Below are 71,137 nucleotides of genomic sequence, written 5' to 3'. Positions count from 1 at the left end.
ATTTTCTACCATTGACTTCTCCTAGTCACCATGAGGGGACTGTAACTTCAGTAGCATTGTTTATAGACAATAAGGTAATTTACTTTTTTTTTTTTTTTGTACCTGTAAGTTTATTATGTGAATTCTGCACTTCTGCAAAACTGGGCCTTCACAGCTAGAAAACAAGAGGCGTCTCCACCGCAGTCAAGTTCCTCCAGGCCTGGCGTGTGAGGCGTGGTAGGTGGAGGCTTGGATAGAGCTTGCTGGGCACAGGGGTCCCTTGAGCTGCGTCCTGGCCCTCCCTCCCCTGGGGCTTAGGCCCTGCCCTGCAGTTGCTGCTCCTCCATGGCCAGGAGGGTGAGTGATCCCATCCGCTGCTGGACTAATGGTGATGTTAGAATCAGCACAAACAGCAATTAGGCTAATGGTTCTGCTTAGACAGAACTGGACTTTACTGCCACAGGTCAGGAGAGTCTATGCCAGGAGCCCTCTCCAGAGGGCTGGCACTGCTGCCCTGGCTGTCACCCTGGGGGTGGCTCGTGCTAGGGGACAAGGTAGATGATGAGGTGGGGGTGGGCAGAGGAGGAGAGGTGTTTGGAGGAGAAGCCCCACCCCACCAAGACCTGGAAGGAAGATAGGGACTGCTGCACCCCTTACCACCCACTTATCCCCACAAGCTCGCTCCAACACCTCGTGCACCCGCTAATCACCAGCACCTTCAGTTTCCCAAGGGAAGGGAACGCAGCCTGAGCCAAGGGGCCTCCTTGTGCACCACCCCCAACTCCTGGTGGTGGTGTCTGAGGCCAGGTTCAGAGACCCCTGGCTGTGGCAAAGGGGGGCACAAGTGTAAGCAAGAGATTCAGCCAGAGGGATCTGGGGGTCCAGTTGCTAGGGCAGCAGGGAAGTAGAGGAGCTGGGGTGTGTGAGGGACCTTGGGGAACAAGTGGCCACTTTATCACAAGCCATCAGATGAAGTCCAGCAGAGGAAGGAGGACAGGTAAGGGCAGAAGCCTCAGACTCCTGCCAACCGGTCCCCACCTTATAACCAGGAGGAAGGTCAAGGATGTCACTGTCTGCACACAGGATCTGCTGTGACGCTGCTGCTGCTGCTATCAGTGGCCTTATTTTATTTAATCCTTGCCACAAGCACAAGCTGCAGACTGCTTGCCCCCATTCCACAGGCACAGGGAACGGAAGTGTTCATCCGAGGCACTCAGCTGCTGAGAGATGCTAGAATTTGATCTTGAACCAAATCTTTGGGCTTCAAATATCAAGTCTAAATCATGTTACTGGTGACTTTTTTTTACAGGACTTTACAGCTTACAAAGTACTCTTACACATGTGAGGCTGCTTGTTCTTCAGACAGCACCTAGGGGAAGGTGACGACAATGAGAAGATAACATTTTACAGATGGTAATGGAGGGACCTGTCTGAGACTTGTTCTGCTCTCCATCAGAGAACCTCCCAGCATGGGCTGGGAGCTTGTTAGAAATGCAGAGCCTTGGGCCTGGCCCCAGAGCTGCTGCACTGGGTCTGCACTTTGACAAGACTTCTGGGGTGGCCTGGGGATTTAGCTCAGCAGCATAAGCACCTGCCTTGCAAGCACACCACTGTGAGTTCGATCCCCAGTATTGATTAAAAACAAAACGAAACAATACACTCCTTGGAGATTAGGTGAATCTCAAGATTGGAGAAGTACTGACTTGGAGCATCTCCTCCAGCCCTCTCATTTTACAAGTGAGGAACCTAAAACCCAGTAGGGGCCGGCAACTTATCCAGAGTCACACACAGCAAGCTGGTGCCTGCCCAGCTCTGCTTTGAACCAGGCTGCATGAGAAACCAAGGACCACCAGAACAGTACTCTGTCCTCCTTGGTGCCACCTTCTGCCCTCCCCAGCCCTCTCTTCCCCACCAAGCTGGTCAGGCTGTGAGACTTGTTCTGATCGTATCTAAGAAGCTACAGCAGATCCTGATGAAAACCAGGCATCCTTCAGAGCTAGCAGACCTCACCATCAAGAGGGGAGACAGACCTTTAGAAACAAGTTCTGAGCCAGCAACTTGGGTAGATTACTTGACCAGAGCCTGGTTCTAGTTCTCGTCCTGTAGAGTACCTCAGTTTACCATCTATGAAAAAAATAACAGGAGGCCTCCCAAGTGTCATAAAGTATTCTGCGCTCTGGGAAAGAAAGGCCCACAGGAGGACAAAGTCTTATTGTGTTTTCTTGTTGTATTTTGCGGTGACTCTTGTCTTTGATTGCCTGGAGACATCCCATTAAGTAGGAAGGAATGAAAATGATGGGCTGCCAGGCTGAGAGGCTGGGCCCCCCCAACTTCCTGGCAGAGGCGTAACTGGCTTCATAAATTCCTCCTGGCAAAGAAATGACGTCGCCACAGCTGTTTGCCTTTCCCAGAGCCATCAGGACATCACTGGTCTTTCGGTGTAGAGTGAAACCAGTGCAGAGGTGGGGGGCAGGAGGGCAGAGCATGAGAAGTTGGCTGTCTGATGAGGGCAGAAGCCAACTGGTCTTTGCCTTGTGCCATTGCTGAGGGACTGTGTCATTCCAGTACTGCCAGCCCCCCACCTAGCCAGTCATGGGGCTCACACCTCCATGAGCCATGTGTTGAGTGGGTTTGTTTGCTGAGAGAGACTGACAGTTCATGTCACCTGACCGGGAAAGTTTCAGGGTTCTTATCTATAGTAGTATTGTATATTTGCTGCCTCAAAAGTTGCCACAAATTCAGGGTCTTAAAACAGTGGAGAGGGACTTTGTCACAGTTCTGGAAACTGTGATCAAGATGCCTGTCTGCCTGACTCTTTCTGGAGGTTCTATTCTTATTTCTTACAGTTTCTGTGGCTCCGGGCATTCCTCAGCATGGGTGAGTGAGAGATGAAGGACCATAGAGCAGTTCTCTGTGCCACCTTCCGTCCTGCTGTGCCTCTGTGCATGTGGTCTCAGACCTTCCTCTGCCTGTCCCTTGGAAAAACACCTGACATTAGACTTAAGGCGCGATCAGCTCAAGATGCTTAACTTAATTATATCTGCAAAGGCCCTTTTCCAAAGTATGGTTTGAGAAATGCAGTCACAAGTTCTGAGGCTTAGGATAGGGACTTTGGTGAGGGGTACTATTCAACCTGCTGAGGTTTCCCTTTAAGACTGCAGCCTTTGGCACCTTTTTCCCTTCCAGAAATGTATCATGGCACTTATATTGTGGTAAAGAAAAAACTTACTTGGTTCAGGGTCTTAGGGAGCACCTTTGAAACCCAGCTTTCTCACCAACTAGCAAAGGGTTTGGCAAGTCATGTACCCTCTTTGAGCCCAAGTCCCTTTGTCCTTACCATGGGGTGGTAACAGGGGCAACCTCAACTATCAAGGGGTTGAAGGGAAGATCTCAAGAGATGACAGACAGAAACCACTAGTTAGGTTGTAAAATACTAGAGAGTGTGAAACAAAATAGTGATACTGTGTGCAAGAGGATGGAAGTAGAAGGAGGCAAAATCATCCAAATCAGCAAGTAACCCAAACACTATTCCCTCTTTTTGAGAGTCTTTAAATTACTTCCTTTTACAGTAACTGAATCAAAACTCTCCCTGAACTGTAAGCTCGTCTTCCTAATTCCCGTGGTCTCCAGTATTCCCTGGATCTTAAAACTCTTCCAAATCCTGTCCCAATTGTCTCCCAACTGCCAGTCCCCAGCATGAGCCCCATGGAGCTGGTATACTTGGCCTAAGCTATGGTTCAGGAGCTCCCGAAGGGCCCAAGCTGATCCTTCCTGCCAACTCAACCGCAGTGATCTCTACTTGGCTGACCAGCTTCCAAGACAATGATTTGGGGATACAATTCTCCATGATGGAGGACCCCACAGTTGAAAGGGCTTCTAGAATGATCATCCAAGGTCAAATCTGGCAGGTACAAAGCATGTCCAGATGTCCCTCTGGAAAATCAAGGCAGGGGCCCTTCCCAGCTCTCCTGGGCCCAGCACTGGTCACCCTGCCCCTCCACACTGCTCTTTTAGCAGCTGACACTGCTCTCTCAGTAGCTGTAGGGATAGTGGAGGCCTAAGGGTAGAGATGACTAGAAAAGCAAGTGTCATGGAGCCCCCAGCTGCTTCAGAGCCAGCCCAAACAGAGCCAAAAATCAAGGCACAGTGGGTGATTACCAGTGTAATATTGTTGCCTAGAGTGTGAGACAGGTTGTAAAGGGCATCTGACCACAGGGTTGTCACAACAGAGCACATAATAAAATGTAGGTTGACTACATAGACATTTATGGAGTCATTTCAGTATCCAGAGCATGGTGTTAGATGTGCTGGTAATGCAAAGAGCTTGTAGTACACCGAAGGATAAACAATTCTTTCTAAGAGTTTGAAGAGAAAGGTGTTACTTCAACCTGAGAACATTCACGGGAGCTGTGAGGAGAGGAGTGTTCTGAGTTGGGCTCCAAAGGATAAGGCTGTGATTGGATTTTCTGGGCAGTGATCCGGTAGCAGCTGAGTGACTGGCTCTGGCTCCAGGCTCAGACCCAGTGGAGGGAGACTCCAGATGTCCTGAGAGTGGCCCAGACCTTACTGAACCCAAACCAGGGAGACACTATTGCTTGTTATTAGCAATCTTAATAGAAAAGCACCTAACTGGGACTTTCTCTAGGAAGCTCTGGCTAGGATGATGGGGCAATGCAGACAAGAGACTGTGACACTCAGCAGGTTCTTAGCCTGGCCCCAGGCCCTGGAGCATCTTGGCTCCCACCAGTACTCATCCATAGCCTGGCAGGCTGCCTGTCCAGCAGCTCGGAGAAGAAACAGTCCAGAGTGCCAGCTGCCTTGGGTGTGGCTGCCCTGTCTGCAGGGAAGGGCAGGTGATTCATCAAATCACCATCGATGCAGTACAGGGCTGAGGCTGGGGTTGGGCAGGTGACTGTGAGACAGAGAAAGCACTCAGGGGCCTGCTTAGCTCTGCCACACACCCCACACTCCAGCAGGCTCCACAGCTCCTGTGGCCTTTCCTGGGCTGTGGCTCCACCCCTCAAATACTAGCGATCCTCCCAGCCCAGAGCAGTGGAGAAGCTCCTCCAGGAACCACCTCTCTGCCTTGGCTTCCCTGTGGAGCCTCCAGCCTGTCACTCAACCTTCATCCCATTCACCTGCTGAAGTGGAAGGAGGAGACTTGTGCCTGTCTCGGGATGTTGGAACCCAGACACAGAGGCCTTCACAAGATTAGGTCACTTGGTCTTGCACTTCTCTGCACTTGTTTGTCAAAGGACTAGACAAAAAAGTCTCTGCGTCCCTCTGCTTCTAAAGTGTCCCAAGGCAATAATGACAAAGCCACCAACATCCCTCCCCTGGATATTTCAAGACTCTGATCTTGAGGAGGAAGGATTGGAGCTGGGAATGAGGCCCTGGATAACTGTGAAGAGCGTGGAAGAGTGAGCAGTTAGGAGAAAGCAGTGCTGTTCCTTATTGAGCACCTACAGTGTACCAGGCACAGTGCCAGGCATTTTATATGAAAAATCATCTTTGGCCACAAGAATCCTGAGAGATAGATGTTTCTAACAGAATGTTACAAATGAGGAAACTGAGGTACAGAGTCACACAGACAGCAGTGGCAAAGCCGGGGTGTACACCTTGGTCTATCACCTACCTCCAACGACCCTATTCTTATTTTCCCAGGGTCTTCTCAGGGCACGCCCTGACATCTGTGCAGAAGTGGTTCTTGGTCCCAGGCAAAGCTGTGGGTACTACCAGGAGTCTCAGGACCACCAGGATCCTGAGGTTGTGACTCATGCTGTGACCCTAAGTCTGCCAAGAGTCTGCCAAAGACACTGCCATCAGGGAGTAGGACAGTTCCCCCAGAATCCATATCAGAGGACAGAGCTTGGATTTGGGCTGGCAAAGGGACAGGGCACAGTGCAAGTCTGGTGCTGACAACAGCCTTTTAGCATGGGGCTGGGTCCCTGCTGCATTCATCACCTGCCTTCCCTCCTGGCTGCTGCCCCACCCACCCCACCCAGAGAGACCAGACCTGCAGCCCTGAGAGTCTGGGAGGACCCAGGAGCCGGTGCACATCCTGGCCTCACCTTAGCTGGCTAGACCAGCACACTCTCAACTCAGCCAGGCCCTCCTTTCTGGGCCTCCTGCCCAGCCCCTCTGCTGCCTGTCTCCTTCCTTTGCCAATCCGGGTCCTCGGCTCCCTTCAGGCCAGCCCACATGCTGTCTCCATTCACAGCACCACAGGCCACTCCTCTAACCCTGGCCCTTATGGATAGAGTTTCCATGGTCATGTGTTCTGATCCTCCAATTCAGGTGTTTTCCAAAGAGCTAGAGAATGGCTTCTCCTCTTCAAAGATTCCCTCCTTCTTTCCCTCATTTTCCTGTCCATAGCTGGGAGCCTCTGTGCATGCATTGTATGTTCCAGGCCCAATGGCTCTGGCAGCCTGATAGACAAGGTGGCCTACAGTTCCAGGAGTCAAGTTTGAGTCTGACCCACTCCTGGTCAGGTATCCTAAGGGCAGCCACAGTCTAGGGTTCTGAAAGGACACCTCACAGTGTTTCTATGAAACACTGTTTATTCATTTCCTTGTGAAATGATATCCTAGATTGGGTTTTCCCAGGATTTCTAGGATAGGGCGGGGGCTGAACAAATTATGGCTTTCTGCTATAAATCTTCCTTGGAGAGTGAGGCCTCTCAGAAAGATGGGGCTGGGGATTTTGCATGTGTTTCTGAGGGAGTCCTACTTGTAGGAAAAGAAGACCCTAAGGAAAACTGGCCTATAAAGGCAGAGGGTTGTCCAGGACACAACAAACCCACCAGACTCAACAGTCCTGGGAAAGGTCTACAGTTTGCCTTGCTCCAGAACAAGATGACATGTTCAGTTCAGCCAAATAAACATTTATTGAGCACCTGATGCATATCAGTAATGTGGGCCGTGAGGAAGCCGAAATAAATAGCATGCATCCCTTCCCTCAGGCTGTCACAACCACAAAACATGTGAATATGATGAAGTGGAGCAAGGTGTCTTACACAGGGAGACGCCAGGCAGAAAGGTCCCCAGAAGGGCACGAGTGTGGCTCTGGATTCCCCTGCGAAGAAGAATAACATTGAAAGTGACAAGAAAGTGAAAGGCGGGAAGGTCTCTTAATGGAGATCTTTCCCTGACTTCCTGTTTCCTTGAGAATAAAATTCAAACCTCAGACATAAATTGAGAAAGTCTGGCATGGTCTTTACTGTACAGTGTCCACAAGCAACGTGTGTGGCTACCAAGTCCTTGAACTGCAGCTGGTACACTTGAGGAATTGAACTGTTTTATTCCATACAACTGCAACTGATTTAAGCAGCCACCACAGAGACAACCCTATCATCATCACAGAAAGTACAGTGAGCCTATCTCGTGCCTGCCACTCATCTGTGAGTTTGAGAATGTGGCAGGCTCATGACCTTCTTACTCACAGCTCCATTTGCTCAGATCCCCTTGTCTCACCCTTGAGACAGGCAGCTGCCACTCAAGGTCCATTCTTCACCTGTCCACTCTGCCCACACTGGCTAGCATTGCCCCTCTCTGTATTCCCCATCAGCCTCTCATCAGTCTCCTCCACAATTTTATGGCCATTTGTTATCATTTTGTAGCTCACGAACACATTTCCCCTTTGCCTACCCCTTTAGATTGTAAGCCCACAAAGGCAAGGGTCAGTCTTCATCATGGTACCCTAGGCACCAGCACAGTGACTATCTCAATACATAGGCTGGTGAGACTGACAAGCGTGTTTTTCACAGAGGGATGGGCATCCCTTCAATGGCACAGAGAAGGTGTCAACACGGAGTGACTTATTAAAGAGTAATAGGAAAATAGAATGATAAGGGGGACACAGAGAGGCTGTTCAGAGATTGGGAAGTGGCAGCGTGGGTTCACCTGGGCAGGTTCTAGGAGGCCTGAGTTAGGCAACTGTTGAGGACTCTACTCTGATCTTAGCTGGAAAAGGCTTGGCAACAGACAGCAGGACCCAGGACCCAGTAGGAATTTCAGGTGCCTGAGACAGAGGGTAGCTGCAGAGACAGGCTCAGAAGGTGGGCCACTGTGAGAAGCATATTATCCAGAAAAGGTTACTTCTTCCAGCTCCCTGGGGGATGTGCATCGGTTTGGGGAACAAGCAACAGGTTGGAATACACATAGGGAATGGAAATCTGAGCAAGAGGAAGCTGCAGCCCCATTACTCTTAGAGGTGGCACGAGCTCCAGCAGCCTCGCAGCCTTCGAGCACCCATCTTCAACATGTTCCAGCTCCTGCCCTTCCATCTCTAGAAGGTGAACCCCGTAAGACGAGACTTGATCTCCTTGATCACTGCGTTCTCAGTGCCTAGGGCCTGTCACATAGTGAGTGCTCAGTGAATACTTACCAAATACATTAACCCATCTTCCATACGGTGCAGCCATAGGATGTTTTATTCTCATGTAGGATTGATGTTGAAAGTTAAATCCGGGCCACACTTAATGCTGAAGGCTGCAACAAGAGAATTAGAAACTCACCCTTATTCATTCATTCCAGTGCCTTGGAGGAGGAAAATTTACTCGTCTTGTTTCAGCATCAAGTCATAATTAACTTCTTTCAGGAAATTTTCCACGCACCACACCCTCATCTTCCAAACTCAAGTCACCCATGTGCATTAGGATTTTTTCACTGCCTAAATATAAGTGCTGGCTGTCACCTGATGGGATGCGAGTTCAGAGCTCTGCCCATGTGATGGTGCCTCCTTGACATTTATTCTTTACTTTAGTAATCAACTTTTAGGTTGGTTTCTGAGAAAGGGCCACAAATGAAGTTCGACTCAGGCAGGGGCGGGGGGGGGGGGGGGTAAAAGGGACAGCTTTGACTGGCTCAAAGCCACACATTTGAGTTTCAAACCAGTTCTTCCAGCCAAACACACCTCTCTCATCTCCCCCTAAGCCTGTGCCGTGGTGACTGCCTCTTCCTCTCCCTCTCCCTCTCCTCCAGAAGTGGGACCTGGGCTCAGATCTAGGCTTCACTCCTACTGGGATCTTTCTCAGTGTTTCCTGTTTGCACGCCACACCTCAGAAGCAGCTGAGAGGTGGTGCCCAGCAGTGGCCCAGCTGGCCACTGCTGACCATCAGCACCCTCTGACCACCCGCAAGGGACCTCTTTGTTTTGCTGCTGGCTGGGAGAAGGGAAACACTTTCCAGAGAGGGCACCTGACCAAGATCAGCTCTCTCTACAAACACCATAAATGCCACCAGAATTACAGAGGGGTAGGTTTGGAGGGGATCCTAGGAACATCAAAATTGACCCTTCCTTTTACAGATTCAGTGCCAGAGACTATCAAGGGGACATCGTGAAGGGTGCGAGCTCAGCTGGCCTGACTTCCATTTCATGTGATGCTCATGGATGCTGCTGTAAGATGGGTCCCAGGAAGGGTTTCGCACCTGCTGCTAGTCACAAATAAATCAGGAGGAGGTGGCCTGGCAATGCCACTGGGGGCCCAGGCTACGGGCCCTGGCTTTCTGTGCCTGGCCTTGTTTCTGCTAGTTACCACCTGGGGGACTGCACTAAGTCTCAGTTTCCTCATCTGGAAAAGGAGGGGGACGGTGCTGGCATCCACCTCCCCGGACTCACAGATGTGGTAGGAACAAAGCTCAAGCTCACATCTGATTATCAGGCATGGTGCCCATCAGCAATGTTGGCTGGTTCTAGCAATATAGCAATTTTGATCTCAGTATTTAAAGTAGCAGTACTAACCAGAAACCTGAACTTTATATCTGGACACTGCTTTAAAGAGAATCAGTTTTGGCTTCCATGGAGCAGCTTTTTATAGGAATATGGGCTAGGCCAATCACCTCCTTCAGGGCCCTTCTATATCCCAGAAGGTAGCAAAATTATCATTATTTAAAGACTTAATTAAGCCTTAGTATGGCCGGCAGATTAGTCTTAGATAGGGTAAATGTGTGATACAATGGAGTTGCATTTTTATATGCTGTCATGTATGCTTTATAGTACAGCTGGGCCCTTATATAACCGATGTGCACTGAACTTTACTTCCCACTTTATAGGACTTTTATAAGGGAGGCTGCATAATGTGGTGGAGTGAGCACTGGATCATGAGTTGCCAGGCCTGTTCAAAACAGAGGCTCTGACACATGGTGACAGGGACCCACGGCAGCCACTGCCTCTCCTCCTCTGTGATGTGTGGAGCAGGGCTGGGGGATGTCCAGCCTGGCAGCTTGCATTGGAAGCAGAAATCTGACAATATTGAGCAATGATAAAGTTACAGGCATTCAACTTTTGAGTCTAATTATGCTTTTGGTCACTTCTCTGATGTATTTCTCACCATGTTTTTAGGAACACAGTCCTCAACTATTTTTAGTGGAAACTGTGGTTAGCTTCACAGTTGCTCTGAAGGTGGCTCCCAGGAAAAGCTGGGTTCCCTGTAACACCCATATGCCCAGAAATGAGCGAGTGACCTTCATAGAATTGCTGAGGTGGTCACTTGATTCATTTGTTCATTTATTTGCCATTGAACCCAGAGCCTCATGCATGCTAGGACTGTTATAAAGGAGGCTAGGACTTTTATAAAGAACTCTATTGCTAAGCTACATCCCTATCCCTTTTCAAAACGTTCTTTTGGAAATTGCACAGGCTGAGCTTAACTTTCCATTCTCCTGTCTCAGCCTCCTGAGTAGCTGGGGTAACAAGTGTGCACCACCTCACCAGGCTCGGTCTTCTTGATCCGTTCCCTGTACAGAATTCCCAGCATGCCTAGATTTCTGAGTGTCCCTTCCTGCAATTACAAGGGAAAACTAAAAGTGATGTATGTGAACTGGGGGCAGCAACTACAAATGACAGCAAGAGTAACATCAAGGACAACACTGCACAACTTTGGACACTAAGACACTAAACTGAGCAGATCGCACTGCCCCCCAGCTCAGCAATGGACGCCCGAGTGAGAATCCTGAGTCACCGACAAGTGGGTAAAAACGTCTGGTATCGCTGGCTTCAGAACTTGCAGCAGGGAGTGAGGCTTTTCCGAGAGACTCCTGTCAAAGTACTTTGAAAAATGCTCGCTCTTGTTGCACACGGAAGTCACTGTGTGGGCTCCCTCCGTGCCTAGGGAGGACATCAGCTGAACAAAGTGCCACCATGCAAGTCCTGGGACCTGAGTGTCTGCAGGAGAAGGCAGGCAGCAGCCCTAGGACAGCGGTCCACAGTGTGCAGTTTTAGGGATGAAGCAGCTTCAGTAAGAATCTGGGTAAAATTCAAATTCAGCTTGAGTTATATTAAATTAGCTGGCATTCAAAATACATTTTTATTAAGTGTTTAACATAAGCCAGTCACTTAGGGGCTACGTATGAAGTTTCAGAGAAGATGCACTCACTATTCAGGCGGCACGTGGGGGGGGGGGGTCAGCAGAAGTGACAGATGTGCTACTTTGTGGCTTTGCATTTCAAAGCTGGCCCTTGGAGAGTCCTACGGACTCTTCCTACCCGCGCCCCGCTGGGCAGGAGCTGTGCCTCTGCCATCAGTCCGGGCGCCCCCGCGGCCAGGGCTGGTCTCTGCAGTGACCGCGGTCCCTAGGAAGACGGGCACCTGGCTCTCCTGAGGCTGGACAGAGGTCAAGAAAGTCATTTTTCCTAGAGAGCAGAGTCCTGGGTCCCGAGCAGAGCACGCTTTTCCCGTGAGCCAGCAGGAACAGGGCAGAGGGGCGTCTCCCCCGGCCTCAGGTGTAGGCACAGGAAGGACTGGCAGCAGGAACGCGAGCGTCCCACGCAGGGCCGGCAGCCCTGCCCCCTAGAGCGCTCCCGTGCCGGCTCGCAGCGGCGGTGCCCGCAGCTGGGCGTCAGAGCCCGCGGAGCAGCCCGCCGCCGAGTGGGTGGTGCAGGCAGGGGTGGTATATCCTGTCTGCCGAGGGCGGGCCCGCCAGTGCCTGCAGAGGGAAGAGCCGGGGCGGAGGCGCCGGAGCAGCTGCAGGAGCCCTCGGCCGGTCGCACACTCTATGGCCACAGGCGGCCGCTGAGCGCGAGGAGACCACGCCGCTGCCCGCCGCCGCCCCGCACCGCCCGCGCCTCTCCGCCGCCGCCGGCCGCGCCTCCGCCACCATGAACCACTCGCCGCTCAAGACCGCGCTGGCTTACGAATGCTTCCAGGACCAGGACAACTCCACGCTGGCCTTGCCGTCCGACCAAAAGATGAAGACAGGCACGTCGGGCAGGCAGCGCGTGCAGGAGCAGGTGATGATGACCGTCAAGCGGCAGAAGTCCAAGTCCTCGCAGTCGTCCACACTGAGCCACTCCAACCGAGGTAAGGCTCGGCCGCGGTCCGTGCGCCTGCTTGACGCACTCCTGTCGCGCGGCGGGCGGCAGGGATGGGGCGGCCGGCCAAGCAAGGCCCGGTCAGGTGGAAGCTGCTCTGTCGGGGTGGGTGCGGCAGATCGGAGTCGTGGTCCGCGACAGTGTAGCCGGCTCCACGAACTCAAAGGCGCGCCAGTGGGCAAAGCTGGGTAAATCCGGGGGACCCCGCCGGAGCCTCTCTCTAGCACCGACTGGAGGCGGAGGGTGTCCCTGGGAGGGAGCTGTCGGTGCCCACGGCCCTGGGTGGGAAAACTTTCTCTCCCTGACCCTGCTCCCGGGACCATCCAAACTCCATCTGGCCCTGTCCTGTAGCAGAGGCCCCAGAGCTCAGCAAGGCTTATGTACCACCTCTCCTGTCTGTCCCTCCAGGGCTTTGCAGTCCACTATGCGTTCCTTGGGCAGCTGGAGCCCAGTACTCAGGCTGAGCGAGACCCCAGTCCTGGTGATCTTAGTGTGTGGGGCCAGGCCAGGCTGGATGAGCAAATTGCTGAGACCTCAGTTCTAGGACTCAGTGCTGGATGGGCAGTACCTCAGGGAATCACATCAAGTCCCTGGAATAAGTCCCTGCAACACCATAGCACTTCCATAGCAGGAACTTCATGCGCAGAAGAGGCAAATTTGTTTGAAGTCCATCCCCAGGGTCAGTGTATCTTTGATGGCAGGGAAGGCTGTCTGGATGCCCCATGTCCCCAACAGTTAATGCAGAAACTCTGTTCCAGGTTCCCACAAGTGTCACATGGGAAGAATGGGGACTGAAAGTGGCAAGGTTGGGAATTCCCTTCCTCCAGGGAAAACCCTAGCTGATCCCACCGGGACACTTTTCAAATCCGGGTTATGGATCTGACCATCCTTATCAGTTTCTATAAATGAAAGAGTCTTTACTAGGGTAAAGCTAGGAAAAGAGGGTAGGATCTCTGAAATTGGAAGGTCTGCTACTTGGCAGGAACATTTGGAGGATTTTTAAAGCAAATTCTTTATAAGAGGAGTTCCAGTAAGAAATAGTTAACAAACCTTCAGTGTGTTGCTTATAGTTTTATTTAACTAAATTTGGTGCAATGCTAATAAAAATTGCACACTGCAAATCAGTACAGGTCATCTAGGACTTGTTTAATAAACTGGGCCCTAGGGAATGTGAGAGGCAAAAGGATTGAAGAGGAAGACAAAGGAGATAGATCTCTGGCCATTCCCCCAAGATGGGCATAAACCCCAGCTCACGCTCTACCTCTGGCTTCTCCTCCCCGCCCTTCCTAAATGGCCCCGTATAGAGAAAATGGCAGGCAGAGAGAGGGCTTCCTCACCTGCCACACCTGCGGGCCTTCACGGCCTCACTGCCCTTTGCCCTGGCCTCTTCTCCTGCCAGGTTTCTGTTCATCTTGTGTCATTTCTATTTAGTGCCTGGCAGCTGCTTACCTTCCTCTTTTGAAAATAAATTTGATTACACATTGTCATCTTAGAAATAGTTGTTCAAGTTACAAAATTAAAGCAAAAGTGGACTTTATTAACTACTGATTTCCTACTGTTTATTTTTTCTGAAATTCTATATAACTTGTACCCTTTTTCTGTTTTTTTTTTCTTTTTCTCCTTAAATAAAATTTTAAGAAAAAGAAAATAAATTCAAAATGAAAATGAGCCCCATGTCCAGTCACAGCCCAGGGTACAGCTCAAGCCCTCCTGTCCATCTCTGCAGGAGACTCGGCTGCCTCCTTCCCACCCGCTCTCTGCCCAGCCTCAACGCCTGGCTCACAGCTCCAGGAAAATTTCAAACCAGCTCCAGGCACCCCAAGCATTCCTTCTTCTCCCAGCCTATCAGAATATTAGCTGAGCAACTGTCATCACAGAATGCTTTTTCTGGCCATGTTTTTTTTTTTTTTTTTTTTTTTTTTTTTTTTGTGGGTGATGTATATCTGATGGGGTCTGAGTCTCAAGCTCTCCCCGGAGTTTCAGTGAGATGAGTTTCACCCAACTAATGCCATGCCTGCCCCAAAACTCTGGGAACTGACCCTGTAGGTGTGTTCCCTCTACCCTCAGCCTCTGGGGAGGTTCCCAAAGGGGCCAGTTTCCCCAGCGGCACCCTAGCTGGAAAAGGCAGTCTGGTCACTTGAAGCTGGTGTTTCTGGTTTATCTTGCTCTGTTTCCATCAGATTTCTCTGTCCTCTCCATCAAAAACACCCAAGTGTTGTTCCCTGTTTGTGAGGGACATTGAGGAGTCAGCTACCACAGTCCTGATGACCGAGCTGACTTCTCCCCGGACCCCTGGGCTCTCTTCTGTCTTGTCTTGGGGGAAATTGAGCCCCTGAGGGCTGGAGAGGGATCCTTGTGGAAGGAATCTGACACCTGTATCTACATGAGGCCCCCTGATACCTGGCAGACCAGACAGACAGCTCCCCTGGTCACCCAGTGCCCAGAAGACAAAGGGTCTCTCTGGGGCTGAAAACCTGTGGAAAGAGGTCGCTTAGAACCTATCTGTCTGTGGAGTGGGAGCTGCCGTGCTGCTTCCTGCGTGTTCAGTGTCTTGTGTATGGTGGTGTCAGGCACTTTTCTTCTCAGGCTATGTGGGAAAGCAGGAAACTAAGGGTGGCAGGAGGAAACCAAGGATATGGCAGGTGAGCAGAAGATTGTAGCTGGGAGATCTTGTCTTTGCTAAGGATGGAAAGGCCCTTGGGGTTAATAATGTGTAGCCTATGAGAGTGAGGGGCTGGTGCACTAGTACCTGCTCTGGAAAACACATTGGAAATCTCTCCCTGCATGTTCGCTCAAATTCCATTTCATCTCAGCCCCAACACATGACACCACCATGAACCACAGCATATGTGAAGTTCCACGCAGGACCTTCCTTCCCGTCACTGCGCCCAGAGCAGTCCTAACACTACCAGCTCTGCGCTGCCTGTGTAAATGTCTGTGATTCTTCATTTCAGCCTTCTTTTTTTCTTAGAAGTTCCATGTCCCACTTAAAATGCAGCCTCTGCGTCCCTCTGCTCAGAGATTAGGATTGGTGCAAGTGGGGCCGGGAAGTGCCCGGCTTGCCTTCCAGAGCTCCTTCATCTGTTCATGCTCCTGGGGGCAGCCTTGTGCCAGGGAGGAAGCCAGCACTGGCTGCCCTCGCCTTTGATGGCTTTCTGTTTGTGTTCGGCTGTGTCTCAGAGTGAACTCCTGCCTGGGGAAGGTTTTGCTGATTCTCTGCTCTTCAAAATTGCTATTTCCTAACCACAGACAATGGACAGACATTACTCTGGGGTTGTTTTCCTAGGATGAGATGAGAAGATGTAAGGAGTATTTGTGCTGTAGCTTGTTCCAGTAACAAAACGTACTAATTAAAGTTCAAATGAACTAATTCTTGTTTCTTTACAATGTACCTTGGCTTGAAGTTGGGGTTTTAGCCAGAATTTCTGTTGGCCTGTTACAACACATGCAAAAATGCTGAGTATTCTAGGGTGTTTCTCAGCAAATGTTGTTTGTTTCCCTGGACCCAATCTTTTGCTAAACTCATCCCCAGAAAGTTTCTCAGAGTACGAACTCCTCTGTCTCATATCAAATTGTGAATACCAACATGCTGATTTTTGTAATTTTAAAATCTGAGACTCCGAGAAAGTATATGATTTTTGAACAAAATAAATTGGAAGAATATTAAACATTCTCATGCATGTACAGATAAGTAATGAACGCACATTCATATCCATGCATGTGTGTACCCCATGGTCATGTTTACACATGTATTAACACACGTGCTTGTGTTTTTACACATGTAAAATGTGTAAACCATGAACTATTCCTATGTACACACACCTGTATCTACATGTGGCATGTGCACACACACACACGCACACACACACACACACACGCATGCACGCACGCACGAGCACTCCACTGTACATCTTGCATGGCCTCTGTTGCCAACTGGTATTCAGTGCTGGACAAGTCCCTGCCTCTCTCCAGGTCTCTGCAACTGTCAGTGCTAGGATTAGAATGTATCAGGGGGCTCGGTGATGGCAGCACTCTAGAGACAGATCTTCGAACTCCTTCCTCTGTAAGCCCTTTGCCCATACTGCATAGCTGCCCCTCCAAGAGGTTCCACTTCAAGGCACCATACTCACTGAGTCTTGTAAACATGCTAGTGTACAAAAATAAAGCTCTAGTCGATGAGCCTCAGACTTAGCTGCACAGTAGAATCACCTGGGAATTTTTAAAAAAATCATTCAGTGCCTGAGTCCAGTTCTCAGAGATTTTTATTTAGTACGGAGGAGAGCATGGGCAGGAGGACATTAGAACTCCCAGGTGTTCTCTGTCTCTCTCTTTCCTACACACACACACACACACACACACACACACACACACTGAGAGAGAGAGAGATTCTGTGTAATACTTACTTACTTGTGACAAGTTTTCCTCTGGGCCTCAGCAGATCTTGTTCCCAGCCTTGCCCACCTAACCCACCACTCCACCTTTATGCTAGAACTGTCCCCACCAGATGCTCCCATGTCCCACTCCCACTGTCCTTGAGTTTAGTAATGGCCATGCACAGATTGCTAGAAAGAGCAAGAGGATTCCTGCAGAGGCTGACTTGAGCACCTCCCAGCAGGACCAAGGTGCCACATGCACTGGGAAGAGGGAAGAGAGGCCTAGGCTTCAGCAGCCCAATTTGTTTCGGCATTTCTGTTCTGTGTGTGTGCCAGGGAAAGGTCAAGAATCATACTGGACACCGGGCAGGGCTGCATGACCTCCTTGCCCTCCTCTGGTTCCTAGAAGCTTCAGAGTGAGGGAGGCCCTCTGTGGCCTCCCAGTGGCTCCTAGTAGCCAAGTGGAAGACTCAGGAATGCTGCCCACTCTCCTCCAAGCATCTGGCCCATCACAGTCACTGAACTGGCTCCTGTTCACTTGTGACCACCTCTGAGGAGTATTGTCTCTGACGTGCCTTCCTGGCCGTTCTCCCTGTTACCTCATTTAAATCTCTTTATTTTGGGTTTAGCCATGGGCACCATGAAGATATTCAGGGAAGGAGACAAAGGTGACTTCACTCTGAAAGACAGTAAGTCTCATGCTGAGGGGCAGGTAGGCTTGATTCAAGGGTAGAAAAAAACAAGAAAACAACACAGCCTTATGGGAGACAGAGCCAACAAGAGATGAACCTACAGAGACTTTTGTTGTGACAGGTCCTCCTGCCCTGCCAGGGGAAGGACTTGGGAGCAGGAGGGGGAAAGGACGTCTCAGACACCCTCTTGCCCCCAAGGACTGTCTGCTGGTCAGGCAGGCAGCTATTCTGAGAGTCCCAAGATGGGGGTGTCTAACTGCAGTACAAAATCCCTTGATTAGGGAGCCCTCAGCCTGAATGGGGAGACACAGGCCCTTTTTTCTGGAAGAAGGGTACAAAGGTGTATACACACACACACACACACACACACACACACACACACACACACAAAATGAGTATAAACTTCCTGCCCCAACGGACACACAAGTCAGCTCAAAATTGGTACAGCCGTTGGCGCGAGTGCTGACGCGGTCCCGCTGGAAGGTTTGGAGAGCTCAGAGCTGAGTACGGTCACCTCTGGGAGCTGATTTTTGTACAAGGTCTTGAATGCAAGGAGAGGGATTGTCTGGGAAGAAGAGAAAGAATGTTTCGGGCGCAGTGGGTGTGACCTGTTTGAAAGCTTGGAGGTAAAAGAGGATGAGTCATCTGGACGTGGGCTTGCCTGCCTCACAGGACAGAATGCCCTGTATCTTAAAGAAGGAGCTGCCTCATTTTCAAAGGTTTTGTAGTTCAGAACGCTTGGGCTACACTATGACACGAATCAGCATCATCCAGTTATTGTCTAAGTAACAAAAGGAGGCTGGCACATGGACAATGACCACTGAGTGGTAGATTTTCTGATATGGTTTTTACACACGGAAGTTCACACTGAGTAAGACAAGATAGGCTGTGTAGACTGCGGAGCCCATGTTATTTGTATACTAAGGAAAGTAATAGATACTTTGAGGTATTTATGCTTTGACTTTGGGGTTCTGTGGGTGGCCAGATGCCTCCTCAGGATGACACACAAGTTGGGCCAGCTGCCAGCTTCACTGTGAAGCCACCGTCTTTTGGCTCAGGGTGAATGCACCCATCTGGAGACAATGGTGGGAAGGTAGTTGCTTGGCTGGGAAGGTAGGGGTGCTTCTTGGGGTGAACTGGATGTTTGGATTGTCTCCCGTTACCTCCCCCGGAACTAAGAATCCTTTTCAAGGAGGTGACTTTGGCTCTCTGGAGCAACACACAGCTCTTCTTTTCTGGATTTATGCCACCCGACAGAGACCTCTTTGAGTAGAGGAACGCCTATTTGAGTAGAATTCAAGGACCCTGACCACATTGAGCATTAAATGAAAACCTTGAACCTCTAGGGATCAGAAGGGGAGAAGAACGAGCTGCTTGAATAAAAGGTCAGCCAAAGCTACAGTGGTTCTCTGTGCCCAAAATCTCAAATAAAAATGAGATACGGTAGATATGATCCCTGCCTTGGAAAATGCCCTGAGTTCATGATAGTAGAGACTATACTATCATGAAATAGCCACGGAAGAGTCCTTAACCAGGCAAGGCTTCTTAGTGGTGAGTTCTCCAGAAGTGGGAGAACCAGGTGGAGAAGTCCCACTTCTTGCTATGGAGCTTGACTTTTAAAGGACCTTTCTTACCCCAAACACCCTGGGGTCAGGAGAGAGGGAAATGGCCTCTGGACAGGAGCAGCTCTCTCTCACACAGAACTTACCTGCCACCTGCACCTCTGGTGTCTGGCATATTGCTAGGTGTGCTTTCAGATGTGTGACATCGCTAGTCCTCCCCTCCCTTTACCCACGTCCTGCAAGTGTGGCTGCTTTGTGCTGGAGAAGCAGTGCTGGCTGGAGCAATGGAAGCTTCAGACTCGCAGGGAGCCAAACAGCCCCTTGATCATAGATAGGGCTTGGAGGATGCTTTCAGGAGCTGTTTGTAAGGGCCCAGCCCTGCAACAGTCACAACCCATGAGTCACTGCTGAGACAGAGTATCCCACCTTTACCTCTGTGTGTCCATGTGTCTGTGTGTCCATCCTCTGCCTCCACAGCACAGTCCCCCACCACCTCCACACGAGAACTGTGGAGAAGGCAGCAGGGAGGTGCAGGTGTTGAGGGAAGAGATGCTTTATCCAGTGACTTAGACAGAGCCACGAGTAGCGTCAGACCTATGGATTCCCTCTCACAGGGGTGCAGCCCCACAGGCCACTTCTGGGGGATGCCTCTCCAAGCGGGAGGCCCCCTGGGCCTCCGCCACACTTTGCCTGTCACTACCACACGTATTCCATCCCGAAGCAGAGGGTCGAGTCACATGTGCCTGTTAGTGGGAAATACCAACTCCTGTCATGAAGGGCAAGCAGACCTTCCAACCTGAGAAGAGATGACAGAAGTAGGCTAGAAGGAGGAGAGGCAGGTGAGACCTGGATGCCAGCTCCAGCCTCCTCACTGTGTGCGCCTGGCTATAGTCCCTTCCTTGGTGAGCTCAAGTTCTGAGTTCCTGAGCACACAAGAGTCTCCCAGTCTTTCTGAAAAGCTGCTGTGGAGAGAGGGTGAGGATCAGGCTGGCAATCTTCACAGGTGCTCAGAGTAAGACAGCATTCAGTGGGCACAACTGACCCCTCCCTCGGACATTACTCACAGGGGCAGGCCCTTCAGGACTGGAGTTGGGTCGGGGAGGGTGGGGTGCTGGGACTGGCAGGAATGAGAAGCCTCTTGAGGACCCTGGGGCAGGTAGCACAGGAGGTGATGATTTACCTTAGCTACCTTCCCTTCTTCCTTGTAAGCTGAAGCCTTTCTCAGGAGAGGAGAGGTCGGGCTGCTCTGAATTCCATCAGGCATGTGTCACCATCCTCACACAGCCACGGAACTTGGGAGCTGTGTGGGGCTTTTGGAATGTACAGGAGTCAACACCTTTTTACAGAAGCAGAAGCTGAGGCCCAAAGCAAGCATGTGACTTGCCCCGATGCCAGGCTAGGACCAACGTCAACTTTTCCAGCTCCTCCAACCCCAGGGCAGCTCAATGCCCATATGTCCACTGGGTCCTCCTTGAGACAGGCTGGTAATCAGGCCTTCTGCCATGGGCTATGATGGTCATCTGGTGCTGGATGAAGGAGGTGGCCTCAGGCAGAGACAATGACCTCATTCTAGAGTCGCCTTTCTGCTTTTCTTACTCCCAGCTCAAATAATCCAGTCCCCTAGAAAAAGGTTCGAGTCTGGATGGATGCCACAGAAGATGCGACAGGGGTGCTAACAGAACTGGGGAGCGCACCATCCGGGTTCCTCTCCCTGGGCCAGGTCTGGTCCCTTCCCTTCCCCTCCCCTTCCCTTTTCTTTTTTATTCCCCTTCATTTTTTTTCTTACTTGCGTATTTTTTCTTTCCTTTTTTCCCTTTTCTTCCCTCATCTTTTCTTCTCTCTATCCTCCTCTCCCTCTTTCCCCTCTTCTCTTCCTCCCCCTTTTTCTCCCCTTCCTCTTCCTCCTCCTTTCTGTACTGGGATAGAACCCAGGACCTTGTGTGTGATAGGCAAGCACTCTACCACTAAGTACATACTCAGCCCTTTTTAATTTGATTTTGAAATAAAATCCCAATAAATTTCCCAGGCTACAATTTAAGACCCTCTGTCTCAGCTTCCTAAGTTACAGGCATGTGGTTTATGCCAGACCACAGTTTCTGGTCAGCACTATAGAGAAAAGAAGCACATCCCTCCTAAGAGGTTCTCACTGGTGCCATGCAGCTTTATTCCCAGAGGCCACATTTAACAATAAGGTGGTGCAAACCTCGCTCTGGCATTTAGGTCACAGAGCCATGGCTTGCCCGTCATGGAGCTACCAGTGGAGCTGAAGGCAGTGATGCAAGGCAGAGTGAGTCTAGGGGTGCAGACATAGGACAGTAAATGTTCAGAAGCCAGAAGGGATTGCTTTGTGCATTCTAGAGGAGGGAAGCTCTTGACCTAACTTTAGAAAATGAATGGAATTTGATGGTTATAGCCAAGGAGGAAAGACAGACTCAGCAAATGGAACAGGGTGAACAAAATTATAAGTGTGTCCTGCAGATTTAGAGCTGTCCCTTAGGGACATCTCCCACCATTTAGTGAAAAGGAGAATTGAGGCTAGCCCTACCAGGAACCCAAAATCTAGTTCTGATTTCTGTGATTCAAAGCCACTTTGCTGCTAATAACCCTAATGACATTCTGTCCTCTTCCTGTGGAGCCTGTCATTTGTGGATCTCCAAGCACTATGAAAACATTAATTAATTCTCATGGCTCCTTTGAGGTTGATCACTGCTCCCCTTTACCAGCTAGAGAACTTCAGAAGTGAGGAAAGGGGTGGGAGATCACCTGGGCATCCAGGGGCTGGGCTTTAGTTTGAATCCAGAGACCCAGCTGGAATCTGACTGGGATCACCCTGCACCGCTCTGTGCTCTGATCTTGGGGCTCTGGACCTGGAATGTCGAGATACTGCCTGCCTTTTCCAACTGGGAAGCTGATCTTCGTGGAACGTGGAGTCATGCTTCCCTGGGATGGGATGGTAGTGCTCCAGGACCCTCCAGAACAACTCCCGACTTGTAGGTGTCAACCTTCCCAAAGAGCTGGGAAGCCTCTAGGAAGCAGTCAGCAGACTCTCTAAATTGTTCCTGTAGTAGTCTGTGGTGTCCTTTCCCTTGGCCCTGGCTGTGGAGGATGTAGAGTTGGAGAAGGCCGGCAGCTGACTTCTTCTCCATCCTCCTCCCTCAGAAGCTCATGTCTCCATGGACGTGATAGACCTGGATGTGGGGTGATGCCCTGGGAGGAGGTATGAGTGAGGACCATGGCCATCCTGTCTTAATCCTTTCTTTGCCCACCAGGTTCCATGTATGATGGCTTAGTGGACAATTATAACAACTATGGGACCACCGGCCGGAGCAGCTACTACTCCAAGTTCCAGGCAGGGAACGGCTCATGGGGATATCCGGTAAGAAACTGTCCATCCAAAGACACCTGGAATGTTTGTGGGGATGGTCTGGGATGCATGGTAGAGAAAGCCTGCACTGGTTACTAAAAAAGAGAAATGCAGGCAGAGGTCAGTGCATCGGGGACATCAGCTCTTTGCTTGGTCATTATTTTACAGAAGGTGGTGTGTGAAGCCTCAGATTAGGGCTGACTGGCTATCTCTGAATGTCTCAAGTGAGAACATTTTAGAAAAAGCACAAAGAAAGGACATTTTAAAAAGTCCATTTCCCAATACATCTGACACAATCACAGATTTGAGAGAAGTTTGAGTTTTTGAAGTCCACATATGGACCATTTTATATGTTTCTAGGAAAATCCTGAAGGATTCCTTTATGAGTAGTGATGGCCGTGGAGAGACTCCAGAAGGTCCTCCAAGGCCCGGATAGTGTGTCCACTGCAGTGACTCCTGCAGAAGGGACTCAGTGCTGGAGTGGACAATGTTGCTTGAGTTTGTAAGTCAGATAAATTTAGACTCAAATTCACTCTAACCCTGGCAGGATCAGTGACTTTTGGAAAATTATTTCAACCTCTGGTCCTTGGATTCTTCATAGGTATAAAGTAATTATAATAAACTCTACTTATTATTATCAGAACAAATGAAATAATGTACATTAAAAAATTACAACATTTCTTAAAATTTTAAATAATTAATATGGATAGAGATTTCCTAGATCCTTTAATCCTAGTTTTGTCTCTGTTTTCCTTGTGATCTCAACTCACTCCACGCATCTGTTCATTTACTGAGCAGATATTTACTGAGTTTAGCTCTGGGCTAAGGGTTGTGACAGATTCTTTCAATATAACAGTACAAACTAGCATACTTTTCTTCTACTCTAAGATTGGGAATATTGGGATGCATAGCGCACAAAGTTTCTTGTAGTCTTCAAGGTCTATGACTTTCATTTACTTTTGTTGATTTCAACATTGGCCTGCATTGTTCTTGGAAATTCTTTTGTGAGTTGACTTCATGACTGTGCAGAGAGGACAAAGTCTACTTTGTCCCTGGGAAGCTGAGGTCCGGCCTTCTTGGGGCTCCAGGGTCACCGGTGCTTGCTTTGAGCCACATTACTCGCAATGTTCACTCTTGATTATTGAAGATCTGGGATTCTGGGAGGGGGAGAAGGTGGGTGGATTATGAGTTTGGAGTTCTTAGATCATTGGCTTGATTCTGTTGTCCTTTCCTCGGCTCTTGCTAAGGCTAATTTTGGATGTTTTCTTTCTTGCATGTTATGAGTTAGGAACTAAAGGGAGGAATGATTGAAGTTTGCTGCAAATTGATTTCACTTGTTTTGTTTCATTTTGTTGTGTTTTTTCCTGATTCTTGTTGTCAGCATAAGTCAACCCTCATTGCAGTATAAATCCAGCTGATTGAGCTCAACCAACTGTTGGATCAGGGAGGGATATGAAAGGGCTTTGACACAAAGGATGATGGTCAGACAGACTGAGAAAATGTCTTACTAATGCAGGATAATGGGATTAGGTTAAACCCAAGGAAGGCAAGTTACTGGACTAGGAGTTCCAAGTGAAGAATCATGCTGACAATACAGACGTTATGTGTCTATACATACATGATGTCACCAGATCAAAGCTTAGAAACTTCAGAGTCTACCCTGGTTCTGTGACTTTAGATAAAACTTGGTATCACTTGGAACATCAATTTTCCCATGCATAAATGGGAGTGATGGTACCCATGTGTCTACTTCACCATAGGTTGATATCACATTATGTTAACTGCAAGTGCTATCACACTGACAGTGCACCAAGAAAGAGGAGGAAGTATTTCTAGAAAACAACCCTCCATGGCCCACATTGAACACTGTGTGTTGGTTAATTAACTCAATCCTCAGCTATTTCACCAAACGTTAATGCTCCCAAACAACTCCCACCCCTCCCTCTGCCCATTTTCTAACCAGTGAAAATCCCTTTCCTTCCCCCACCCTAAGGCCCAACCCTCCTCACTCCTTTCTGGCAGGTCTGCAGACGTGACTCATGACAGGGTAGCTGCTGAGGCATGTCCTGTCTCCTCTCAGTTCAGGAGAGGCTATGGGAACAGGGAAGAACTGAGCACACATAAGGATTTGGCAGAGGGAGGGGACTGAGTAGGGAGGAAAAGGGATAATTGATATTGGAGCCAGACATATAATCAGCCAAGCACTGGGCAAAGCCAAATGGGGTCCAGATTTAGGGAGGAAAAGAGCGGGAAGAAATGGTAATAGAGATCTGTGGTGTGAGATAATCCCATGCCTGTGGGATTTTCCCAGGGATGGTACAACTGGCTTGGAATGTTTTATTTCCCACCCTCTGGGGAAACCAATATGGCGGACAAAGACAGGGAGCATGGGGAGGAGGGTGTGGTTTGTCTACACAAGCATGGTCAGCATGTTTTCAGGAGCTTCTGAGAGTTAATGAAGGACCATTTCCTACAAATACTTTGTATTCACTCAGTCAGCCAGCTGGTATTGTGCAATTGCAGGGGCACGGCAGCAAGGAAAGAACAGTGCAGACACAGGTGGAAAGATGGCCCTTGCCCTCAGTGAACTTCCATTCAAGTAGGCAGAAGTGGAGGTAAACAGACAGACAGAATGAAGTTTGTAGCAGTCTCTTTCCTCGAATACTACACCAATACTCTCCCTGCTTAAAATGTTTCTAGAACTACCTTAAGTGTATTTTAGGAGCCGTATAAGAACCAATATTATATCTTTATTGTCATGACCTGTGTTTGATCAGAAACCATATCATCCACTTTGAGCACCTTGGTCCTCAGACTTGGCTACAATTCTAAATATCAAACCGTCTTCAAATAATACAGCTTTGTTGTCAGTGAGTACGTATTTCATTTCAATATGTAAAGACCTTATATATTTAGAATAATATAGAAATTCCAAAGGCAAGTGGTGCCAAGAGCAGTGGTAAACACCTGCAATCCCAGTACTCAGGAAGCTGAGGCAGGAGGCTTGCCATGAGTTCAAGGTCAGCCTGGGCTACATGGTGAGTAAACGTCCAGCCTGAACTGCAGAGCAAGACTCTTTCAAAAAACAGAACCAAACAGAGAAAAGAAAACTAAAAATTCTAATAATGTTTTATAAAGTTTTGCCTTGTATTCTTTATTAGTAATAGCCTTCTGATTAAAAAGGCACACTATAATATATGATCATTTATTTCATGAATTTAGAAAACTGAATAAGAAAGCCTTGTCATAAAATAAACCTTCAAACAACATTAGACTGACATATGAAAAGCAGCCAGGGGCGTAAGGAATAGAAAAGATTGGTTTGAAGAAAGTCATTGAACCAAGCGACTCTCTGCTGTTTTCTGGTCACTTGACCCCCTCCTCCCCTTCAAAGACAAGATCTATCAGAGAACAGCATCCACGTCCCAGAGTCCCAAAGACCTCAGGCGGAGCAGGGAGCCAGCAAGGGGGCGTAAAGGGTGGGCCCCCAACCCTAGCACCTGACCTTTCAGGTGAGCAGACTCAGCTCTGCTGCTCCAGTTCTCAGAGCCACACACAGGAATGTCAGAGCCCCAGCGTGGGTTACATTCTGACAGAAACTTGGGCCCAGAGAGCATAAATTACTCATCATACAACTGTTTAACGGTGTAGCAACCTAGATCCCTGACCTCCTAATCCTAACCTGGTAGAGTTCTATTTTTATTACCCCAGATGTTTGCACTTTTGTGTAAGATATATGTGTGTGTGTGTGTGTGTGTATTTTTTCTTTTTTTTTTTTTCCCTGTCTTTTTGAGACAGGGCCTTGGGCTCACTTTGTACCCCACGCTGGTCTCAAACTCATCACAATCCTCCTGCCTCAGCTTCCTGAGTGCTAGGAATTCAAGCATGAACCACCACTCCCCGCTGTGAAGGATATTTTATGGGTTCCCACCATCTCCATATTTTAACACTACAGTTGTTTTCTAGGGATTTGCAAGAGACCCATGAACTCATCCTTTCATTCCTGTCTTCCCCCACATTCTAATTAGGCCTACTCTATGGGGCTCCAACAAGAGAAGGAGGAAAATAGTCCTAGTTTTTCCTTCCTGGATTTAAGTTGGCTTCACTTGTCTAAAAGCATTAATTAAAAGCATTAATTAATTCACTTGTCTAAAAGCTTAGGATAAGTTACCAGATGAAATGCAACAAAGCACAATGTTTGGGACACAGTTTTACTGAACAATTCTTTGTTTATTCAAAATTCAAATATAACTAATATCCTGAAATGCCTGGTCATTCCTGTAATAAAAATAAGACTTTTTAAGCGCTCCCATCCTGGACTGGGGAGTTCAAGCAGAATGATTAAAACCTGCATCCATTTTGGTAAAAACAAAACAGAAAAACATCTTTCAGCCCCTCTTGGTTGTCCTTATAATAAGTCACTTGTATACTATCCTCTGGGTCAGCCAAGACCAAGATGAAAGAGTAGCCAGCTGGAACCCTTGCAAGGCCTGGCACTCCTATTCCTAGGATTTACCGCATGGAATTACCCCCAGGTGAGGCTGAAGCAAGTGAGAAACTTTGATTTCCAAAGAATACATCTGGATTAAGTTTGACAGTCCCCTTTTTTATCAACTCCAGCAATAAAGGGTTTTCTATTTTCAAGTCAAGAAGCGCATCTTGAGCTGGCAGTTCTTCCAGGAGTTATAGCCAGCAAAATATTCTTTGGTTGTGGACCAAAGCAGACTCTACTGTCCTTCCCAGGTTTGGTCAGTGGAGGAGAGAAGCCGTGCAGGTATCATTACGCAAGAAGACTGGACCAGGCCACACCATGGTGACCACCATACCAAGTCACTCTGCCATGCTCAGTTAAATCCAGTCTAGCACCTCAGGAGTGAGAATCCCCAGGAACATAAAGAGGGAGAATTCTGCCTTTATCCTGATCTTTCTGTCAGCCCCTTGCCTAGGTGATACCTCAGTATTTGAGGATTCCATTATGACAGTCTTTTGGACAATGTACAAGAGACACTTAGTCTGAGAACTGATCCTGCCCTCCCTAAACTGTACGAATTTTGCGTGAGTCTTGTTACAGATGAGACTCTGGTTGCATTAGGTTCCAGTGGACCAAGGGAAATCCAAGAACTGCTAAGTGCTCTCAGGTTGTCAGTTCACCTGAAGTCACTTAGCTATGTTGACTGAATATACACAGGACAGAGCCAGGGGCCAAATACTGCAGAGGAGCTGCCAGAGAGATACAAGACCATCACCCAAGGAACAGGAGGAAGAGACTGTCCTTGCCAACCCACAGAAACAGAGGCTGTGCCCAGAGGCAGCTTAGTACAGAAGAATGGGCTCCGGACTTTGACTGTGAACTTTAGGTTCAAAACCCAGCTCTACCCTTAATTACCTGCATGATTTTAGTCAAGTTCTTAATCTGGTTGAGCCTCAACTTGCCTGTCTCTAAAATGGATATGAGTTCCTAGGGCAATACGAGGGTATGGATAGATTAGCAGTAGGAGGCCTGTATTCAAGATTCAGCTGTCCACTACAAGCCGAGGAACTTGGAATGGGCTTTACCTCTCTAGAGGGTGTTTTTCTCCATGGTGAAGTAAGATATTTTGACTAGATCCTCCTAGCCAGGCTCATTTAGGATTCCATATGTGCTGACCACTGACTCTAAGTAGCTGCAGGGCCCTAAAGCTAAATCTTTGTGGTCTACCCAGGGTTGGAGACAAGGTCCGTTCCAGCCAATCTCTGCTTCTGGCCTCCAGATGGATAAAGACTTTAGCATTTCCTCTTTGCTTTCATCCTAGCATCTCCTGGCACCAGGAAAAAAGTAGTTAATTAGCCCTTGCAATGGAAGAGAGATGGTAGGTTTTCATTTATGTTGGCTTTACAGAGGAGAAACTGAGTCACAGTAGGTTACTCTGCTGAATAACTACCCTGACTTAAAATTCAGACTTCCTCCTGCTGGTTCTCAGCTCTGAGTAGCATTTTCTAGACGCCCGATATGCTCTGTCTTTTCTTGCAAAGTCCAGGTGAGGGAAAGAGAGAGAGTAAACCATGGGCTCCTGCTCCCAAGCAGGCAGGCTCTTGCTCCTGAGGTAGTGCTTGCTATGTTTGCTAACTCAGTCTCCTTGTTGCCAGCTTGTGACTCACTCCCACCCAGCCCTGGGAGATAGGAGGGTCCCACAAGAGCCGGAGGCTCTCACCCAACAAGAAAAGGCAATGATCCTACTTGCTAAGGGACAGCATGTGCCTCCGAGAGAGAATGGTGGCGAGTGAGAGCAGACAGGCGGTTCCAGCAGTGCCCTTCCCTGGGGAGGCAGTGGCAAGCATATGGCGCATTTTCACAGACAAGTCGCTGCTACGGGGACACTCCCTGCATTTACACTGCGAAACAGAGGTCTATAGCAAGCTTCTGTGTCAACAGGACTCTTGGGCATGGACCCTCCTTAATAAACCACAGATCCCAGAATAGCTCTGCTTTGGCCCTGAGCAGTTTCTGGCACCCTTAAGCTGGAGCTGAACAGAAGGAGCTTCCTTTCCATGCCTCTTTACCCTTCACGGCTAATTTCAGCCTCTCAAGTAGCTTGAGGCTCTTCCTCCTAGCTGAGGACTGAGGAGGCCAGGACAGTCTCTTAGAGTCCACAGAGGATGTAGAAAGAAGGACCAAGCTCCAGGCTCCGGTCTGTCTGCACTGTTGACCAGGAAACGCTGGCTAGGACCTTCTCCCCCAGGATCTTGGACATATCATCTGCAAGATCATCTGCTTGCCTCTCTGACATCCATACTTGGTGTCCTTTCTCCAAGGAGAGAAGTTGGAGGTTGTCCCATTTAGCCCCATGGGCCTGCAAAGGCAGGAAGATGTGGTGCTTAAATAGAAATGCTGTCTCCTAGGATGAGCCCCACAGGGTGGGAGAAGTGGGGACAGGTTCCTGAAGGAACTACGTCAACATAGAAGGCAGAAGAGGACTCTTAGTCCCTGGGCTGTAGCCTGAGGGTCTCTTGCTGACCCTTCACAAGGACTAGGCATCACCCAGGAGACAGCTGCTTGAGAGCTGCTGGCTCCAGAGGTTTTGCCAGCCTCCCTGGTCTTCAGCAGAAATCCTGGGGCCTGTAGGTGCTCTCCAAGCTGAGTGTACATGCTGGCTTGCCCCCATCCCTGTGCCACAGTGAGGACAGCAAAACCATGAGGTCACTGGCCGGGCTGGGTGGCCCTGCAGTGGAGAGGGAAGGGAAGGGCAGAGCAATTAGGTCAGAATGTTCAGAAGAGAAATCACTGCTGAGGGACTCAGTGTGGCAGCTGCATAGCTTGTGTGAAGTGCCAGGCATAGCCAGCCCAGGACAGACAGCAGCAGGCCCTTCTTAAAGTTCTGTGGGGGAAAAAAGCCACTCTCCCCAAGGCAGCAGAAACCAGGCGTAGCTTGAGCAGGCATCCAGTCTGATCCACTTTGTTTGAGTTCTGAGCTTATGTAAGGCCAGGCTGGGAAAACTAATAGATTCATACACCTATACTAATTTCTTCCTTCCTAATCAGATATTAGGAGGCAGATGGTCACAAAGTGTGGAATAGTGTCTTCTCCCCAAAAGAAAGTTTCCAGAAGAGTTGGCGATTTCTTTCCACTCACCCCCAAACACAGATATTTCAAGTATAGCCTTTGAAACTTTAAAGGGAAGATTTGAAGAATCAAAGATAATTTTTTTTCCTCCAGAAGAAATTAGTGAAGTTTTCTTGAAGGGCCCTTTTTTTAGGGGGAGGAGAGGTCTTCACAAAAGTTAATCTACTCCACCAACAAGTCCTTAGGGTCCTCACACTCTAGTTAATGTCTGTGACTAGAAAGGATTATAATTAATAGTTAAATGCTGCAACATATGCTGCCTTAGACCTCTGCAGCTTGGGTTTCCTGGTCTGCAAATGCAGGGGTGGGCACAGAATCATGGAGACTTGAGGCTGGGCCCTCAGGTGCTAGGTTTTAACCCTGTGAGGCGCTGTGAGGCTGCCTTTGCTAGTCCCCTGTAGTCAGAGCATCCTTTGGATTAACATCGCATTTTGAATTTACTCAGTGTTCATGGTTTCATTTCCCCACTAGATCCCTCCGTCTCTGTAGAGTAGATAACAAGGTATTGTTATTCCTATTCTTTTTGCAGAGAAATCAAGTCTAAAGCAGCATAGGGATTTCCTTAAGGCCTCATGGGCCCATTTGGCAGAATCAAGCCCCGCGGACTTAAAGGGGTGTGGAGAGGGGGAGGGGAAGGAGCCAGAGCCATAGGGAGGCTAGTGGGTCAGGTCTTCTTCCAGGCTTGGAAGCCAGGAATCAGGGCCACCAGGAACGGCCATGGAAATAAAGCACAGAGGGCTCTTCTAGTGCCTCTTTGTTGGTTTGAGAATTCTCATTTTGTGGCTGCGCCCAGTGAGACAAATGCAGCAGCATTTCCCAAGTGGGTGGAAGAGGCATCCCCACCCATTGCTAGGGTGAGGCTCGGCTTTCTCCCCCAGGGCCCTGGCAAGTCTCTGCGAGGCCTGCCTGCTCCGGGAGAGCAAACTCAGCTGAAAAACAAAATCAAATCGGGTGGGGTGGGGGGTGCACAGAGACACAGGTGCGGAGAGCTGCAGTGCGGGGGCTCCTCCCATCCCGCCCCCGCCCTGGCACTAGGGCGTGGCCTGGAAAGGGAGGAAACCAGGGCTGAGCTGGCCTGGGAGACTGTGATTTCAGCAAGGACTGAATCATAAACTGCCAAACCCCAGAAGCCTTCTAGACCTTCTAGGTTTAGTTGGGGAAACTGAGGCTCAGAGGTGTAAGGTAGTTGCCTAAGGCTACACAGACAGGGAAAGAACCAAGACTACAGCCCAGTGTGGAAGCTGTGCCCCTGCCCCTGCCCAATGTGGCATCACACCTCTTTTGCCACTATGGGCGGTCACGTTTCCCTCTAGCACTGGCACGCGATTTTTCCACAATTGTCACACCAAATATCGTTTACTTGTTTTTCAAGGAATTATTTTTAAACTCCAGTGCATATATTTCAAAAAAAAAACTATATAGTCATTAACTCAAATGTCTCTCTCTCTCTCTCTTTTTTTTTTTGTCTTTTTCGTTTTTATCGGTACCAGGGATCGAACTCACAACCGCACACTTGCAAGGAAGGCACTTATGCCACTGAGCTAAATCCCCAGCCCCCATTAACTCAAATGTCAAAAACACAGTAACCTTTGCCATAAAGGAATACTAACCATGATCCTATTAGCCAATAATAATAAACAGGATGAAACAGCCCTGTTTACCCGAGAGAAAATTTTGGTTTGTTTTGCTCAGAATGGGAGGTTGGCCAGTGATAGAGACCTACTCTGGCTTCTGCCTTGACTTTCACTCCGTGGTAAGCAGATGCAGCAAGGCAGAGCTTCCTGCACACTTCAGTGAGAGTGATCGTCCTGTCTTGGAGTCCCTTAAAGTCTCTTCGAGCCATCATAGTGCATGGCCAGCATTTGGGTAGATTTGGGGTCATAAATTATTTGGGATGATTTTCCTCCATCTGGTCCAGCAGGTCAGGCAAGAGAGTTGGGAGGCAAAGGAACAGGTGCCCAAGAGGTGCCCACGGAGGCCATTGGCCCCATGCCCTGCTGGAGACTTTTTTTTTAATTGAACAAGTAAAGTTGATACGTCTGACTGACAGTCTGTGGATCTCTGTAGTAACATTGAGCCCTGCGGGTTGAGTTATCCTCTGGAGCCCACCAGGGTGGTCCCAGGCTCCTTCCATATTAACCTGTGACCCTAATCAGCTCTGAGGAAACCCCATGGTACTAGAGGCAGAATGGGGGTACTCAGAGCCAGCCAGTGACCCCAACTATCCCAGAGAATTGTTGTAGCTTTCTGAACCCAAAGAAGTTCAGCAAGACTTGAACAATTCTAAGAGACCCCAGGGTTCAGAGTCTGTTACTAATCTGAACATCAGTCCCAGTTTTGTGCTTAGTGGCGTGTCCTGGGCAAGGTGTGGTTGGAGGGTTACTGTTTGTACCTGTTCTCTCATGTGTGGTCCTAGTTAGGTAGACCGGTTGTTATAACACAAGTCCTCCTTGCCCACTGGCATCCCTTGGGTTGGAGTATCTTTAAGTCCATGTTTTTGGGTAGAAAAACTGTGTCCTGAAGCTGAGACTGTATTAAGTATTCAAAGACCTCCAAAGGGATCAGCCAAAAGAGGAGGAGGAGAAGGCATATCCAGAATCCTGAAGGAGGAGTCTTCTAGGAGCCAGAGGGCCACTGATACGCAGGCTCTTTGCTGTTTAGATTTTGTTCAAATCATCAGGCTGGTGGCAGAGTGTCTGCAGAACACATTCTGGCAGAAAAGCCAGAGACCTCAGTCATGACTGATTCAGAGTCCGTCATATCTTAGCCAGGTGGCCTTGGACAAGCCTCATATTCTGCAGGCTTCCTATGCTCAGAGAGAGAATGAGGCTGTACTGTCTGTCCTGATGCCTCATTGGCCAGGTGGAAGAAGAGTCAGTACCTTGAGGGTCCATCTGGATGATACTTAGAGAAGTCCTCTGTAGAATGCAAAATACCACCTCCGCTAGAGCATTCCAGCACATGTTCAAGGAACTTCCAAAGACCTTCCCTGCCAAGTCTACTCTTAACAAAGTATGTGTACGTCCCAGGTGAGCAGTGGGGTGTGCATACAGCAGGGCAGTGTGTACATGTATATGTGTGTGCTCACCTCCCATAAGGAAGTCTGTTATCCAAGCACTGGAAAGCCAAACCAAACATCCCTCCCTTCATGTGAGAGTTTTGACTATCTAATCAGCAGGAGAGGATTCTTAATACCTTGGCTCTCCATGGAGCTCTTTGAGGGATCAGGTATATACCTGCCCTTTAGATGTTCCACCACACAGCTTTTGGTCTTTCTCTTTTTAGGGTTAGGAAACCTCTGGTCTCAGTGTATAGGGTGGCATTCCCAGAGTGATTTCACATCAGGGTGGTCCCTGCTCCTTTCCCTTCCTATATGACATCTTTGGGACAGTTGATCCACCCTCTGGGTTAGAAAGCCAGATGAGATTATTGCCCAACATGGGCTCCTGGAGAGCAGAATGACCAGGACTTGAGTTCACAGGAGAGAAATGGCTGAAGACCAAGAGTCTTCTATCACTTGGGCCTGTGATAGCTGATCTGAAGTGACAAGCACACATTCCATCTTGAGACTAGAATCTCAGGTTCTAGTTCCCAAGCCCATCTGTGAGTGTCAGAGCTGAGAAGAACCTACTTCTCCAGTGTGGAAGAGGGAGGCCACAGAGGCCATCAGAAAATATGCTGTCCCAAGGTTTAGTGATTATGTAGAGGGTGGGCACAGAGACAAAGTGGGATGCTAGAGATGGCATGGCTGGTGGTTCAGACAGACAGCAGATGGTAGTAAGGGTCAGCTCTCAGCTGAGATCTTCCACTGACCACCATGAGCCATGAGTTTGACACCTAAGTCACCTACAAGGGCTTGGTGCCCGGAACTAGAGAAGCCAAGATACCTCCTTCACCTGGATTCATGGCTTCCCTGAAGAGAATGGCACCTCCCTTAAGATCCCTGGCTAGTAGCCCAGAATTTTAGGAAATCTTTTCTATTATCTCTATACTTCAGAAAATTTATCCTCATTTTTCAGCAAACATTATACTGACTACAATGTGTGCTCACATTTCTTCTCTTCGAAGATTACAAGGGTCAGTGACTGTTATTAACCAAATCTGTATTTATCTATACTCTCAGATGGGCAGCAAAACATTTGTTTTTCGATTTTTGTTTTTTTTACAAATTTTTTTACAATTTAAAAATCTGGGTGACAAAGCATGTGCCTGCCCAGCATTGGGCTGTGTCACGTTGCCATCATTGCCTCTTCTCAGTAGATAGAGAACTGGTCATCCACTAGTCACAGTCATCTGTCAGGCGGCTCCTGAGGGGGTCCCCTAGGTAGGCAGTGTGGCTCTCAGGGTGCTGGTGACGGAACCGTGAGTGCAGCTCCTCCCCACCTTTGAGGACTTCACAGTCAGGTATGCCCACAGCCTTCTCCGAGGCCAACAAGGATTGCTCTTTGCCCAGATGGCAGGGCTTCTGAGCTGCAAGGCTGTTTTGTCTACAACACTCTGCCAGGAAAAAAAAAAGAGAGAGAGAGAGAGAGAGAGAGACCTGGCCCAGAGCTTCTAAAAGGGGCCACTCAGGGACTGACACTTTCTATGCTGAGGTCCCGTCTTTGGTGACTCAGGGTCCCGTGCTGATTCAGCTTGTCAAGCAAGCAGCCACTCTGCCCCTCTGGGAGAACTCTCCATGCCCATGCTCTGTGTGTATCCTCATGGGCACCTTGCTGGGGAGGATCTGAGTTCTGCCTAGGTGCTGCCTAGCCCTGCCCAGTTACCCCAGGATCACAAAAAGAAACCCCAGCAAGATGAAAGTTGTCAGCTGTATGTCTGCTACACAAGGACCCCTGGTGCTGAATAGACAATGGTGGGTGCTACAGATGGCAGGTGGAATGTGTCCTTGAGGGACCCCCAGTCAGTATCCTTTCTTTGGGAGAGCCCTGTGCAGGCCTTAGAGGCACAAAGACTGCGGGAGGTTGTGTGCACAGTCACTTTCATGTGAAGGGCGTGGGGAGATCTCTTTGCTGAAGATGGCCCTGTTGGGCACTCTGCTGAGTGAGTGACTCGCAGGGCAGAGTGGGGTGTGCCCAGCGGGAGAGCTGGTTAGGCCAGCCCCACCTTGCTGGCAGAAGCTTGGTTTCAAAATGGGCTAATAGCTAGGCACACAGACACTCTTTTCATCTTGGCCTGCCCAGGACATACATAACTCCAAAAGAGTCAGGCAGCTTCTGTCTGGTCAGCCAGAGCTTGAACAGAACTCATTGGGGACCACAGTGGGTGGAACCCAGACTACGCCATCAACATAGGTGGGTTTGCTCTTTCTGGAGGCCTCTTGCCTTCTAGCAGCTCACTTCTTGTATGGTGGTCCAGAGGCCATGAGAACCCCGAAGCCTAGCAACCAGTCTCTACTCCTCGCACAAAATTTCACTAAGGATCATAAGACCCCTTTCTGTGAGGATTTGCAGGGAGTCTAGCCCTGTGATAAGCATCGTAAAGAGCTTAAAGGAGTGACAGAAACCCACATTAGCAACTAGAGAGCAGGTAACTAGATCTGGTAAGTAGGTATGTGACCAAAGGCAACTAGGGGTGTGAGGAACGCTGGATGAGACTATAGCAGAGCAGGCTTCATGGAGATGATAGGTTTCAGCAAAGTAGGATTTGCAAGTTGATAGGAAGGGAAAGAGACACAGGACCGAGATGAGACTTAGCTGAAGCAGAGGTACAGGATGTAGCTGCTGTTATGGGACAGTGTGATGGGCTGTGTTGGAAGGGGAAGAGATGGCTGGATAGATGCCTGCCTTGTGAGAAGCAGAGACATTGCAAGCTGTCCAGCAAGGTCAGGTGCCAGTGGAAGCTTCCCCTGAGGAGGACGAAGGTAAAGGCATTCCGAGGCAGGGACTGGCTGGAGATGAGTAGGAGGTACTGGGGTTACACAGCAGTAAACTGAGGAAAATAATGACCACACTCTGTGCCATGGGATTCAAAGGGAGGGAACATAAAAATTCTCGGATGGAAAGAGACAGACACTATCTTTTCCTGCATAACTGTGCAGTGAACTCAGATAAACCAGTTCGCGGTATCCTCAGACTGCTTTGCTCTTCCAGCAGAAGTCAACTATATTCCCGTCTTTGAAGTCCTGGGTCTGGGGATGGCAGGGCTTACTTTGGTTTGCCACCCTCTAGGACTCAGTTTTCTTGCCTGCAGTGTAGGGGTAGGCCTCTGAGAGCTTCTGACTTAAGGAACAAGAGGAGACAGGACATTGAGTATGGGAGTTAAAAGAGCACACTTCTCCAAGAGGGGGAAGAAAAAGGGAGAGCAGGATTAGTTAGCTTGAATAGTGTTCCTGGCCTGCATTGGTCTGTGGTTCTGGCTGTTGACCACCAGGACCTCCACTGGAGTCCAAGTGGAGAAACTTTCTGCATTGAAGGGTCAGCTCTGCTCCCAGGAAGCTGAGTTTCTGATGTGAAACATCCTGGTCCATGGATCATCCCAGTCCAAGCTGGAGTTTCTCAAGGAAGCATGGAATACAGACTCCAAACAAGGCGTGTGTGTGTGTGTGTGTGTGTGTGTGTGTGTGTGTGTGTGTGACTGTGCTTTATACTCAAAGAGGAGGTAGCCAGAAGATCAGTATCTGGGTGTGTGTGGTGGGGCTAGATATGGGCCACAAAGTTCCCTTACCTGCTGCCCACAGGTGGCCACTGCCCACACAATCTCTTCTGGCTGCAGCTGCTCACTTGAGACAGGGAAGAGTGTTTGGAAATCGGGGGAGGGAACAGTTTTGCTAATCATAGTGACAGAGGGCCACTGCTAACTTTTAGGGCCTGGAGGCCAGGAACACTAAACATCCTGTGACGTTTGGAGCATCCTCCACGATGAATACTTGCCCTGCCTCAGATGCCAGCTGCAGCCATGCTGCTGTGGGAGTCCCAGCCAGGAGACTTGAGGGATGCACCTGGCTACCCATGTCACCATTGCCATTGCAGCCTTAGAGATGGTGGCTACCACTGGCTTACAGACCATCTGTGCAGGGAGGGCTAGTGGCAGTCTGCCTCATCTGAGTTTTAGAGAGAACTGAAACCCCTCATGACTCTGGCAGAGGACAAGGTTTAGTTGAGAAGGGTTTTTTGGGGTTTTTTTTGTTTTGTTTTGTTTTTTTGCTTGTCAAAGTGACAACAAAGAGATACAGTGATGGGAAAGAGCCACCCACAATTAACATAGTGGGACAACACAGGCCACTTGCACTGTGACTTGAGAAGCTGGAGTGAGGCGCCCAGGAACAGATGAGGCCACTGGCCAGATGCAGATGCAAGCCCATGGAGCGTCCTTGCCTTCTCCTCTTTGCTGTTCCCCTGTGGGTGCAGCCAGAGCCTGTTCCTTGGGGGCCGAGACTTGCCAGGGCTGCTGCTGCTCCTTTTCCCAGGCGGAGAGCAAAGCACAGAGCCTGTGTCAGGCTTAATCAGCATGATCACGTCTTCGCTGGGTTTGAGCCAGGCAAGCATCTGGATTTCTCATCAGGTGTCTGAGATGACATCCAGGTGTGTCATTTATTGGGAACAAGGAAGCTCCTTGTTGTGTTTCCTTCTAAGGCTTGGCCTGTCTTGGGGAGGTTCAGCTTTATCCCCAAAGTGCCATCTCCTACCTTCCTTCCCCAAAGGAGATTGCAGTGTGGCCCAGGGCAGAAGCAGTGGAGGCCTTGTTGAGTACTTTTCATGTAAACTCTAAGGTTCTCACTCTACATCCAAAAATACTGAGGTTCTCTTCCTCCTGGCTTGTTATTGTCCATTTGTTCCTCTCCAACCCACAGGCACTAGCTTCCTTTGGGGTGGGTTGGTTTGACCCAGTTCAAACAAGAAAATTTCTACTGCCTGAGTACACAGCTGGGTGTGTGGGTGAAGTAGATGCAATGTCATTGCCAAGGTTAATAATCTGTGGCTTCTGAGTTTTGGATGTGACTTCTAACTGGCAGTTTGACAGTCATGGGAGCTTGAACCATGGCTGTTTCCTGCTTTCTGTGACTCCCTAAAGAGTTGAAAGAGGACCCAGGTAAAGGCCAGCCTCTGCCCAGTTCTGTATAGCTAGATGTGGTGTGGAGGGGGAATTACCCAGAACTCCATGCCACCTTGGGTGGGGCAGGAAAGTTCTGGGCTGGACTTGGCCTCGGCTTTTCACAGCAAAGGTGAGTCCCAAGTCAGCACCTGTGTGGAGACATTTTATCAGGATCCATGTTGATCCTCTAGTTTGAGAACAAGTCCCAGCAGGCCAGACCCACCAGCTTGTGAGCTCTTGGGAAAGTCTTTCTTGGACAAGTCTGTCCCAGAGCTGATTCTCACTGAGGGTCTGGCTTTAAGCTCCTCCCAAGGAGGCTAACTCCCCGCAAGGCTCACCCAGAGACTTGGGGATGCCTCACTGTCCAGAGTACATTGTCCTGTACATTGTCCTGTTGGATTGTGTCTTTTCCAACATCTCCTCACTGCCAGCCTAATAATAAAGCCCAGAAGTCCACCATGACTGCCTCCCCACAGCACTGCAGCCATCTTTAGGTGCCAGATGGGTCCCGAACTGGCAGCTCCTGTTACAGAGGCCCAGGGGGCAGGAATACGGTGTCTCTGTGGCCTTTGAGAGAGGGTTTTCCCTTGAGGCCTGTTACCATCTGCTTCTTGCATTGGCCAAACAAGGAAGCAGGATGAGGAATATGGCAAAAAATGACGGTGGAAACAGCTGTGGCTGGCATAGAAGTTTCTGAGCCCTGCATACAAGAGACCCAGGAGGGCTGAGTGTGTTAACAGCTGCTGGGGCCTGGGGAAGACCCGAGGTGACAAGGTGAGGGCTGGGGATATAAGCTCAAGTCTTGCTTTCATCCTCTCCTCACCCAGGAACTGATGGAAGCCTCCTCCTCTCTGGGCCTGCAGCCTCCTGTTAAACTGTCCCCTGGTGGCCAGATCAAAGGCTGTCACACTCTCTTGGTGTATTCCCACAGGAAGAAGTATTTTCACATTGCAACCCAGCACCCATTCACTGTTGCACAGAACCACATGTGCACTGTGCTCTAGTGTTTCATATCCCAAGGTATATCATTTGTACTATATTTTTAATAATAATGAGCACAATCCACTACAGTGATTTCCTAATCCATGATGGGCTGTAACTTGTAGTTTAAAAAGTAATACAGGCAGGGGATATAGCTCACAGGTACAAAGTGCCCGCCTGGCTTGTGCCTAAGTTTGATTCCTGGTACCGAAAAAGTTATATAGCACATGTGTATTAGATTCTCCGAACATTTCTGGATTCTCAGAACCTTACTGTGGGAATCGGGAAAGTGCTGTATACTCTGGTCAGGCAGACCCAGATCCTTCATCAGGAAATTTGACTGAGCCTCTCTCCTTTCCCCTGTCCAGGTCTACAATGGGACCCTCAAGCGGGAGCCAGAAAACAGGCGCTTCAGCTCCTACAGCCAGATGGAGAGCTGGAGCCGGAACTATCCACGGGGCAGCTGTGCCACACCTGGGGCAGGCAGTGACATCTGCTTCATGCAGAAAATCAAGGCAAGCCGCAGTGAGCCTGACCTCTACTGTGACCCAAAGGGCACTTTGCGCAGGGGCACACTGACCAAGGGCCACAAGACCACCCAGAACCGCTACAGCTTCTACAGCACCTGCAGTGGCCAGAAAGCCATCAAGAAGTGCCCTGTGCACCCACCCTCCTGCGCCTCCAAGCAGGACCAGGTGTATGTGCCACCCATCTCTTGCAACAAAGACTTGTCCTTCGGCCACTCAAGGGCCAGCTCCAAGTGAGTGCTGCTGGGCTGGGGCGGGTGGGGAAGCGGTCAGCCAGGACCCAGTTGGGAGCAAGGGCCAGGGTAGGAGGACCTCAAACCTCAGCAACTTCTCAGCATGGAAGGGTGATGGAATCTAACCTTGAGTGCACAGCTTTTGAGGCCACAGGTTATGAACAGAGGGAGACTCCCTAGAGAAGGCTAGTGGTGCCAGGGGTTCTCCAAGTATGTTTGGCCCACCAGCATATTGCCATCACCTGGGAATTGTTAGAAATGTTCACTCTTGGATCTATCAGTGCTACTGTCTCACAGACCCTGGGGGGGCCCTGATGTGTGTTCCAGGAAGCCTTCTACATGATTGGCTCACACCAGTCTGAGAACCACCAATTTTAGGTTTGGCAATCCTGATCCATGTCCCAGAATGTAGACAATAAGATGGGTTATGGGTTGTGTTATAAGATGGGTAAGTTCAAAGGACAAATAGGACAGATGAACATGAACACAGGAATACGATCTAGGATTAAAGAATAGCGTACAACTCTGGCTGCCCACTGGGAACGGAGACTCAATATGGTGCCCAGTAAAGCCACAGGCATGGAGAAAGCAGGGGCCACAGTGTTATATGTGACACTGAGCCTTCCCTCCATCAGGCTCGGAGATCCATGAACCTTCCCACTGTCTTATATCTTATCGATCATCATGCATTTATTTGGCAAGTGTTTACCGAGCATTTACTACATGCCAGACTCCGGGGTGAGTGCAAGGAACACAGCCATGAATTATTTTTCACAGGGCACTAGGAATTTTGCAGGTTTTGACAACCCGTTCCAGCAGTCATTAGCATTCTTGAGGAGGAACCAGGCAGAGATGTTAACTAGCTTACTCTAGGCCACAAAACTGACTCCACATCCTGTGTTCTTTCCTACCAATTCCACCCTGTTCTTAAATCAAGGAGAAAGGAGTCGCCTTCTACTTAAAGACCATGGAGTCTGTTTAGGATCATTTGGGAAAGGGTTAAGAACTCTGACCTTGAGCCAGGCATGGTGGCTCATGCCTGTAATCCCAGCATTTGGGAGGCTGAGGCAGGAGGATTGTTGTGAGTTCGAGACCAGACTAGGCTACAAAGTGAGCTCAAGGCCAGCCTGAACTGCATACAGACCTTGTCTCCAAAAGACAGAAAAAAAAAAAAGAACTCTGACCTTCCATAGACTGATCAGGGCAGCATTTTGCTTCACCTAGAGACTGAGTGGAGGGCCTGGGTCAGGGACAGAGGGGATGAGTGATAGCCATTTAGACTGATAAATGCAGGAAAGGGAACGGGTACTCCTAACAGTGTCAAGGAGCTCTGCCTCTTGGAAGGTTTTTTTAGAAACAAGTCTGGTTCACCCCTGCTACAGTCATGACTATTTACTGATGGAAAAATGGGGAGAGGGCTTCCTGTATAAATGCTAAACGGATCCACAGAGTAGAGCTATGTGCCACAGAGGACCTGTCCCTGCCCTTAGGAACCTCGCCATGTCTGTTGGGAAGCAGGATTCGCTCCAATGGAAAGGTCTCCTGTCACTCCATGCCATGGGAGCTTGAGAAGCTCCTAGAGAGAGGCCCATGCCCAGCAGCCTTCACATCAGTCTCCAGTATCATGGGGCAGCCTTGGGGCCTGACAGTCTTGCTGCAGTAGACCCGTGGCAGGGACCAGAGAGTGCACAAGATGACACAATGGAGCTTATTAGGTTACAGCATGAAATTTACAGTTTTGTGGCTCAAAAAAATGTGAGCTATTAGACATTTCCTATGGTCTAACCTAATGTATGCCCTTGGATTTCAGTTGAAGCAATTTAAACTTGAACCTGCTACTGCAGAAGCTGGTGATGGTTTCTAAGCTGGGCAATAGTACAGGGGACAGGGCTTTAGGAAAACTTTTCTGTTTAAATTTGTAACATGTTGGATGGAAGAGTTTGGAGGGAAAAGCAAGAGCTGCAGAGGTCTCTTGCCACAACCCTCCAGGGAAGTGATCCTGATCCAGAGAAAAGTGCTGGCTAGGAAGAAAGGTAGATGTGAAAATTTTTGTGTAACAAGAGCCAGTAGGATCTGGGGGTGGATGGATTGATGGATGAATGAACTGATGGATGGATGGATGGACTGATGGATGGACGGATTGACTGATGGATGTATGGATGAATAGATAGATAATAGATGGATAGAATAGATAAGCTCAGCCATTCTTTCCCATTTTCCCAATACCAGCACAAGTATGAGAGATGGTGAGTTAGTGGCAGGGCTTCCCTTAAAGCAACTGGCTGGGATTTTGCAATGTTAAGGTCTGGCCTGCTCAGACCTTAACATAACCCATCACACTTATCACAGCCAGTGTCCCTTGAGGGGAAATCTTATGTGTGAGCCTGTCCCTTCTCTAGGGAAGCTGTCCCAAAGGCTTTCTCCAAATGAGCTAGGCTGCCTTGTTTTGACCCTCTGGAGGTCAGATGAGGCTGTGTCAACTCAGATGTGGATCTCAGAAGGGTTCTGAACCTACTCACCAGGGTGCCCAGCTCCCCCATGACACACCGTGCTGCTTGTTCCTCACAGGATCTGCAGTGAGGACATTGAGTGCAGTGGACTGACTATCCCCAAGGCTGTGCAGTACTTGAGCTCCCAGGATGAGAAGTACCAGGCTATCGGGGCCTATTACATCCAGCACACCTGCTTCCAGGATGAATCCGCCAAGCAACAGGTAGCTGGCCACACACCTTCCTCCCAGAAGGCCTGGGCAGGGCCTAAGCATGGCAATCTGACCCTGCATCTGAAGATGGGTAGGGGTATTTTTAGTTGTCTCCTTCTCGCTGTGCCCGCTGTCAGGGATAAGGAGCATACCTGACATTTCCCAGGATCAGAGTTGGCATCTTAATGTGCAGAGCAAAACTCTCTGTGGGCTAGACATTAGGGATGTACATTTCCACCTGCTGGTCATGAAAGAGAACTTTCAATGAGAACTATGGGTCACCAGAAATCTCTTTAAATTCCAATAAGGAACACAATTGTCCCCACTCCCTACCTCTCAGCTCCCACCCCCTACCTTTCGGCCACTCCTACCTCTCATCTTAGAGTGGTATCTACTTCCTCAAGTATGGTGGGCAGCTGGGAAAACCACAGGCTCTGCAGTCCAGCCCAATTTGTTGTGTCATAAATGGACTCCCTAGCAGCCAAGGTTAGTTAGCATGAAAGTTTCTGGTAGGAGAAGGAGTTCCCAGGAGAACATCTCTCTCACATCTGTGCTCTGCCTAAGGATTCTGAGGTACACATGTGTACATTTGTTCATCCAGCCCCCACCATCACACTCCAGAGGAAGAAAATAGGGCTCAAGGAAGAAGGGTTTGGTTCCTTGCTTGCAGTCACTCTGCTGGGTTGCAAAAAGCCTAGGATCTAAATGCAGGTTTTTTTGGTTACTGGGCTGGGTCAGTTACCATTTCCTCATGCTACTAATCTGTTTTGGTTTTCTTAGATATTTCTAAACTGAAAGTAGATTTTTTTGGGCCTGAGAAAAATTTACTTTGAGCAGAGAATAACTGGCATGGCCTCCCCACCCCACCCCACCCCATCATCCATCAACCATGCAATGTGGCAACTCTTCCTGCAGGTCTACCAGTTGGGAGGCATCTGCAAGCTGGTGGACCTCCTCCGTAGCCCCAACCAGAATGTCCAGCAGGCCGCCGCGGGGGCCCTGCGCAACCTGGTGTTTCGGAGCAATACTAACAAGTTGGAGACCCGGAGGCAGAATGGGATCCGTGAGGCTGTCAACCTCCTGCGGAGAACCGGGAGCACGGAGATCCAGAAACAACTGACAGGTAGGGGGCCCAGCATGGAGAGCCAGGGCGCGGCTGTGCAAGGCCACTGGCTGGGATGCAAGCCGGCCTCTTTGGATCCTGACCAAGTCACCCCTGTGTGCAGATCTGACCTGGGCTAATATCATAGAAGTCCGATGCCACCAGCCTTAGCCAGATTAGCACATTTCCCCATATAGGTGCGCATGATTGTAGCTATTAACTCAGCTCACTTCTAGAAAAACCATCCAAGGGACGGAACTCTCAGTACAAGAGCACCTTTGCCCTGCACTACTTGACAACTTGCAACTGTCAATCAAATGTCACTAGATGATAACCCTTGGTTGGTGTCACACACACACACACCCCATACACACAAGAGATAGGTTCTGTCTTTTTAAGGGTAAAGGGCAAGGGGAGGAAGGCTGATATCCAGGTAGGGCCCATATGTAGCAGACCCTAGGATTTGTAGGTCCTAGGGAGACAGTAAAGCCAATATAGGCAGGGTTTGATTTACAGTCTTGAGTGCCCACCTGTGCCAAAGTTACTGGAAGCTCTCTGGGTGAAGCTTCAGAGAGGAAAGATACCACTGTGAAGACCTCAAATTGCACCAGGATAACAAGTCTGTGTATAGAGTAACAGTTGACAAGGACTTCTGAAAAGACTTTCAGATGGAAAACAGAGAATATAGAAGATCCCAGGTGCTAATATTTATATTTAAAACCACTGATCATTTGGGGCTGATGGCATACACTTATACTCCCAGCTATTTAGGAGACCAAAGGAGGAGACTCAAGTTCAAGGCCCGCCCACCTGGCCAACCTAGGAAGACCTCACCTCAAAAACAAAACAAAAAAGGGCTAATATATCTACAGGGTAGGATGCTTGTCTGGTGTGCATAAGGTTCTGGGCTCAATAGGCAGTATCTCAATAATAAATAAATATTAAAGCCACTGATCAAATATATCCATGTGCTTCATTTTGACCTCAACAGAGAAGTCCAGATGTTCCCTATGCTCTAGAGACCCTCATTCCAGTGAGGACATTAAAAAAGTGCTCAGGAAAGAGTCATAAATGTGTTCAGTGGACCAAGGCTACCACGGAGGATCCATCCGCTAGAGCCCAGGCTTGAGGCAGGACACCAAGGCCCTGGGTTCCTCTGAACCTGCAAGTGCTGAGCTGACTCTGCTCATCCCTCAGGGCTGCTCTGGAACCTGTCTTCCACTGACGAGCTCAAGGAGGAGCTGGTGGCTGATGCCCTGCCTGTTCTGGCTGACCGGGTCATCATTCCCTTCTCGGGCTGGTGTGATGGCAACAGCAACATGTCCAGGGACGCGGTGGACCCTGAGGTCTTCTTCAATGCCACAGGCTGCTTGAGGTGAGAGAAGAGCACAGAGGGGCTCTTTCTGCCCCAGCCCAGGACCTTTCCCCAGGCAGCCCCTCTCTGGCATCATCTGGCCAGCGCAGAGAACCCAGAATCCAGCCTGACTGTGGCTCTTGAAAGGCCAGGCTCCAAGAAAGAGGTCAGCCATGGCTTACTAGTGTCTCTAGGTGTGGGTGAGGCCCAGGACCCCGTTACCTCCCTTAACCTAATTAGGAATATAGCAGATATGATTTGGAGTTGAAGAGTCAAAATGCCTGGATCTGAGCATTCAAACTGGCTCAACAATCCATCCCGCTCTGCCCCTGGAAAAATCCACTCCTTGTACTATCTTGAGAGCATTCTTTCAGACAAAGTCTACCATTTGGCTGCTTATGAGTCACTTTCCCACTGTGGTGCTGTACCCGTTTGACAAGCTCAGATGGTACTGCTTTGCCCAAAGTTGTTTGAGTTCCATGCCAGGGTGTGGCAGAGCCCCTGTGGGGCTGCTGGAAGAGGGATTTGGCTCTGCCTATTCTCAGAGAAGAGGTTTCCAGGCTGAGGAATGAGCCCCCACAAGAAGTGTGGGACTGTGGAACAAGATTCCCCCTTAGGGTCACACATTGCTCCCGCAGGGTTTGTCTTCCCCAGCTCCTGGGAAGTCCCAGAGTGGTGGGTGCAGCTGGCACGAGCTTCTGTGGCTCAACTTGTGCTTTCCTGCCAGCTTCCAGCAGCAACCTCCAGAAAGCAAAGACACCAGATAAAAAGCCAGTTAATTAAGGATTTTATAGGCTACAGGGCTGCTGGAAGCAACAGTAGACACACACACACACACACACACCACCACCACCACCATCAGGCGAAAGACCACTTGCATGGATCAGCTAGCACTGAGGCAGAACACAACTTGCTTAGAGAGGTGGGTGCATCTGGTCCCCTGAGCTTCATTCTCTCATCCCACACACTCTGCAGAGATTCTTCCTACTCCACATAAAGAGGCCTGCCCTGTAGGAGCTTCTTCCCACTAGATGTGGTGGGCATCTAGTGGGGAGTGGGGAGCTGCCACTCACAGTTTACAGTGAAACCATTGAGAACTAAATAATTTTTCTTTCCTTCCTTTTTTCTTTCATTTTCTTCCTTCATTCCTTCTCTTACCACAACCTCCAACCTCCCCCTGCCCATTCTGCCTGCCTGTTCCATACCCTGCATGGCCCCCTACACTCTCTCCTCCGTCCTGACCCTCTCTTTGCCAGTTACCACATCCTCCTCCTTCTGTCCACAGGAACCTGAGCTCTGCAGATGCTGGCCGCCAGACCATGCGGAACTACACAGGGCTCATCGACTCCCTCATAGCCTATGTCCAGAACTGCGTGGCGGCCAGCCGTTGTGATGACAAGGTGAGAGCACAGCCCCTGGTGGCACCTCAACCACTGTGTCCAGAGTTACAAAGCCCAGAGCCAGCATTCAGATCAGTGAGGCCAGATCCTCAAACTCCAGGTTCTAACATTTCTGTCTCCCGGATCCCACGAGTCAGAGTTCATCCTTTGGATGGCTTTGAGACTAGCCCCAGTGACAGAACAGACAGTCTAGGGCAGCAGAGGAGGTGTTGGAGGCAGGGCACAGCACACAAGCAAACTCGGGGGCCACACTCTCCCTGATGCTCCCGATGTATTCCAGAGCCTCCATGTCCTTTCTGAAGTGATACTCTTTCTATCACAGCTCACTTCCCACTTCCTTCCAAAAAAGCCTCCTGCCATCAGCGAAAGAAGGGACAAGTCATGGAAGGAAGATAAGCTGAGGACTGGGTAATTCCCAGCACAGCAGGACAATGGCTCAGTGGGCAGGGAAGTCTAGCAGTCCCCAGGGGACAGCTGGGGTCTCATAGCACTTGAGTCCTGAGTGCTATTCCCATGAGGAAGGATTTTACTTCCTCTTCCCTCCCCTGGAAGTGACAAAAGGACTCCAGAGGACAGGCGTGTCACCTGGCTGCCCAGCTTGGTTCCCTGGGCAAATCACTTTTCTGCTCTGTACATCTCCTACACCTGTGTGACCCTGGAGGCCAGAGTTCCTCAGACCCCCACAGGGACCACGCAGGGAAAGGAGGGTAAAGCTGCTACCCCCAGCCATGCCTGGGGGTCCACCAAGGGCAGGTGCATGTGTGTAGCACTGTGACACTGGAGGCTGAGGAACAGCAGACGAAATAGGAAGGGCATGAGATGGAGGGGGCTTTGGCCTCAAGGAGGTTGTTGAGAAGGGAAGGTGCGTGCTGCAGCACTGCAGTCCTCCAGCCAGCCACATCGTCCAGGGCAAACTGTCACCGGCGCCTGTCGTGACCTGCAAACGGTCCCGTGATTGGGACTCTCCACACACAGCTCTCCCTTGGAAACTGGGGGTGATTCCAAGGTGCCAGTGGCACCAAAATCCATGGGTGTTCAAGCCCTTCTGTAAAGTGGTGGAATATTTGAATACAACCTATACATATCCTGTCATCGTTCATAAGCAATAAGATTATTTGTAACACCTGTACTTACATGACACAATGTCCATGCTACGTAAATGATTGTTGTACTGTATTGTTTAGGGAATAATGACCAAAAAAGTCAGCACTTGTTCAATACAGATGTAATTTTTTAAAAAAACTATTTTAATCAGTTAAATCTGCGGATATAGATCCCAAAGATACAGGGGAACCCTGTATAATCTTCCCAATTGCCACTGAAATGATTTCAGTTCCATTTTATGGCTGAGGAAATTGAGGTCCACAAAGGTGAGGCAAGTCATTTAGGTTCAAATAGCCAGGAAATGACAGAGCCAGGATTCAAAGTCAGGCCCCTGTGGAGTCCTCGAGAGATCCTTGCAGACTGAGGGTGCAGCAGGCATCTGTTCATCTCTCTGGATGCTGCTTTGGTCAGGCAGATGGGTGGCAAGCCTTGGAGCCCCCTGGGGGCTTGGTGGTGGCTCACATGCGTGCCCCTGCTCACTCTGCAGTCCGTGGAGAACTGCATGTGCATCCTGCATAACCTCTCCTACCGCCTGGACGCTGAGGTGCCCACCCGCTACCGCCAGCTGGAGTACAACGCCCGCAATGCCTACATGGAGAAATCTTCCACCGGCTGCTTCAGCAACAAGAGTGACAAGATGATGGTGAGCACTGTCCCTTGGAAGAGCCAGGGCCACCTCGGGTTCCCTGCCCTGTCCACCCTTCCTCTCAGCTCTTGTGGAGTCTGCCAAAGCCTCGGCCCTGGGAGTGTGCTGTCAGCCCCAGAACATCCTTGTGGGCCTAAGGCAGGTCAAACCCACATTCTGACCTCAGATGATAGGAAGCATCTTGCTGTGAGACCCCAAAGTGGCCTCCCACAGCCGGAAGGTCCAGGTTGAGGCAGCCGTGGAGCACACTTCCCAAGGTATCAGGAATGCCACCTGCATCCCCACTCCCACCCCTAAACAGTCAAGGACCTCTCTGTGGAGTTCTAGGACCCACAGAAGTGAAGCATGCAAGGACTGTCCCTGGGCCCCCTGCCTCTGCAAGACCCTGAATTTCAGGGAGGGAGAGGATGCTTGGCTTGCTGACCTGCTGTCTGTCCGTAGAACAACAACTACGAGTGCCCCCTTCCGGAGGAAGAGACCAATCCCAGGGGCAGCAGCTGGCTGTACCACTCAGATGCCATCCGCACCTACCTGAACCTCATGGGCAAGAGCAAGAAGGATGCCACCCTGGAGGCCTGTGCTGGTGCCCTGCAGAACCTGACGGCCAGCAAGGGGCTGGTGAGGCGTGCCCTCTCATCTGCTGCTCCCCACACTCCAAGCTCAGTTCCCTGTTTTTCCCACCAGCCTGTCCCCACCAAACACTTGCAGACTTCATGCTGCAGATATGAGCATGAGAGGCCCTGGGCTGGGCATGGAGGAGGTGATGAGGGAGATGCCTCTGCCGGGTGGGAGCTCCAGGCCTGTGCCCACTGACCTGTTGCCTCATGGCTCCTGTCCCAGTGTTGACCTCCTAATTGCCTGGGATGGAGCGTGTGTTTGGCAGGGGTCTCTGTTTGCTGAACTGACAGAGTAGGATGAAACTTGGAACATGAGCAGGTCCACAGGAAGATGCAACAAAACTAGAACCCAAATACAGCTTTGAAGACCTGATACAGAGTGGGGTCAGAAAAGAACTGTCCCTTGGCTTTACTTTGGATGAAAGGGATTTGGGCAGCAGCTGATGACCTAAGGGTAAAAGAAACCTGCCTGTGAGGGGAAGAGACAGAGGTCTTCATGACCTGAAACTTGCCTGGCCCAGGCCCTAGCAGGACACCTCATTTCTCAGAGGCCTGGATGAGCTGGGCTACCTCCGGGAGACCCCAAGTATATTCCCATAAAGCCCAGATGTCTGATAGACAGGTCCACAACAAATGTGATTTGAATTTCAGCATATCTAGGGAAATTAGAAGATAACATTTTGTTTTGTTTTGTGTTGTGTTGTGTTGTTGGGTTTAGAACTCAGGATGCTAGACAAGTGCCAAACCACTGAGCTACACCCCTTGCCCTGGCCCTTCTTTAAGTGACAAATCCCTTGGCCGTGTCATCCCCTGTGAGCAAGGAAGGATGTTTGAGGGAGGCACAGCTGAGACAGTTGGATAAGCTTAAAAGCTGAAGGCTGTCATCCAGGGGGCAGCGAGCAAGGGTGGGAAGGGGCAAGTAGTCCTGGGTTCCGTAAGCACCCAAGTGTGAACAATTGTGTGTCAGCTTCCAGTGTGAAGGAGAAAAGGTCCTGGGCCCTGGGCTTGGGATTGCCTGTTGCTCTCTGCCTGCCTGGTGGTTGGGAAGCTGCAAGCCAGCTCCTCCTGGGGCCTTCTCTCATAGATGTCCAGTGGCATGAGCCAGCTGATCGGACTGAAGGAAAAGGGTTTGCCACAAATTGCCCGCCTCCTACAATCTGGAAATTCGGATGTGGTGCGGTCTGGGGCCTCCCTCCTGAGCAACATGTCCCGCCATCCTGTGCTGCACAGAGTGATGGGTAAGGCGCCTGCTCCCCACCCCCATAGGACATGGCAGGCTGTTCGGGTCCCAGAGCCTGCTGGAAGGTCACCACTGGCCCATTCTCCAGGGCAAGCATTCAGAAGGGAAGCTGGCCCAAGAGACAGGAGGCGGCTGAGGTGGGGGAATGCCTCTGCAGAGGTTCCTTCTGAATTAGAACTGGCATGGGGTCTTGCAGGCAGTCTAGGACTGTGACCTTGGAGGGAACCCCTGAGCCCCTCCCTTCCTTGGTAATCCTGACCCTGTGCCAATTCCCTCCTCTCCCAGGGAATCAAGTGTTCCCAGAGGTGACTAGGCTTCTCACCAGCCATACTGGCAACACCAACAACTCTGAAGATATCTTGTCCTCAGCCTGCTACACTGTGAGGAACCTGATGACCTCACAGCCACAGCTGGCCAAGCAGTACTTCTCCAGCAGCATGCTCAATAATGTCATCAACCTGTGCCGTGGCAGGTGGGTGGGCATAGAACAGCGCCCCCTGTCGGCCTTCCCTCAGCATGGCCCTTCTCCCTGTGCAGCAGGCCCTGGGGTGGAGGGCAAAAGCATCTAGTACAAGAAGCAGCAGGGATGCTGCCTCTAATGAGAGAGAAGTTCCTGAAGCCAAGAGAGCTGGGGGCTACAAGCATTTTCTCCAGGCCTTGGGGGTGCACAGAGGGGCAGAGGTAGTACACTTCTTGTCTGATAGACCTGCAGGGGTACCGGATCCTTAGAGGATCAGTAGGAGACATGGGGCACAGACCCAACAGCATGGAAACTTTGCTGTGCTCCACAGGACCCCATCTCCCAGAACAAGGGCTGGGGACCAGCTCATGGCCCCTAGGATGCCTCTAGGTGGGCAGGGATAAGGGCATGCTCTGCCATGCATGCCATGTATGCCAAGGAGGGTGGGAGGCACGAGTCTCCTCTCACAGTTACACTTCCCACCTGCACAGCACCTCACCCAAAGCTGCAGAGGCTGCCCGGCTCCTCCTGTCTGACATGTGGGCCAACAAGGAGCTTCAGGGTGTCCTCAGACAGGTAAGAGCCCACACCACGAACCCTTCTGATGAGCTCTTCCCCCAACTTACCCTGTACTGAAATCCCAGGGAACCAAGAAGGGAGAGGCAGATTGGTCCCCACCAACTGAGGGGAGACTCCTACCCAACAAGTGTCTGAGAAGCGATGCATGTGATCAACACTCTGTCCAGATCCCCAAGCCCTGGGAGCTACCAGCGTTATCAAGTGTGTGAAGGGCAGAGGAAGTGTGTGAGTGGTCTGGAGCATGGCTTAGGAGCAAACTGACAAAGCAAGGGGAGCAAGGAGCACACAGGTCGTTGGCAGGAGCTAGCTGTGCACTTAGGCTGAGAAGGCAGGCTTGGGCTGGTTTACATGACTCCTTCAGTTGTAGGCCAAAGAGTTTGGACTTGTGCCTTTGTGCCAACCAAGGTCTTGAACAGAAGGTCTCATAATGGAAGCATGATGAATTCCACACCAATGAATGAGGCCGAGTGGACCTGGAGGCTGCCACGATTGCCTAGGGAGATCTGTGTGCCCTGTGTCCTCAGTGACCCCCAGTGTAAGCAGACACCAAGGCCTTTCTTGGGGCTTGTGATAGGAGACATCTTCACATGACCCTTCTTCCCCAGTCTTGCAGCAGCCATTGTTTAGCCTGAGATGTGGGCCGCAGAGAGGTGGGGCTGGAAGGAGCAGAAAGGCAGGACTAATGACTCGGGGCTTTCACTTGAAGATGTCATAGTTGCATAAACAGAAGTATATCAGTTGGCAAGAGGTCAGGAGGCTCTTGGAGTGAGGTTGAATCTGGACAGCTTGGGTGGAAACCAAGCAGGATGTGATGTGGGGCCCTGGCAGAGGGGCTAGAGCTGCAGCACAGACTGGTAAGGCCATGAGAGCAGAGACGACCTCCCTGGGGCCCTTGATTACAGAAAAGACTTCAGGGTCAAAGGCAGGAGCATGAAGACCTCACCTGTGAGCTGAGAAGGAAGAAGGAGAGGAAAGCAGGAGGATGTGTACAGGGTGACCAGGAAGGGGCAGAAGACCTCGTGGGAAGGAGAGAGCTCCCAGGAACTGTGGGCAGCACTCCCAGTGCTATGGAGGGGACAAAGGGGACAGGGACCAGGAAAGGCCCTGGATCTGTCTGGTACTTCAGAGTCTCTGTGGACCTCAGAACACTGCGGCCCAGCAAGGCGAGCATTTTGGAGTGAGAGTGGGTGAGGTAATGATGGAAATGGGAGTGTAGGGGGCCACAGTTTGTCCTGAAAGAAAGTAAAGAAGAGGTAGGTCAAAAGACAGGGGATCTGAGTTCTGAATGAAGAGGGCGGAGAAGGGAGAACAAAGGGGGTGCAGTGCAAGGAGGGGGACGCACACCCACTTGAGCTCTCTGGGCGGAAGGGGGATCAGCTCTTCTCCAGCACTGCAGGGAAATAGTAAAGGGGCCAGAAAGTCGTTGTGGTCCCGGAGGGTTCAGAAATCTGCATTTAAACAGGCACTTGTTCCACACTTGACAATCCAGAGCCCTCTTTTGAAAATACCACCATAATGGTGGGCTTAGCCAAGTGCAACTGCCAGGCAGACCCAGGGGAAGGGGAAGAGGCAGGTAAGCAGGACAGGGTGAGAGTTTCCTTGAGCTATCTGAGGGAGCTGCAGAGGACACAGCTCCCCACTCCTGGCTACAGCATGCAGGGGATCCACTTACTGCACTGTCTGTGAGAATTCCTTCGATAGGATGCCTTTGGAGGCCTGGGTGCCCCTTAATCTCCACTCCTCCCTCTAGCCATGCTTGACAGCAACCTGGGTAGGGTCCAGGTTGCAGCCTCTGTTCCTGACACTCATTCACACCCATCATTCATCGGCTTGTCACAGGGGCAGGTGAGACAGGTCACGCGGCTTATACCTATTTTGCTGAATAGGGACTCAAAGTCCAGGGAGTTTGTCTAGATTCAGCAAGTCAGGGCACAAGGAGGCTAAGATCCAGGGCCTTTCACCTGCGCGTTCTTTCCACCCAATTCAGCCAAGCTGAACAGGAGCGAGCAAGCACATCTGCAGGGGAAAAACAGCATCACGCACTGCATGCCCAAGCAGAGTGGGACTGGGGCTCTGCCTGGCTGCTGCTGTATGCCCCATGTGTCATCTCCTCTCTTGTTCCTGGGGGCCTGAGATACCAATCCGACCTAACCCTCTGCTCAAGCCCCCCAGTTAGTGGCTCCTCTGACACTGTGCCATCCTCCTTCCCTCTGGAGCCTGTATTGAACACCTGCTCTGCACTAGAGAAAGAACAGGATCGAGCCTCAGTCTGCTTCCATTAGGAGCTGGGGCTGGAGCTGGGGTGAGGCTGGGCTGGGCTGAGGAGGGGAGCTGCTGCTGGTAGGAGCTGGTCTGACTTTGAGAAGCACTGAGCCCATTCTCCCTACCCAGCAGCTCTTGCTGGACTTTAAACAACAATAACAAAAAAGAAAAACAAGGGCAGTCAGAGAGAGAAAAACTGTCAAGTTCTTGTAATCTGATTTGGGTTGTTACAGCACAGTCATGAGTACCTGCCTGGATTCTCATGCCCCGACTTGGGTCTCTGCAGAAATGAGCCTGGGCTGGTGAGCAGCCAGACACATTCCCTGACTTGTGGGTATTAGCAGCATAGCATTTAATTGCACAGTCAATTAGGCCAATTTTAGCCCCAACTTATATAAAATGCTCAGAACACACATGGGTACAGAGGCTGGTGTGAGCTGAGGATGCTCTTCTGGGAGGGCATCTTTGATCCCCCAGAATGTGTCACATAGTACTGTTTCTCCTCTTGCAGCAAGGTTTCGATAGGAACATGCTGGGAACCCTAGCTGGGGCCAACAGCCTCAGGAACTTTACCTCCAGATTCTAAGAAGAGACTTTCCAGGCAAGCTTGGCTTGCAGGTAAGAACTGGCCTATCCCAGGGCGAGGGACACTTCCAACACTACTGCTGCAGCTTCAGACAGCCTCAGAGACTGGGGTTAGGCCCATGCTCCCCAGGAACACAACCCCCTCCCCTGCCCGCTGGACAGCCTTGCTCTGTCTGACAGAAGAAATTTGAAGATAGTTATGCAGACTCGGGCTGAGGGCATGGGCTGTCCAGCACAGGACATCAGAGATGTATGATGTCCTGGTGGCACCAGAAGTGCCAGAAGGTCTGGGTGAGACTTGTAGGTACAACTGTGTAAGTTGCCTACAGTACAACCCAGGACAGAGAATGTATAGTGGAGCTAAACGGTAGTCATCCACTGCTCACTTTGTATTATATAACAGTCAGCCATGGCACACTTCCTATAATGAACTTTCCAGGCTTTGCACATGCCTAGTGTGGACAAGCTTATTTCCAGCTGAGATGTAAAGGACCAGAAACTCAGAACCAATACTTGGTTGAAGGTTTGTGAGCCTTAGCATCCATTAGAGTCTTCTGGGACATTGGCTAAAATGCACTCTCTTGATCCCCAGTAGCTCTGATTTGGTAGCCCCAGGGTGGGGTTCAGGAAAATGTATTTTTAGACAAGCACTCAAAGTGCTCCTGCTTCAGGTAAGCTGAGTCCACAGCTAGATACTCAAATCAGACACCTACAAACCTAGAGAGGAGCCTAGAGGTAGCCCCAGTGTGAAGCCATCTGCAAATCAACAGAACAAGAGGAACAGGGATGAGGCCTCCTGACCTCTCTACCTAAGCCATGTACTGGCAGCTACTTACCCCTGAATCCCAGGGAGGGTCCCAGTGGGGTGAGAGGGCTGAAACTGTGTCAGGACAAACCATGTTGGATCACACCTTTCCAGACAGGTGACACTTTAGCAACTCTTTCCTCGGGAAAGAGGAAAAAATGGGCTGCAGATTTCTAATGAGCACATGATGCTTAGTACTGGAAAGGGGAGCAGGGGATGCTGGGAGCGGCAGGTCACAGCCAACCAGCATGTTCCTGACTGACAGGAAATTGTCAAGGTGGCCTTCAGTCCATTCTTAGGCCAGAGCACACCCTAGGGCAGGATTCGGTGGCAGGGCAGGTGGTATTGGTGGACTTACTGGTACAGAACCATCTTATACCATGCTAACTTAAGAATTGCTTTTTTTTTCCCCCCAGAGGTTATGATCCAGTTGAGAAGACCTCAGGCCTTGCTGGATGCGTTTTTCTGTCCATCTTGTGCAGTATTTGGAAAAGTTCAGATGCATCTGAGAGCAAACCTGGAAACTGTGGAGGGTGGAAATATTTTTAGATTCTTTTTTTTCCTTGAGGGAATTGGCAGGCAATGAGGGTTGGGGAGGTTGGGCGGGGTGGGGGGTCTTTCTTGAGTTAAAGGGGCTTACATCTGATGTCAATACTTCTTGCTCTGAGAAATGAGGTATGTGTGCATGTGTATAATGTGAGAGTGTGGTCATGTGCATATGCATGTATGTGTGTGCTTGAGTGACTGACAGCATTACCACAAGCCACAGAAAGTTAGGTAGGTGTGCTGTTTTATTGCAGCTCATAAGGTAGTGCAGAGGACCCTGTGTGTCTTTTCCCTTACAGGCAAGAGGGACACACGCTTTTTGGTTAGCTGCCTATAGATCTAGGAGTGGGTTGTGCCAGGTGGGAGTCACCAGTGCTGGTACTAGAAGAGTCCTGAAGCCTTCCTGCCACCATCTCCCAGCGGTGGAGCTGGGGTTGATGCCCCCCTTAAGAGGCTGCTGCCTGCTGGAAGGTTGGCTGGACCGCTGGGATTCAGTGTATCTCATGGGTCTGACAGTGTGGCCAGTCCTAGAGGTCAGGGTTGGGCATGGTGTGGGGCACTGAAGGCAGCAGGACACTCACTTCCTTAGCTCTGCAGGGACTCTGGGGAGCAGACACCAAAGAAATGGGGTTAGTGGTCCTCTAGGGCTGTATACTCACAGAGTGGCTTCAACCTGTAAGTCCTACTCTCCGGAATCCTGTGATCTTCTTTCTGCAGGAGAAAGAAGGCAAAAATGGTTTTTGGAGCCAAAGGTTGTCCAGGGAGGGGCTATTTGATCTCATCTTTCCTGTGGAGAGGGAATAGGCAGGGGCATCCACTTACTCCAGCTTCCAACAGACTGGGGGAGGCAAGCTGGAAATTATCAGGGACATATTTCCCACCAAGCCCACTAAGAGTCAAGTGAGGGAGAGTCTGACGGCCCAGGGGACTGGAGGAAAGGAATTCAGACAGGTTAAGAAGGGGAAATGTCCCCAGTAGCACACCAACAAGTCCCCATTCCAGCCACAGGCCATCCTTGCCCTCTTCCCCTGAGCCCCAGCCACCCTGACTCCATTCTATCTTTTGTGAAACCCACAGTGGATGTCATAAGAGCCCCCCTAACTCCAGCACCAGTACCCCCTAAAGTCACAGATTGTGCATTTCAGATGGTCAGCAGCCAAAGGCCTCCAGAGGACTGCACAGAGAGACCTGTCTGGCAACAACGCTTAGCAGTGACTTGCAAGACGGAGCAGATCTGAGCACTAAGAGACTTAGCTGCTGGGGATGGGAGAGGCCACATCTGCAAGAACTTCATCCTCTGAAGCAGTGCAGGCAGACCAGGGTGCTCCAGCTCTGTGGGTCTGCAACACCCTCCCTTGTTTGACCCATGCTGGAAGACCTGCTCCTGGTTCTCCCTCTGGGAGCCTGTTCCACCAGCCCATCCCAATAGTAGGTTTCAGGATATCTCTCCACCAGTCCTCGGGACCCAGAATGATCTATTTCTTTATAACATTTATGGAGCACCTCTTCTGTGCCAAGCAGAGGGTTCAAAGCACCTGGAATATATCAGTAAACAAAACAGTCCTCGCCTCTGTCCTTAGAGGACACCCCACCCTGGGTGTGAAAGGAGGAAAGACGTGGGATCCTTGGCTTTAGGATCCCCAGTTAGAGAGGATGGAGGCTTGGCCAGGAAAAGAGGATAACAAATTGATACACACAGATCTCTTATGAGCCCAGGGAGGTGCCCTACCATGCAGCACAGTCCAGACTTCCTGGGACTACTTGATTCAGTTTCCTTTGCCCTAGAATGAAGAATCAGGTGGGCCCCTCCTCTGCTTTGGGAATGAGGTAGCCACTCCAACCTCAGGGGCCTGACCTGGACAGTTAGGCCAGGCCTGGCTATGGCAGCCTCTCTCAAGCCCTCTCAAGCTGGCCAGGTGGTCTGGTCATCTGTGTCTCTGATCATGCCTGGCATTTGGGAAGAACAGAAAGAAGTGGGGGATGGGTCTCTGGGCTTCAGGACACACATTGCAGTGTGTCAAATCCACATTGGCCTCTCACTATGAGGGTCAACACCCAAAACAAGAAGTTCTAATTTGGGGGCAAATGAGGAAGGACATTGATCCCATGCCTCCTGCGGGCCTCCTGCGATTATGACTCGCCCAGTCCCTCACCACCAGTGACTTCTCCACTGGGGCCCCATTCCGACAGTTCTCTGGGGACCTCAGCAGCAGATGTTCTTTGCTGGCTGGGAGATGGGTGATGGGGCTCTAAGGTAGGAGGAGACAGCCCAGGATGCTGTGAGGTATCTGAGAGGTTCCCTCTAACCCATCCCTCCCTTTGCTTCATGTTTTTATAACAATCTTGTGCTGGCCAAGCTCAGTTTCCCTGTATGATGCACATGTATGTGTTTGTGTGTGTGAGTGTGTATATGTGTTTTTGAAATATAGGAAATCAATAAATTGCTAGTATTTCTTTGAACTTTTTAAAACTGTGGATTATTTGGGGTGCTGCTGAGGAATGAAGGGGCCCCTTAACTTCCTTTAAGGCCTGCTGTTACTCATGCCATACCAGGCAAGGATTGAGAATCCACCCAAGAGCAGAAGAACACTTCCACCTTAGTCATGTGAGTCTCACCTGTGTGTGATGTGACTGTGTGATGCCAGAATTGCCTGATTTTACAGACAAAGCAGGGCTGCAGGAGGGGACACATAGGCTTGTGTTACCAGCTCATAAGTGGAAAAGTCACCCTAGGCACACCAGTACCCAGGTAGGATCCTGTAGCAAAGAGAACTGCAAGGCCACATCCAAGGAGATCCTGTCTCCTGAGGGCCTCCTCTGCTGGGCTCTGTATCACGTACTGGAGGGTTGCAGACACAAAGGTAATGGACTGCTCAGCAGCAAGATTATCACAAAGGACAAATGTTCATGTGGAACCTTCTGAGACACATGAAGTAAATGTTAAGGATGGTGTGGCCATAACTGCTTGGGCCACTTGGCCAGAGAAGGCTGGGATGCCAGAGGAGAGTGTCTGCAGCCCGAAAGAGTGGTGACTTCACAGCCTCTAGAACAGCCCATGCTTTGGCCTCCTGGAGCATCTGATAGCTTAATAAAGACCAAAGAGGGCACGGAGCAGGACAAGGAGCCACCCACAGCCCAGGGGACATTGGCTCCAAACTGTGATCCAGATTAACAGATGCCCTAAATCCAAAAATGCTTCAAGACTTACAAAACAGATATTGGCTGAAAAATGAGAGGTTCAGTTACAAATTTTAAATCAGTGCATGTTTACATGTTTATGTTTTCATCAACATATAGCACGTAGGCCCAAAGCGTGCACAACTAAAATGTGGGTGCAACACTATGGCTCTCCTCAAATGGACAGTGCCCACTACCAAAGCCCCACTTATGCCCATTCCTCTTTCTGTCCCCTTCCCTGAGGGAAACACACAACACACAAAGCTACTATTCTTTTTTATTTCAGTACTGGGATTGAACCAGGGACCCAGGTATGCTGGACCAGTGGTCCACCACTAAGCTATACCCCCTCCTCTCCCCTCTTTTTTTGAGCCAGGATCTTGCTAAGTTGTCCAGGCTGCCTTAGAAATTATGACCCTTCAACCTCAGCTTCTAAGCAGCAGGGATCACCATCCTGACATCTAACACCATATTTTAGTTTTGTTTGTTTTTGAATTTCATATCAAGGAGACAAATAGTCTTTTTTGTGTCTGCTCTGTGTGTGTGTGTGTGTGTGTGTGCGCGCGCGCGTGCGTCTGATTCTTTAGCTCTCTGGTATGTGTGTAAGATTGGTCCACTCCTAGTATTTGCCCCTGGTTCACTGATGTATGGCAATCCACTGTGCAACTATCTTACACTCCAAAGTCTCCACCACTGTTACATTTAGTATTTACAAACATTTGGAAGTGATTTGTCAATTTGCTGCCTCAGTTCCCCAAGATCCCACATGTAATGTGATTATTTAGAAATTGAAGCTCACATTAAAGAAATTAGATTTTATGTGGGACATGGGAGCATTTACAGTGTAGGAAGGCCAAAGGGGTGCAGAGGTCATACTTCAGCCACCCTTCGCCAAGAATGTTGCAGGCTTGCAGGGAACTGGCTGTAAGCGTGGGAGCAGTTGAGCTAATATGGGCACATGGAAAGCTAGATGGCAAGGAAAAGATTCTATAAACCTGGAGCCTAAGTCCCAAATCCTCATGTCTTAGTTGGCCGAAGGTCTATCTGCCTGTAAATCTTGAAGGCATTTCCTGCTACTCCCTTTGCTGCTAAACTGGCTTGGACCCAACACCCCCCACGGAAGATAAAGGATCATATTTTAGAACACAGTATATTGTGCTTCCTAGAAAATTGGGAGAAAAGAGTGAAGTCTGAGGAGCTACACCATCGCCCCTTTTTTTTAGCACTCAGGATAGGATGCAGAGAGTTCACACTGATCTACATTGCCAGCCCTTTTTTAATCTTTTATTTTGAGGAAGGATCTCACTATATTGCCCAGTCTAGGCTCAAATTTGGGATCCTCCTGCCCCAATTTCCCAGAGCACTTAGGTTATAGGTAAAAGCCACCACACCCAGGTACTTTAGCCCTAAAGGATTCATTTTATGTTTAGGTGTGTGCTTCATTCTAGTGAGACAGGCAGAGCACAGGGTAGTAAATTCCAGCTTACAGATAAGGAAACTGGGACTCCGGGAGAGAAAGTGATTCACACAATCACATAAGAATGTTGTGACAAGCAAACTTGAGACCCAGACGTTGTACATCCCAACCCAAACCCACTCCCAAGACCCTGAGACACAGTGGAAAGACTGCCATGGAGAGAACAATGTGCATGGCCTAATAATTAGGGGCATGAGGCATCGCACAACTGCACCTCACACGAGGGTGGCAGCTGAGCAACATACCGATAAATCGAATTTGGGCTCACGTATTATCAGATGTCAGAAACTATCAGATGTCAGCTGATGTGTGTGCATCAGCTGGGCTGGAGCCAGCTGGTTTGGTTAATTAGAACATGAGGTGAATGAGACCAGGGCCACAGGGAAAAAAAAAAAGTGCCTCAATGACCCCAGCAGGCCCTTAGTCCTGCAGACACCTGCTGCAGGTTCAGCATCCTGCTTGTCACCTAGAGACAGTTGAGTCTTCTCTGGGAAACACCTCAGAGCTGGGAGCCCACTGGTGGAGGACCAGAGTCACATCGTACACAGAAAGAACTTCACGCTTCACGTCCAGAGCCTTAGTCGAGCATCAACAAGTTTCCCAACTGGTGGGATAATAAATAAACGGAAAGCTCTGCAGCTTTCTGCACCTCCAGGTGATTAATGCTACTCTCCACACAAGGACATTGCAACCCTGCTCTCTGCACCTCTCTCAAAAGGGAAACTGAGTCCATGTGTGCAGCTCTGGATCCTCTGAGACTCACACTCCTGCATTCTGTATTTTTCTGAGGGACAGATGGCAGTAGAGGACAGATATAGTTTTTGAGAAGGTGACCATCAGCAGTGGTGGACACTGGAACTCATCAGCTATCTTTAATCTTCACAACCTTCTATATTCTGGGTTTAAGATCAGGACAAGAACCTACCTCCCACTCTATTCATGTTTCCTTTTTTAATTCAAGAGACATCTTCTCCTCCAAAACACCTCTCAGGGCAGAAATAGACGTTAATATTCACCATCACTGACTCCTGAGAATGAGAAAAGATCAAACCCATTTTCTGGCCACTCGACTCTGAAAGGGGATACTCAGCCTCGGAAACCCTTTGTGTCTTATAGCTTGTCTTGCCTGGTCCCATGTCTGCCTGGCTTCAAGCCCTCATAGGGAAGAGTCTTTGGTCTTGGCCCCAACAAACAGAGTTCACTGTCCTCTGAACAAATGGGAGGATGTCTAGGAAGCTGAAGCCAAAGATGCTGGGGCAGGTAGGGGCTGGGGACAAGGGTCCTTCTTCTGGCACTGATCCACAAAGGGGATCTCCTTGACAAGCAGTATTTGCACATTTCCTGTTCCAGAATCCTCTGGGTAAATAGCATCTAACACTGAAGACAGAGACACAACACAGGCAAGAGAAACTACCCACGCAACAGACTCTTGGTGGGAGCTCCAGTTCTCTAAAGGTGGACACACACACACACACACACACACACACACACACACACACACAATCTGAGACACCACCTGGCACCATGTGAGCACAGAGCAGGGGTCTCATAAAGATTCATATACTGAGTAGGACTCTTCTTGTAGCCCAGCACTGGTGAACATAACACAGCAGGAGACAGACTGGTGTCAGTTACCCCCGCTGACATCTTGGAGCAAGGATCTGAAAGCTTATAAAACATGAGAGTGACTGAGATCATGGGAGACCGGGCGGGAAGTAGACAGAAGAGAGAAGCAGGTCAGAGACTGTGGAGCATCCCCTAAAGGGAGTGGAAAGAAACAGCAACCCAGGAGCACAGACACTGGGAAGACAGGCAGAACGTACATGGAGGAAAGAGGGATGGGGAGAGCCTGAGGAATGCATGTGAGGGTTGAAAGCAAAGTACAGGATTTATAGTTCTTACCCCCTCCTTGGCCTCCCCACTTTTAGGTAAGATTTTGATACAGTGAAATGCATGACTCCTCAGTGTACTATTCAGTGTTTTAACAGATACACACAGCTGTGTAACGCAAAATCTATCAAAATGCAGAAAGTTAGTATCACCTCAGAGGACCCTCATGCATGTCCCCAGCAACACGCATGTCCTCCTTCCAGGAGGCCAGCACTGTTCTGCTTCCATCATAACAGACTGAGGTTGCCTGATTAAAAACAAAGTCTGCAGGATCTATTGTGTACACTCCCTTTCATTTCTTTCTTTTTTTCTTTTCTTTTCTTTTCTTTTCTTTTTTTTTTTTTTTTACCTGAGATATTTATTAAGAGAAGGCGGCCAGGAGTCCAGTACATGAAATAGGTCTGTGAATACACATTATGTAAAAAGGAAATCACATTACTTTTATCATTATAAGAACCTCAGCTCCCAAATAATAATGACTCTTGAGTAATAAACATGTCTCCAACATACTGAATGTTAAAGTGCAATAACTTCTCCCTGGCAGTGACTGCAGCAATTAAAAGTTACATTCTCCTATCTAATATAGTCATCCAGCATTTTTCCTTGCAGCAAGTAATGTGACTGGAGATTCAGCAGACTGAGCTTTCTGTAGAGGTAACTGGACCCAGAAAGTGTAAAACATTTTCAGTCATTTTCTCAGCAGGAGTGCTGCAGAATTCAACTGTTGATGGAATCTTCTTTTGACTGCTGATTCTGTGGCAGAAAAACAAATATCAAACTGGACGGAAGATTCTTTACACCAAGGAATCAAGAAGGCAAAGTTTATTAATCTAGTGGGCTGGTGGGAATCAGTTCCAAATCACCAGCCCGGGGCTGATACTGAATCCAGTTTGAATACGTTTTGAAGCAGGAAGTACAAAGCAGGTGACAGGCTATTACATGACTCATTAATGCATTGTCAAGCAGGTCACTCTAAATAGATTTACTTAAAAAGAATTATTTCCATAATATAGGAACATTCTGGGAAAGAAGGGAAGGACTTTCTTGCGGGAAAAGCAGAGTTAAGTGTGTCCTTGACTGGGCCAGTCTGTTCTGGGCCTGAAGTTCTTGAAGCAAGTAAAAGAAGCACTAAATCTACTGGAAGAGAAAATAGGTAGAAATCTTGAAGATACAGGTGTAGAGTCCACGAACAAAACCCAGACTGCATAAGAAATACTTCAAATAACAACTGGGATCACATCTTATCAAAAAGCTTTGCACAGCAAAAGAAATGACTAACAAAGTGAAAAGACAACTCACACAGTGGTAAAAAAAAAAATTCAGCCTATTGTCCCTCAGATAAAGAACTTCTATCTAGAGCACATAAAGAATAGACAAAAATCAGATCCCCTAAATTCAAAGACCCAATCCAGAAATGGGCTTCGTAGATGAAGAAATACAAATGGCAAATAAATATATGAAAAAAATATTCACCATCACTGGTCATTCGAGATATCATTCAAGAGATTCCATCTCACCCCAGAAAAAATGGCTATCATCAAGAAATCAGAAATAACAAATGCTGGAGGAGCTATGCAGGAAAAGGAATTTTTTTTTTTTTTTTGAGACAGCATTTGGATATTAGCTCAGGCTGGCCTTGAACTCACTATGTAGCCTAAACTGGTCTCAAACTCACAGTGATCCTTCTGTCTCTTCTCTCCCAGTGTTGGGATTACAGGCATGTACCACCATGTCTGGTCCCCTTCTTTTTTAAAACCTTAAATAAGTGTTGAATGTCTATATTCATTGGTTGTCTTGTCCCAGGACAGCAAAAGCCCAGAAAATACCACTGCTACCACACTGTCTGATAATACCACCATCCAGGCTCTTAAAGTAGAAACTTAAATCATTTATTTTAAGCCTCGTACATATTTAAAGTTCTATAACCAGTGCTTCAGCTGCAACTCATAAATTTTGATTTATCCTAATATTATCCTAATATTGATCATATAATATCATCATTATTTATTTAGTTAAGAATATTTTTTCCAACTCCCTTGTGATCGTTTTAGACTCATGGGTTACTTAGAAGTGTATTAATTCCAAACATTTATAAATTTCTAAGTGTTTTCTTCTTATTTATCTCTTATTTGATTCTATTATACTCAAAGGAAGTACTCTGTAATTTGGCCCTTTTGAATTTATAGAGAGGATGGCATTTGTGTTATGGCCTAGCATATTTTCTCAGTGACAGAATCAGCACAGTTGAAATGTGCACTCTACAATTGTTGAGTGTGCACATATATTTGCATGCTGTGCCTTCCCAATAAACGCCATCATAAAATTTACTGTTCTGATGATACTCTCTGTTTTTAGATCTATTGTAGTTTGCATTAATCTAGACTGCAGTTTCTTGTGGTTACCGTTTGTATCCGATACCTTTTTCCATCTTTTTACTTTCAACCTGTGTCTTTATATTAAATATGCATCATGTAGAGATCTCAAATAGCTGATGTTTACTCTTATTTTATCTGCTTTGATGACCTCTGCATTTACTAGAATGTTTAATCAATTTCCATATGATGTAGCTATTGTTGTGACTGAATTTTAAATCTATCACTTTACTATTTGGCTTCTGATTGTCAAATCTCTTTTTGGCTTTTTGTTTTTCCTTTCTTTGCTCATTTCTTTTGGGTTAAATACTTTTTGAATTCTATTTTAATATTTGGAATAACAGTATATCAATTGTCATACTTAGTGTAATTTTTAGCTGTACCTTTTTTGTAATTTTTGTGATTATCCCAGAGATTACAATATACATTTTTAAATTATCACAATGTCTACAGTTAATATGGTGCCACTTTAAAAAAATATGGATCCTAGAGATAGCAGATAAGATCACAAATTATCACATCCATTTCTTAGGCAGATAACAGGGAAAAATGTTTTTCTGCCTTACATTTTATAGAAAAATGCAATATCAGGACCAGGGATATAGCTTAGTAGCATGAGCATCTGCCTAGAAAAATGCAATACCACTAGTTGAAGGATATGAATTAAACTTATTAATAAACTGAGTTTGAAGGATATGAATTAAACTTATGAATAAACTGAGTTTGAATAAACTCCTTGTATTTCGGTAAAATAAACATTTTACAGTGGAAAGCATTGTCAGGTTCTTGAACCCATATGGGTCTATTTGCCTGCCTTTTTCCTATTTCCCAGAGTTGTCATAGTTATATCTATATATTGTAAACTCTGTAATAAACTGTTGTAAATTTTTCTGTCTTCTTGACAAAAAACATATTTTTTTAGTCTTCAGGGTTTTACTATGCAGTTCAGGCTGGCCTTGAACTCATTTTGTAACCTAGGCTGGCCTCAAACTTAAAGTGATCCTCCTGTCTCAGCCTTCCCAGTGCTGGAACTACAGGCATGTGCCTGTCACTAATATGTAATCTTTGTTTACAATATCACATGCATTTGGAGAAATTTGAGAAAAAAGAGGCCTTTAACGCTAACAATTTTTGCTGCTTTTCATTTCTTTTTGAGGATTCACATTTCCATATTATTTCCCTTCAGTCTGAAGAACTTCCTTTATCATGTTTTATTGTGTTGGTCCAATATCAATGAAATAGCTTAGTTTACATTTACCCCTAAATGTCTTCATTTTGGGATGGGGATATAGCACAGCGGCACAAGCCCCACCTGGCAAGTGTAGGGTCCTGAGTTCAATACCCAATACCAAAAAAAATTATAAATGTCTGCATTTTAATTTCACTCTTCAAGGACAGGTTTTTAGATATAGAATTCTGAACCCAATGTGGTGGCTCACGCCTGCAATCGCAGCACTCTGGGAAGCTGATGCAGGAAGATCACAAGTTTGAGCCCAGCATGATCAATCTATAGACTTAGGGCTAAAGGTATAGCTCAGTGTGAAGGCCATTTGTTTAATCCCCAGGACCAGGGTGGGAGGGATCTAACTGATGGTGTCTTTTTTTCACTTATTACTTTAAAGATATTATTTCACTGTCTTCTGACTCCCAGTATTTCTGATAAGAATTTAGTATTCATTTACATCATTGTGCCCATGTGTGTCATATCATTTTTCTCTGCTTTCAAGAGTTTACCTTTATCTTTGGTTTTGTGCACAACAGTTTGACAGGAATATGATTTTCCTTGTATAAACCTTTCTTGAGCTCTGCTGAGCTACTGGCTATATATACATTTTTCCTTTACCATGTTGGGCCATTATGTCTCCAGTTATGTTTCCTTTTTTTCTTTTCTCATTCTGGGACTCCGATTGTAAGTATGATAGTCTTTTGCTATCATTCCACAAGTCACTGAGTGACTGTTTATTGTTGTTCTCTGCAATTCAGATTCACTATCTCTATTAATCTATGTTCAGGGTCACTGACTCTTCTGTCATCTGTCATTTTAAATGTTCATTGAGTCCATCCAGTGAAATTTTCATTTAGGTATTATAATTTTCTGTTTTTGAGTTGGTCCTATTTAATAATTTCTACTTCTCTGACAATATTTCTTATTTATTTATACATTCATTCACTCATTACAAGTATCTTTTTCCTTTATATCTTTGAGCAAAATCCTAATTTCTGTTTTAAGATATTGTCCCACTAATTCTAGCATCTAAATCATTTCATCATCAGACCCTCCTCTTCTTGCCTTTTCTCTTAACTCTGGGTCAAATATTCTTATTTCTTGTTATGTTAAGTATTTGTGGATTTTACCCTGGGTGTCACAAATAGTGGGTTGGGTATCTTCTAGATTCTATTCTTTACTCCTTTGAAGGTTGCCAATATTTTGTTCTATCAGGTAATTACTGACTAACCTCAAATGTCTAATTCTCTTCCCTTGTGGTGAGCACCATCTAAAATCTCGATTCAGTTCTTTTCCATTTTGTTGGCTGCTTCATTTCTCCTCCACGTATACAAAATTGAAGAGTCAGTCAGAGATTAGGCAGAATTTATATTCAGAACTTGGCTCAAGTATCTCCTCTTTCAAACTCTCTCCCTGGTTTTTAAAGCCAGCCAGACTGCATGTTTCCACTTGAATTTTAGACAACCTTCAAGGAACACATTGTACCCCAGCCTTGGGTGAAAAACTATAAAATAGAAAACTTCCCAGTGCAATTGTATTCTTCTAAGTGTCAGCTCCTCTGCAGATTTTGCTTGTTTTGGGTCACTGTCTAATGTCTACGGGTATCTGTTACTTTTTACTCCTTGTCCAAAATGTATAGATACTACCTACAGGAAGGATGGTTTGATGGGATCCACTCCCCCATCGCTGAAAACGAAACCTGACTATCAAGTTTCATATGTCACCGCCTTAGAAAGAGCAGTTTTGGTTGAGTGATAGTGGCAGACATCTAACTGGAGTGAGTTCAAAAAAAGTGTAAGAAAAGCAAATACAGAGCATGAGGCCTGGCCATATTCTGAGTTTTTCATAAAAGAGAGAAAGAAATTAGGGGGTTTGTTTGAGAGGGTGCTATACAGGTGGCATTGAGATTTGCCTTTTGTACTATGAATGCATGTTTTATGTTCTGATGAGAATAATCCAGCAGGGGTGGAGACATTGATGATCCAAGAAGAGGAGGAGGAAAGAGCTGCTGGCACTGAGTCTCTGGGTAGACAGAGAGGTTGGAACTTGGTGCACAGTACAAGGCTGGCCTCAGGCAGTTTGTGGACAGTTCGCCTACAGTCACAGAGATACAGTGGGGGGCACTGGTTGGAGCTCTGTTTACACTGCTTTCATGTTCTTAATGAGCGAGGAGGTCCGGTTAGTATATGACAGTAAGGATAGGGGAGAAGATGTTAGATATTTGGAATGAGAGGAAAGGCATGAAATCGTTTTCTATAAGTGTAGGGAAACTAAAGAGCCAGAAAAACACAGAAAGGATGGCAAGCAGTGCTGAGAATTTTTCTGAGGTCGGTCGGCATGAATTTAAAGGCAGACTTTTGAGCTTAGGCTCATATATTCTCTACCCATTTTGCCACCACACAAATGCAGGTGAAAAGTAAGTGAACATAGTATTTAACCAGAGTACCGGGCAGGTATAATGAAGCAAGGGGGTTAAGGATGCATGAAAAGGAATATAGATAGACCATAAATTTTAATCTAATAAAGGAGAGGATACACCAGTAATTGCCATCACAAGGAGAGCCTCGAGGGAGTGTGACAACATGAAATGTTGGTTTAAACTGACTTAAGGCTCCAGAAAAGCCCTGGCCTGTTTACTCCAAGCACCCACCCACAGTAGATGCCAGTCAGTACACCAACAGCAGCTGGTGAGAGGGGTGAGCTCGCCTCCAGCGCTTGAACGTTAACCCACAACAAGCCTTAGCTTGAGATTAGCCTCAGCAGAGTTATACATGTCACCTGTAGTGATTCCTAGATCTGATCCCTGTGGATTGGGATTCCATCTGGTGTTCACGCTACCTCCCTCTGGCAGGCTATGGGTTTCACTGGAGGCTGGTAGGGGGCACTGGGATATGCCACGGTATCCACTACCAGCTTGTGTGGGAGACTCACAACAAGTATTGGGGTGTGAGAAACAGGAAGCAGAGGAGAGGGCTGGGTCTTGGCCAGAGCCAGATACTATGCTCTTACTGCTCACTGAGGGGAAACAAAGGTCCCACAGGAGAGTACTCACACAGCAAACCTCAGGCCTCCTGTGGCTGCCCCTCAGAGCGTCTTCCTGTTCCCCTGGCATCCCTGGGCCTTCCCTTCTTCCCTCATAGGAGAAACACGTATTTTGATTTGTTTGCTTTTGGAAACAAAAGACAAAGGTTAATGAAATCACCACCCACTCCGTCTCCCAAGCATGAAACCCTGGCCTCACCTTTAAATACTCCCCTTTCTGTTCATCACCAAGTCCCAGTACCCACGCAGCGGGAGTGGGTACAGAGCCCAGATGTGAGTAGAATGTGGGCTACCATAAAGCCTGGCCTCTAATGCAATGGATTGGCCGGTCTTCTCCCCTCCTGTTCAGGCCACTCACTTCCCCAGCCATCATGTGTGACCCAACAAGTGATCTCACAAGGAATATTGATCACATTCTTCATCTGCCTGCAAATATGTGCCAGCGCACTGTTTTATAGCTAGAGCCCTTACCTCAGGTGTCTCCCAAGGTTCTCCAGGTGAGCCCCAGTCTATCTTCTGTCTCCTGCTTCTTCTCACCCCTCCCTAGACTTCACCCGTAGCAGCCATCTCCCCAGATGTCTTTGTGTTATTTCTCCTGCTCAACACACCCTCCCTCTGTCTCTGCCCATCCAAACCTATTCATCCTTGGAAGCCAGCCCACATGTCATTCTTCCTGTGAGACCTGCATGTGTATACCTGGGTCAAGGCCCCCACTGTGCCTGGCCTGTGTGTGCGTGTGCGTGTGTGTGTGTGTGTATCTGCCTTCTCTCTGAAATGAGTTTATGGTAGGCAGGGTTGATGACTGCTCGCTTTTGTGTCCTCCAAACAGCAGTGTGGTGTACACTGTGGAGAGGTGCTCAACATGTCTTAAGCTGAGAATGACTCTGGGTGTTGACTCTGTGACACAGTGAACTGGCCTGAAGTCTCCTAGACCTCCTCCATCTGGGCCTGGAAGGTGCATAGACCTTAGCAGTTTGGCCAAGCAGCACCCCTGAGCCCTGCAGGGGAAGAGAGATCAGGGTGTCCTGATTATCAGGCTTATCTCTGAGGAGACTCCAGCTTTAAGCTCCCAGGGCAGTGGTGGTGAACCTATGGCACGTGTGCCACAGTGGGCTGTTTGTATCATTGAAAGCTCTAAAAGCTTCACCACACTGTCCTGAGGCCTCCAACTCTCAAGCACTGTCTTCACCCCCTGGAGTCTAGGGGAGCAGGCCCACATTCTCTCTCCCATAGCCATCCTCCCAGCATCTGAACACAGCCGTCACGTATCTGAGTTTTCTCATACCCAAACTAAACCTCTCCAGTTTCTTCAATTTTCCCACAAGGTCTTAGTCTATTGTCCTCCTCGCTATCTTGTCACTGTCCTCAGAACTAGAACTCTGAAAAGGGCAAGTGACTTCATTAGCATTTACATTGATTAAAATATCAAGTACAGGGTGGCTGGAACCTATCAGATTGCAGCCATTCATTTCTAGTCTATTCTGCCAAGTTTGAAAACCGAGTTCTTGGGGTCTCCAGGTTCCCATCATGGAAACGTACAGGAAGGTTTCTTTGGACTGCGTGGGACCCCAGGCCTTCAGCCTATATTGGAAACCTCCTTGGGAAGCCAGAGAGAGAAGGACATCGTGTATGTTGGTATTTGAAAATGGGATTTCCCAGAGTACCTGGGTCCAGCTTTGGGATAAATGTATTTTCTGGTTCCTCTCAAAATAGCAGTTCTGGCTGGGGAGGGAACCCAGATGTCACTCCAAGTGAGGTCTCGGAGAAATCATCAGCATATAGCAGCTCTGCCACAGTAGATGTGGGCCTTTGGAAAGCCCTCCGTGCCAGTTTTCTCTCTGCTCAAGTGAGGGGATTGCCAGGGTGTCCTAAGCAGGCACACTGTGCTGATGATACCTTGCGATTCTCGCCCCAAGGCTCCTTGTACCCAGTCTCCTTTTCACATGCCCATCAGTTTCCCTGGGATCTCCACAAACCCAGACCTTGGCCCCAGCCTGCCCCAGCCGCCTGACCAGGCCGAGGAGCCCACAGCCTGGCATTCCTGTACAGATTCCCACACCCTCCCTGAGCAGCCTCCTCACCGCACTGTGCCCATGGCGGGAGGCAGAGGCTGAAGAAGCCAGTGAGTCAGGCCATCAGAACTGGCCCTGCCAGTTCCACCTTCCATCTAACCACAATGTCAGCAAAAGCCAGGCCAGGGTTTAGCTAGAAACCTCTGCAGATGGGTGAGGTGACAGGGCTTCCCCACAGATACCGCCCAAGCGAGTTTGTAGAAGTCCTCCCCTCCATCCCTTGGGTGGAGATGACACCTTCCTTTCAATAGCCATCAGCCTACAGCAGCAGTCTTTGCTGGTCAGCAGGGACTCCAGCTGTAGGACCAGGCTGGAGTGCTTGAAGGAGCACGCAGCATCTGATACCCAGAGCAGAAGCTCAGCTGCACAGCACCCAGAAGCAGAGACTGGTGAAGACACCAGCTCTAGCCCTCAGAATATCAGACAGCTCCTCCCCAACACCACCCATCTCAGCTTCTCACCTGGAAGTGGAGCAAAGGGACAAAAAACCTCACATAAAACACTCAGCAGCTGGGCATTGTGGTGCACACCTGCAATCCCAGAACCCTGAAAGACTGAGGCAGGAGAACCGCCAAGTTTGAACTCAGTAATGGATTTCTTTACTCTGAGTCTCAGACGCTTTAATGCATGCTGGTTCACAGCAGGAAAAAGAGGGAGAGGGGTGGCGTGTGTGCTCTCTGCCTCACTTCACCACAGCGCACTTTAACAGAATGTATGGGATTCTGGGCTGCCACACAGACCCTGCAGCTTACTTTTGAAGAGTTTTGAGGATCACAAGCAGAGCACCTTCTAAAACTTGGCCTGTGTACTTGGGGAAGCCCTGTGGCC

At 48.8% G+C, this 71,137-nt stretch overlaps 1 protein-coding gene across 1 annotated transcript; it reads left to right on the top strand.

Annotated features, from left to right (window-relative positions):
• The first annotated feature begins 11,812 nt into the window (after positions 1-11,812).
• Positions 11,813-57,514, top strand: Pkp1 (plakophilin 1). Its single transcript, XM_003474844.5, has 14 exons — positions 11,813-12,275; positions 22,183-22,289; positions 39,262-39,653; positions 42,222-42,366; positions 43,270-43,477; positions 44,654-44,831; positions 46,096-46,210; positions 47,802-47,957; positions 48,402-48,578; positions 49,662-49,815; positions 50,103-50,289; positions 50,769-50,853; positions 53,630-53,736; positions 54,925-57,514. The coding sequence occupies exons 1-13, from the start codon at positions 12,074-12,076 to the stop codon at positions 53,702-53,704; spliced, it is 2,181 nt and encodes a 726-aa protein (XP_003474892.1). The 5' UTR covers positions 11,813-12,073; the 3' UTR covers positions 53,705-53,736; positions 54,925-57,514.
• Positions 57,515-71,137: the final 13,623 nt, after the last annotated feature.

This window comes from Cavia porcellus, unplaced genomic scaffold, assembly GCF_034190915.1.
Source record: "Cavia porcellus strain 051 isolate PalLab524CR breed Dunkin Hartley unplaced genomic scaffold, mCavPor4.1 scaffold_29, whole genome shotgun sequence".
In the NCBI taxonomy this organism is placed as follows: Eukaryota; Metazoa; Chordata; class Mammalia; order Rodentia; family Caviidae; genus Cavia; species Cavia porcellus.
Note: the sequence above shows the minus strand (reverse complement) of the source record. Positions and strands in the feature narration are given on the sequence as shown.

Excerpts from the sequence above, each read along its gene's own strand:
- Pkp1 (XM_003474844.5), top strand. The coding sequence starts at position 12,074 with ATGAACCACTCGCCGCTCAAGACCGCGCTGGCTTACGAATGCTTCCAG. Across the intron at positions 42,367-43,269 it reads ATGAATCCGCCAAGCAACAG|GTCTACCAGTTGGGAGGCAT; the intron begins GTAGCTGGCCAC and ends CTCTTCCTGCAG. Across the intron at positions 49,816-50,102 it reads TGTGCTGCACAGAGTGATGG|GGAATCAAGTGTTCCCAGAG; the intron begins GTAAGGCGCCTG and ends CTCCTCTCCCAG.